The sequence below is a fragment of the Megalops cyprinoides genome, chromosome 11, assembly GCF_013368585.1.
Source record: "Megalops cyprinoides isolate fMegCyp1 chromosome 11, fMegCyp1.pri, whole genome shotgun sequence".
In the NCBI taxonomy this organism is placed as follows: Eukaryota; Metazoa; Chordata; class Actinopteri; order Elopiformes; family Megalopidae; genus Megalops; species Megalops cyprinoides.
This window is the reverse complement of record NC_050593.1, coordinates 35537262-35609350: the sequence shown is the minus strand read 5'-3', so window position 1 is coordinate 35609350 and position 72089 is coordinate 35537262. Positions and strand designations below refer to the sequence as shown.

At 46.1% G+C, this 72089-nt stretch overlaps 1 protein-coding gene across 1 annotated transcript; it reads left to right on the top strand.

Annotated features, from left to right (window-relative positions):
- Positions 1–20145: 20145 nt before the first annotated feature.
- Positions 20146–46938, top strand: LOC118785498 (ubiquitin-conjugating enzyme E2 E3-like). The gene is made up of 6 exons (XM_036540189.1): positions 20146–20257; positions 21558–21764; positions 22945–22995; positions 43361–43493; positions 45784–45931; positions 46189–46938. Exons 2-6 carry the CDS (start codon positions 21565–21567, stop codon positions 46284–46286), a joined length of 630 nt encoding a protein of 209 aa, XP_036396082.1. The 5' UTR covers positions 20146–20257; positions 21558–21564; the 3' UTR covers positions 46287–46938.
- The last annotated feature ends 25151 nt before the right edge of the window (positions 46939–72089 follow it).

The following is a 72089-nucleotide window of genomic DNA, read 5'->3' as shown; positions in this document are numbered from 1 at the left end:
CACAATATATTTACCTGGTACAATCTATACAGTGCACACTATACGGTTCTTCCCATCCACATAACTTTGCTGTTTATGATGGTGATGGCTTTAGGCACAAACTAAGGCCTGGAACCCTGATGAGGAAGGAGCTGAATGTCCAGGAAAAGGAACACGGTTTTTTCGCAGTATCTGTCGGGTGTGGGCTGAGGTATTTGAGCAGGATTCGTAACTGAAAGGTTGTCGGTTTGATCCCCGCTAGGACGCTGCTGTTGTACCCTTGGGCAAGGTACTTAACCCGCAATTGCCTCAGTAAATATCCAGCTGTATAAATGGATAACATTTTAAAGAGCTGTAACCTATGTAAGTCGCTTTGGATAAAAGCGTCTGCTAAATGAATAAATGTAAACGTAAATGTATTTCAACAGTATTTACATACACTCTCTACCTCTCCCTTTCCAAATATACAAGATATATACGTTTGTTTGTGGCATTATGACTTAAATAATAAATTATACGATACATGTGTTGAGAGCACATGGGAATTAGGCAGAAAACAGACACTCGGTACACAGTGTTTCCTTGAACTCATCCCAGGTGGACTCGAACCTGCAATCTCCAGCTCCAGAAGCTCCAGAGTTGCTCTACATATGAGCGCCTGCTACATGAATGTAATGTAAGGCAACGGTGACTCCACCCTAATCCCACTCAGTGCTCCCTGTCGGTGCCGGTCCATTCCTGCTGTCTGCACACAGCCTGTCCCCATGGTGCTTTCCACTGCACTCAAAACAACGATTCAGACATGAAGCACACAACACCATGAGCACTGAGACAGTGACCGCATGTATGCATGTATGACCCAAGCCATTAGGGGATAGTACACGCACGCTGTTGCCAAAAATACCCAGGCGGTCTCGTTCACCTTAAATTACCCCCCCGTGGCATTGCAGAGAAGTGAGAAAGAGGACAGAGGAGGAATGTGCATATTTAATGATGCATATTTGCATAATGTGGGTCAAGTCTGTGAATGCTAAAACACTGAGCTCTCTGCACCGAAGCCGCGCAAGGTTACGGCTTCTTTCGCAAACATTCCGCCAGCCTCTTTTTATAAACCCCTGGGTGGACCTAACTGCCGCTTTAAAATGTGCATTTGAATCGCATTTCATTAACAGCAGATATTTCAGAATGAATTCACTTCGGTCATAATTGGAGTCATTCTAATAGAGTCAGGGTCATGTTTGATTTGAGTGGATGTTGAGCGACCCGATCAATCAACCCCGGCAATGTGGAGCAATATTTCAATTCCCAGAGGCCCTGCAGGAGCTGAATAATAGGGCAAGGCTGGTTCACAGGCAGTTTTTATGAAGTGCTGATCTTGGGGGCGGAGGTTATGGTTATATGGTAAATAATATCTTTTATACATAATCACCGTGGGACACTAAACGCTCAATTTACACACACCGCTACAGTATACCGCACACAGTGAAATCTACCAAAATTCCTAATGTGTGAACCTTTGCCCAGAAGCTGAGATCTGAGGAAAGCGAGTGAGTAAATTCTGATGTATCCTGTCACTGTTGCCAAAAACAACTGAAATCTTCTTTCTCATAATGATCAGCAATGCACAACGTATGCATGTCATTCCACTCCAGAATGAACGCCTTGAGTATGGAGCTACCATGCACTGCTCTGATGTTCTCCCTCCAGAAATTCCACTGCAGGAAATGCAAACAGCACAAGGTCTGACAGCCTAGTCCTGCGCTGCAAGCCCGCCCAGCGCCCCCTGTGGGCCAGTGATGGAATGGACATGCAGTGGACAGTGTTTGGGACACAGCCTCCGTCCTGTATCTGCAGCTCTGTGTTGTGACAGCTGCCCTCAGGGAACATGGGCTACACCTCTCACACACTCACATCAACAGATCTTTCACTCAGTTTTCATCCAACACACACTTGCAGTGATTGCACACACACACACACACACACACACACACACACAAGGATTATCAGATCATTCACTCAGGCTTCATTACACACACCTAACACACACACATGCACACATACACACAAGCAGGGCTTATCACATCATTACTATTTGCATTTTCACCAATCCAATACACACCTTGTTATCCTCTGGTTTTGCATCCTTGAGAAGCTTATAAACAGGGTTTGGGTTAGAGTAACATATAGGACATTTCTTATACCTCCAGTATGCTATAGTCTGATCAGGTGTTCCACTGTGATATATTCTACTTCTGCTTCTACATAAACTGTTCAGAAATCCTCCTCTCCCAGTGGGACAGCTTCCCTGACAGTGATTACCTCCCCTTCCATCTGGGAGTTCAGTCTCATTCTGCACGGGAGTTGGTCTGTGTGTCACGCCGATATCTAACTCTGTTCTAAACGCTGGTACAAATTGGCTTTGCCTGCCATCTCTGAGCGGTTGCTCGGGAGTTCCCTGAAGGAAGATGTAGGGTAATTGGTGTCTATAAACGCCCAACAAAACATGTATATTTATCAGAGACCCAGGGATAGATTTCATGAGTACATTATGGAGGAGACCCTGCTTCTTTAACTCGTTCTGTGGCTTTGTGCCCCTGCAGAGTGGATGTGTTCAGACCCAGGGAACATACATGGAACATACTGCAGTCCTGAGCTTGTCCATTGCAAAGTAATAGCCCTTGCTTAATGACTCAAACATGCTAGTATGGACACTGCATTTTAAACACCACAGGCTCCACACTCCCAGAGTCAGAGTTTACTTTTATCTGCAGAAGTGTACTGAAATGCACACTGCATCAGACACGTTCTGTAATGCACTGTGCTGTACTCTTTAATACGTGACTCTATGATGTAGAAAAGGAGAAAATGCAGGGATATTAACTGCTGTGCAGTTAGAGAGGGAAGACAGACCACACAAGCAGTGCAGTGAGATATAAAACACATGCAGCTGTGCTAAAATAAGAAAGAATGAGATGAATGGATTTAACCCATGAATGGACAGAAATGATCAGTAAATGCCCTGAAGAACACGCAAGTCCTTTCTTCTGTGACACACAGACACACACACACACACACACACACACACACACACACACACACACACGCTCACACTCACACACACACACACACACACACACACACTCACACTCACACACACACACCCACACATGCTCACACTCACACATGCACACACACACAGACACACACACACACTCACACTCACACACATACACACACACACACACACACACACACACACACACACACACACACACACACGCTCACACACATGCACACAGACATGTATACAAGCATACACACAAACACATGCACGCACACACACACACACACATGCTCATGCACACACACACGTACACACACATGCACATGCACACTCACACACACGCACACACACACAGGAGTTCAGTTGTTAACAGATTTGGGTCAGCTCTGACTGCATCAGGTCCTCCTGCTCCTACCACCATGAAGGGGTGAAAGAGACAGAGGAGGGAGTGGGTGAAGACGCCTCACAGGTGACAGTCAGGAGCAACACCAAACCTGGGCCCCATGCCTCTGAACCGGAGTCAGTGCCGCGCCCTCTCCCTCGGCTTGCAGAGCTACACACACCTAACACAGTAAATAAAAATGCTTCTGACAGAGCAGACCTGCTGTATGTCTAGAGCCACTCCAATCACCGGCAAAGTCTGAACATGCCCTGCTGAACCTCTCACTTCTGTTCTCTCCCTCCATAACCTTTCAATACCACCTGTAAATTATACACGGGCATGCATCAGGAAAAAATCTAATCAAGAAAGCAAATACCGTGTGACAGAGAGAAGAGGTTAACTTAGTTCAGTGGTCAGGCTGTGCTGAGAAATAAGAGACATGGATGTGTGAGGGATTACAGTGTGGCACTGTCCATGGTCCCTCACATCCTGAGGGAACCCAGACAGAGAGATGAAGAGAGAAAAAGAGAGAGGGAGTGTAGGAGAAGGAGTGACACAGAGAGGGAGCAAGAGACAGAGAGAAAGAGAGAGAGAGAGAGAGATAGACAGCGGGAGAGGGAGAGGGAGAGAGAGAGAGACAGCGGGAGAAGGAGAGGGAGAAAGCAGGAGAGAGAGATATTAATGGACAGACAGGCCGCTGAGTCTGACAGAGATTAAAGGATGGCCAGGCTAATAGGTCTGACAGCTGAGGTCCTCTGCACAGGGCTGCTCTCTCTGGCCCTCGGCAGGACAGGATATTACTCTCCCATGACACATTACAGGCAGAACCTCTGACCTTGCACTCCTGCCTCACCGGGGGCTGACAGCCCGCCGAGCCGCGTGTCCACTTTCCCCCTCTCAGCTCAACCCCCCACCCCTGCCACGGGCACCCAGCATGCAGCTCACTGTAATGAGACACGAGTGCCGGGTTCGGGGAGGTGCCGTGCAGGACAACAGGCAGTAGCCGGGAGGTGACGGCGTACTGCACACAGACTGCAGGGTCACTTGATTTTTCCAATCCTTCACGAGCAGCGGCAGCAATCTTCCTGGTAAGTGAGTGTGTCTGTCACCCCCAAAACCCCCCACCCCCAACCTCCCCACAGCTTCTCCCGAAGGAAGCCGGAGAGGTAATCCACCTCTTCACAAACCCATTTCATGTTCATTACTCTCACTGCCCCCCCCCCAGGGCAGGACACCGTGTCAGAGAGAGGAGCCACGACACACTGAAGCCTTCACTGCTTATACTAAAGCATTACTGCCTTGCTGGGTGGTATTTGGACAGCATAGCGGTTAAGGAGCAGGACTCATAACCAAAAGGTTGCTGGTTTGATTCCTTGCTGGGGCACTGCTGCTGTACCTTTGGGCAAGGTACTTAACCCAGAACTGCCTAAGTAAATATCCAGCTGTATAAATGGGTAAAATGTAAAAAAAAATGTAACCTATGTAAGTTGCTCTGGATACGAGCATCTACTAAATGCCAATAATGTAATGTAAAAAAAATAATATTTTTTGTCACCTTGAAGCTGTATGAAAGCACTACGAGAGAAAGTGGAACCCGAGTCAAATTCCTCGTATGTGTATGCTTGGCCAATAAAGTCTTATTCTGATTCTTAGCCTCAGTGACGCCTTACTGCTCAGATCGCTTTGCAATTGCTGTAGTGCAAGACATGAGAAGTCTTCTTTTATGGACACCAAAATGACACCATTTAGCCTAATTTAATATGGCTGGGATCGGTTCTCTTACCCTCTAAACTTTTACACTTACACTATAAAACCAGGGCATTGAAAGTAACTAAAATGTTCTCTCGAGCTACACACGTAACTGCATATTTTCTGTAGAGCGCATTTAAGAAAATGGCCTCGGGGTCATTCCTTTGCGCTGTATCATACAGGAAATGAATGCAGCGAATGTACTCAGAAGTATTTTCGCTGAGGTGAACTGCGCTCATTTAGTGTGCTCAATTTTGCTCAATTACCTTGCTCATTTCAAAGCGAACACACTCCGTCACAGCACTTTCAGAAACGCGAGGAAAAGGAAGAGGGCTGTTTTTATAGCTCACACCGTGCCTGCTGTCCATGCCAAAGCTAACAGAAATCCAATTTGAGTTTCATTATTCAGATAGACAGAGTGTAAATATAGCGTTTCTGCAGAGGTTTGAGTGTGTGTGTAATAACTAACGGCATTCGCGCAGACTGGACGGTTTCGCCGTGCCGGTGTGTCAGCCGCGCATCCGTGCTGACGGATTTGTTCGACACGATGTAATAACGGCGAGCGTTACCGTCGTATCTGCGCCCGTCCGCACAGCGCTCTCGGAAGCGCTGATAGAGACACCGCCGCCGCAGCCGTTTGCACCGACTGGGTGGAGCGCTGGCTCCCTGGCTGTCTTACATCATTATTGCAGCGTCTGGGAGTCCTGACGGGAGAAGTCAGATCGCATATCTGGTAAATGAAGCCTTCTCCGACGAGGGTGGTGCTGCCCCCGGGCTGTTTTCAGATACGTTTGCGGGTAATTATAACACATCCAACGCAACGACACAATCGCAGCTTCTGAGATCTCCCCTTCGTGCCAGACCAAAAAAAAAAAAACCGATCCGGAGAACTGACCGACTCACAGTGTAAAAAAAAATAGGTAAAGCAAACAGCATGAGTTCACTGCCTTCTTCTGCAAACCACCACTCAGCCTTAACAAGATTAACCCACCGGGACAAAGTTTTAGACCCACAACATCTCACAACAAATAGAATTATGAGTGCTTTATGAACACTGCCACTGCACTGACTATATTTGCCAAGCGCTGATTCATTTAATTTCACAAACAGAAGAAAAAAAACAGATGAAAATAAAGCATATATCCCTAGTACACCTCCCAGCATATAGCAACACAACTGCCTAGAACACTGTATGTATTAACCTCTACCCTCCTCTACCCTCTACAGCTGACCTCCGAGAGACCTGCACCGCTCCAAGCGTTAGTGCAGTTCACAGACACGGTGACCTCTGGGTGCACTCAAACCCAGCACCGCTCCTGTCAGACTGGAGAGGGCACGTGTTGGGCAGTATTGGGAGTAGCTGGGACACAGCAAGCTCAGCCAGGTGGGGGACCAGTTGTCCCCGAGTGCAATCTGAGAGCACGTCATTCTCTGGTTCTGTACAGCAGGTATTTTTAGAGCGTGTTTAGGTGTCAGTGGCCCAGACGTGCTGTGGGTTTGGGAAGCAGAAGAAGCCACAGTCTCACTGCTCTTCCTCTACCTTTTCTGACTGCACCCTGCAGCCATCATTCTCCCCCAACAGCAACATTACAATCTGCAGTGCTTCACTATACTGTGTCTTTCAAACCTGAACCAAACCTGCCCTTTGGCTACCAGGCAGACCCTGTTGATTTCACAGCTGTAGGCATATGCTGTTTAGGTTTCTCTCACCTCGGTGCAAGAAAAGAGCTCCACTGCGGTGATTCTTCTGCGGTGGTTAGTTTTCACAAGCTCAGAAAGCTGCCGACCCTATAACTGAATTTATACAGCTGCGTGTTTACTAAAACAATTCCCGATAAGCACCTGGCTCAAAGTTAAATAGCACCTCCTTCTCTGGGCATTAAACATGCAGCCTGCAGGTTCTGAGCCCCGCTCCCTAACCACAGCCCACGGCAGCATATGTCTCTTGGCTTCATGCTCTCCAAATCTCTGCAGCCCATTAGACATACTCATTTAACCTGGTTTACTCAAGTCCATTAACACCCAATACCTTCCAGCTTTAACAGGCTCACTACATTACAGTAAACTGTGTTTAATGTGACAGGAACCCTGGACAAAGTAATGACTATGTCACCGTAATAAAAAAAAAAACAGCTTAATGTATATTACCCTAGGCCAGGGTGCTGGCCTTATGCATAGATAAATAGATACTACTCAAACATTAGCGCTACATTTCCCCAGTTATCTTATTAGTCTTCTATCCATTCTACATCTGCTGCTGTGAATTTACTTTCATCATAAACCCATAAACTCATGATTCTCATCTTGCTTTCATTGTGAGTCGTGTTAAATGTGATATGTATTCAAAATGGCACATTCAAAATGTTTTAAACAAAAATTCAAGTGATGAAATTATATTCTGACTCCAATCATGCATGTAAGTAGCCCTGGATATAAGTCCATTCATTAAATAAGGCATTACCGCTGCAGTTGCTCCTTTTACTTCCGCAACTACACCTACTAGAGCTTCCTAATCATCCATAACTGATAACACTATTGGTGCTTCTATCACTGCTACTATGACTACTACTTCTACTACTCCTAAAAGCAATAAAAGTAATACACAGCAGCATTAGAATCATAGTCAACCAAAGTAAAAATAATGCACATTTAAAGCACTGCAGCGATCTTAGGGGATACGGCTTTTTGTAAGAGGCTGTGTATGGTAAGAGGAGCAGTTTGCAGGGGTTCGTAGTGACTTGTCACAAAGGGTTTGAATATTTTACGATGCTCATTCTTAAATCAGCGATTCTCAGAAGCGGACTGCACTGCAGTCACATGGGCTTTCTCCCGGAGTCGGGCAACAGGGAACCATTTATCCTGCAACCATGCAGCACACACGTCGCCTGGGGAACTAAATCTAAGCTCCGTCTCTTAGCCGTACAGCACATGGCCAACACCATCAGGCCACCATCAATCAACTATTTATGAGGACCAACTTTCACCACCGTCCTTAGCGTAACAAATGGGGGGCCAGAATTAACTGGGATAATATTTAAAATATAAATATCTGCGAATGTGATACGCCCACAGACCCCAGGGTGAGAGAGAACAGCTACGTGTAAAACTGAGTATTAAAAGCATTACCCTCGTACTTCTCTAGCGCATACAGTGACGGCGCACATTCAAATGTACCCTTTTTATCTTTTAGAGATTTATGTTTGAAACAAATGCCACCGTTATGAAATAAATGGAATGGCTATATTGAATTTAGTACACCAATCCTCCGCTTCAATAATTCACTGCCCGTATTTCAGTGCAGAGTGAGGAGGTGGCACTTTACATTTGCAAGAGAGAGAGAGAGAGAGGAAAACTCGATACAGACTTAAAACTACAAAGAGACATGGAGTCGAGCTTTGGGATGGCAGGGAGAAATAGCATGCCGATAATGAGGCCGTGCCGCTGCACTGGAACTTATTAGGCCAAACTCGGAGCGCTAGGAAGGCAAGCACGTGCGGCATCACAGATATCGGCTGGATCCGGCAGCCGGTCCGCTGCGATGCCGTCTCCAAGGTGCACGCTAGTATCAATCCCACTTCCACCGGTGCCAAAGTCACACTGGGCTTGTTAAAGCTCCGAGGGTCTGAATCTAAATACAGAACAAGGCGAGCTGCTAGCTTGTATAAAATGTGTTTTTAGAAGTACGATGGCCGGTCTTTAGGCCAGTTCGAGCCCCATCTCGTGTTCAGCGATGTTTTTGCCAAAACGTCACTCAGCTGCACTCCGCTGCCCGCTGCCACCCGCTGAGGGCAGGCAGGGGAATCCCGCAGCGGTCACGAGCCCCTGAGTCAGTGCGTCACGGCCCTCTGTTCCTCTCCGCCGCTAAGCGTCTTCATTGTAACAGCGTCAGGCAAAAACAGCTGCTTCTTTATCATCTATGCCAGTCCCCGAGGACGACTGAGACCGAGGCTCACGCATCACGCTATGGGAATGACTTGGGCCATTAAAAAAAAAAAAAAAAGAAACTGGGCTGAACAGAAATGTTTTGATGTATCGGTCACAGAAATGCCCCCCTCTGGCAGGACCGCAGGTCCAGCCACAAATCATGTTTTGACGGTTTTGTAAATAAAACCTTCAAAGATGTTTGCCCAGCTTGCTACATTGTCTGTATAGAGAGTGGAGTGCTCCAGTGGTTAAATTAAATAAATAATATAATATAAAACAAGGTCATCAAAAACCCTCTCGTATCAAAAGAGGAAAGTAACGCACAGACAGCAGTCAGAGCTCAGGAACTCCAGTTCAAGGAAAGACCAGCCACGGTACAAACAGACTGACATTTGCACTTAGATATAATTAGAAAACACACAGACTCATACATAAGAGGTTAACTGCCATTTTCAGATATATAAGGAGTTCTGTGGCGAATGGAGCCCATGACACTGAGACAATTATGAAGGCCAGACAAGTGGACGAACAGAAAAAAAGGTGATTCATGACTAATAGTAATGCTTTGGCGACACAATTGTTATGTTCAGCAGCAGACGAGTTGTGGCGTAGCTCGGAGCGGGGAGCTCAGAGAGATCAGCATACATTGCATCTTCAACACAGCAGAATGTAAAAAGGTTTAGAAAAGGAAGCAGTGACAATATATAAATCAGCTCCTTTTGTGTGTCCTGTAATCCTTTTCAGCGCCCGAGGCTGCAGCAGCGGAAACTGGAAGTAATGTCCCCAGACGGTCCACAGACAACAAAGAAAAGCCCCCAACTCCCTATCACGTCGTGTCTCTCTTTCTCTCTCTCTCGTTCTTTCTCTCCCTCTCCCTCTCTGTCTCACACACACCCACACATGCACACACAGGCATAAAACAATGTAATATATCCATACTGATTACAATGATAATCAAATCCAGAGGAATTGTTTTAATCAAATCTGAAATTATTCATTTTCCATAACAAAAGGCAGCATTTTGTCAACAATCCTTTGCATCAGATCAGACAGTAGATTCTTGATGAATACCTTTTTCCTTTCTTTCTTTTTTTTTTTTACAGAGGGGTTTTCCAAACAAATCTAAGATGAAGGCATCTCACATGGTGGCAAACAGGCCTATTCTATGCTAATCTGTCATAATCTCCCACTTACAGACGCCTTTGTTCACAACACTGTGAAATTAAAATAAAGGCCTCCACGGCAAAGGAAAATAAAGCGGCTCATTTGAATACAATGCAAGGACAGCAGTCTCTACAGCTCTGCGGAAACGGAGCCCTCAGCCACAGTTAACCTTGGGATCTTCAGAGACACCAGCCTTGCGAAAACCGCGCTGTTCTTTTAATCTTTGACATTAAAGATTAATACGCGCTGTCCTCCTGTTGCAAAAATAACTCTGACTGTTATGATCCTTGCTCAGCATCTTATTTTGCCCAGGGCAGGGAGAGGGCAGAGGTCTGTACTGCCTGTGTGGGAGTGAGAGGTGTGGCTAAAAGTACAGGAATACTCCTCTGAGTGACAGGATAAGACACTCAAAATAAAAACAGACTCATCAGACGTGGCTTTACCGAAACCAAACTCTTCTGAATTCTACAGGATGACAGACTGATGCACACTTACAACTGTGGTGGACTGCAGTGATTTATACAACGGCAAAGCTCTCATAAGAGATGGCACATTTCATTGGATGGGTTTTTAGAAGTAAACTGAACGCCCCAGGCTCCCCCTGTGAGTTTGTTTGATTTGGGGGGGGGTCTTATGGACATGTGCTCCTTTGGTTAGTGAGTTCACCCCCCCCAGCCACCCCCCCCCGAGCAGAGCAAACCTTCATTTCCCAACATGACTCACACAGGACATGAGGAGTGGGCGGCAGTGTGGCATAGCAGTAAGGAGCAGGGCTCATAACTGAAAGGTTGCTGGTTCGATTCCCCGCTAGGACACTGCTGCTGTACCCTTGGGCAAGGTACTTAACCCACAACTGCCTCAGTAAATATCCAGCTGTATAAATGGATAATATGTAAAAACTGTAACCTATGCAAGTCGCTCTGGATAAGAGCGTCTGCTAAATGCCGATGTAATGTAATGGAATAAGAACCCAGAGCACATGTGCATCAGCTTCCCAGCGACAGCGGACCAGCACGGCCGTGATCTCCGCGCTGCTCAGAGCCGCTCAGAGCGTTCGCCTGGCAGTCACAGCTGAGGGCGGCAGGGAATTCGCCTCTTTTGAACAGCGGTCATTAATGAGTGAGACTGATGATGAATATTCCATTTCAGATCTGTGCCAACTCAATCAGAGGAACCGGGCAGGGACAGCGCCATAACCCGTTCTGAGACACAGCAGAACCAGGCAGGAACAGCACCATAACCCACTCTGAGACACAGCAGAACCAGGCAGGAACAGCACCATAACCCGCTCTGAGACACAGCAGAACCGGGCAGGAACAGCACCATAACCCGCTCTGAGACACAGCAGAACCGGGCAGGAACAGCACCATAACCCGCTCTGAGACACAGCAGAACCGGGCAGGAACAGCGCCATAATCCGCTACAGCAGAACCGGGAAGGAACAGCGCCATAACCCACTACAGCAGAACCGGGCAGGAACAGCACCATAACCCACTACAGCAGAACCGGGCAGGAACAGTGCCATAACCCACTACAGCAGAACCGGGCAGGAACAGCACCATAACCCACTACAGCAGAACCGGGCAGGAACAGCGCCATAACCCGCTCTGATACACAGTAAGAGAGACCCACAGATAACTCTATCTGAGGTCTGCCCTCTGTATTGATCCATATCAATGTACTACACTGGCGTATCACTACATCATAAAAACAGAAAAAAAAACAAACAATCATAATAAATAGAATCTTGGTCTCGACACACTGTGTGCCCGATATCTCCATATTGTATGCCATCCGGTATCAGCTGCGAGCTGAGTTTTCCTGTGCTGTAGAGTCAGCTCAGGCTGTCCAGCATTGCTGGGGAGTTTCCTCTGCTCGGCTGCCAGATGTCTTGTCTCCATCTGTCACTTGAGGAGGAAGTGAGAGGTGCTTTTGACGTCCCTGTTTGCTCCCCTGAATTCTGAGTTATGCCACAATCTGCTCCCAGCCTCTGACAGAGGAGCACAGACACAGCTGGTACATCCCCGCCCGCATTTCCCTTAATCATTTCAAACACCTCCTCCTCACCTCCCTGCGCCTCCCCTTCACCTCCCTGTGCCTCTCCTCCTGTCTAACAGACAGACAGACTGACACACAGCGTTAGGACTGACATCCAGGGAGGTCAGTGCCATCTAATCAGCTTTCATCTCCCAGTCCCGAGGGAGCCAATAAAACATCATATCAATGATAGCAAACAGGGGAAATGTGAACATCACATAAAGCCACATAAAGTCAAAGAGCCATACAGTAACGTTGCTACATGCCAAATGAAAGCAGTGCGAATGTCATTTTAAAAGGCCTTCTAAAAGAAAATGGCTTGTCCTTATTCCTAGTCTTAGAGCAATTACAATTAATCAGAGAGTAGAAGCGGGGACAAACAGGCCACTCATTCTAAGTATATTAGTAATCAATCTTTGTGAAATGAGTTCACTGAAACAAGAATAAGAATACTAACAAGAATAAAAAAAACATATAGTACATATTCATAATCATTTCAAAATTCTATTGAAGAGGAGAACATTACACTACATTATTGTCATTTAACAGATGCTTTTATCCCGATGGACTTACATAGGTTATAATTTTACATATTATTCATTTATCCATTATCCATCCAATTACGTTATCCAGCTGGATATTTACTGAGGCAATTTTTGGGTAAGTACCTTGCCCAAGGGTATGTCCACAAGGCCCCAGCAGGGGATCAAATTACCAACCTTTCAGTTACAAGCCCTGCTCCTTACCACTATGCCACACTGCCGCTCAACAACGTATTGTAAATACGCAAGAGAAAAGGTTAGGTGTGTTAGGAAGAATTTCATGTTTTTAATTTATGTACAGAACTATGAGTGATGTCAGCAGTGTGGCATGGAGTAGTGCTTCAGAGACAGGGCTTGTGCAGCTCCATCAGACCTTAGACTCTATGGCTGTAGCTGTGATTCACAGCTAGGGCATTGCCACTGTACTGAATCTCTTCAGTAAATATCCAAATATAAGAATGCAAATGTAAGCCAAAGTCCCTGAACAAGAGGTCCCTGAACAAAAGTCAACATCCCTGAACATGAACATCTGATAAGCATCAAAATAATAACAACTAATGTAACCTGGAAAACAAGAGTGTTGCCTGTAGCCCTGATTTCTTTTTGTGTTTCAGCATACATTAAATCTGCACCATGCCTCCACACACCAACAATTAAGATTTATTTCTAAACAGAGGTAATGAACAGCAGATCAAACTGAATCTGAATCAGATGGCACAACTCCAGACAAGATGGCAGGACAACTCATTACAGGCACGACGAGTCTCACTGGAGTGGAATGTGGCACAGCCAGGCCCTTCGAGATCGAATCTGACAGCGCCGTGCGTCAGCCCGACAGTCGGCGGGACCCGGGGAATCGGACGAACTCGGACTGCGGTGCAGCCGACCGACGCCGCGTGACGTTCCAGGAGCGCACTGGGTGTTTGCTTTGGCCGGCGTCTCCAAATGACTCAAGTGTCAATGAGCGCAGCGCTGTGTCATGTCTGAACCTCTCCATCTGCTTCCCAAGCCCTCCAGAGAGAGGGTAAACAGGCTGACCACAGCCATGACTTCAACACCTCATTCTGCACTTTGATCCCACCACTCAGAGAGCAAATCTTAAATGTGTTTTATATTAATGACCATCCCAAACAGGAAGTGCTGTTATGAGGGCCATCTGCACAGTGATTGGTCCAGCTCAGCACTGAAGCTGGCCATTCACGGTGCCAGGTGGAGCACCCATCATTCTCAAGGTTGCCAGGAAACACGCCATTATGCCATCTAATTTAATGCCACCTTTCTAAAGATGGGAAACCACCTCACAGGTTTATGTTTCCCAAGCTTATTTTAGTTTAAAACTGGTTTATGATCAGGGCATAGCTTTGATTTAAAGGAAAGGACACATGAAGAAAAACTGACAAAAAAGGCGCACCACCCTAGACGTGTGATGTTATATTATGGAATTTAACACTTTCTGTAAAAAAAAAAAAAAAAACTGTAACAGAATGAAAGAAAATATAGCCCCCTATCTTTAAACAAATGTGTTTCCAAAATACACAAAGGACAGGAAGGAAATAGCTTTCTTAAACAATGTTTTAAACACAGTGTCTACAGTACTGGAGCGCTGGAGTGGATCTACACTGCCTCCGTCTCCCTGGGCAGAGGAGCAACCAGCTGTGGTATGAAACATTAATGTCTGTTTCTGCTGCGCCACGATTACACACTAATTTGGGGCTCATTAATATTCAATTGTGCAAACATTTTTGATGCAGGCAATTTATAAATTTGCTCTCATTTAACCTTTAAGGCACAAAATGTGTATTTTCACCGTAACACTTTTGTAACTATGAGCAAATAGTTGCAGGGCTGTAGGGATGCATATGGGCAAAGCTTTAATGGATCCCATTGACAAACAGTGTTTTTTTTTTCTGTCACAACTCACTTTCATGCAGAATATTAAAGAGACTAACCCACACTCTGTTTTCAAGCTCTCACAAATATGCATTAATTTGGCAGAAACAGCTACTTGTCATTAACGTCCGATTCTGCCAAATGAAAGCTTTTTTGGGGAGTGCGGTGGTGGGGGGGTGGGGGTGGGGGTGGGATGGAGTGCGGGGGGGGGGGGGGGGGGGGGGGGGTCCTTGAAATCAGTGTGCAGCTGCTTCTCTTTTATACGCTACATTTTTCAACAGGAACCTGAGAAATTTACGGATGTGCATGTTTTCTGTGTTGTTGACCTTTGGAAACACTTCAATGGAGAAAACATAAAACAATATTGATGAACTGAAAGATTGCTTGCAATCAGAAATAGCTACTGGGTAATAAAACATTTTGGATCCCATGATATTCTGGAGTGCTCTTCAATGTTTCACAATCATGCAGCATCATGGCTTGCAGCAGTGTTGGTCATACTCATGAACTCTTTTCAGGCCAGGAGACATAAAAAGCTTTATTATTATTTTTGAAATATGTACAACATTTAGTTGGACTGAATTCTTCAGCAATGCCATCATGACCTGTTTAGATGGAGCTCTTCACTTGTCCTAGACAAAACCATTATAGTTTAAAAAATCTCACAGACATGCATGTGCCTCACTTCAGAATCAATGGACTTCATTTCACTGAAGGTCAGTCATGAATTCTTGCTACAAAAATACAGATTTCAATTTGTTTATAAGTTTGAACCATCCACTGCTCAATAAGGAAACTAATTAAAGCTAGCAAGACGAGACAAGTATTAAAACCTACTACAGTGCACATCAGTAATCACAAAAACAAAACATTTCCACAACAGGACACTTGAAATGTCAGAGAAATTCCTTTTCTCGCCAAATGGCTTTCATTATTGAAGTCCAGTAGCTGCTTTTAGTTAGACACATTATGATGCCGTAAAGACTAAATGCCAGAGAGTAGTAATATTAAAAATAATTGCATGCCACTTTGTACAAATGTGACAGCCTTTAAAGTGCCCGGTATAATATCAGCTCTATGGCATTTGGATGCTTATATTAATTTCCTTTATTACCGGCTGTAGAGAGACAGATATGAAATCCACAGCTGAACCCTTTTAACAAACAGCGCATGGACTGAGCCTGCATGAGGAGGAAAGTAAGTTCTGGGTTTGCCAGTCTTTGTGAGGCTGGCAGTGAGATGTTTTTCGCTGCTGATATCCGTCCCTCAATCAGGTGTGCCTGCGAAAGCCCTTCATCTCCCGCTCGGCACCGCATTCACATCATGGGTCAGCGGCGCTCTTGTATCTCGGTCCTGTGACATGCAGTGGAAATACAAATCCATGCAGCTGGCTTTTCACTGCCTCCTCTCACCGCTGACGTCTTGTCAGCGCTGATAAGCCTCACCAGCCAGACATCCGCTCCCCGCTCCCCGCTCTCCGCAGCCACGTGAGGATCTCAGACGCGAGCGGGCCCGGAGCCTCCTACCACCATCTCGCCTCTGAATTTCTGAGAGCGAATACATGCACTGTGATAAAGCTACCCACGCCCTCTAAGAATTACTACTGCGTTTCTGCGCCTCATACAAATTACATCTGACCATAGCTTACCTTTAGGGGAGAATATCAAACACCTAACACAAAGCAGGGAAATGTTTCATTAGACTAGGGTCGAGACAGGATAATTCAAACTCTGAATCTGTGAAGAGCACATTCAGCTGTTTAAACTAATGACAGCTATAAAGCAGAGGAAAGCAAAATCTGTGTCTGATGTCATCAGGCGTGTCATCAGGTGTGCAGTGCAAAGGGATTTAACGTATTGGACCGTGGCAGGGAAACTCTGACCCTGGAGTGCTGGACAGGTTTCTGGAGGACAGAATGGTCATATTTATCTGAAGGAACTTAAGCAGCAATAATCAGCATCAATACAAGCTCTTTACACAACATAATTACTACGGTGCAACGAAAGCATGTCCCCATGCACTTGCAGGGCGACGCACAGTGTGGGGTGACCATATTATGACATGAGAATGAATGAAATATTGATATCTTCCACCATGAGCACATGGTCAGTTGCATTAATTTCATTTTAAAATGGCCAGCAAGTACAAAGGTGACGAAAAATGGAAGTCATGTTTAATTGTAAGCAACAGGGTCAGCTTCTGTTACTGAAATGAAAAATCTGAAACAAGGAAAAAAGTTGCTTTGTGTTTGTCTCCCAATCATATCATCTGTTATCAGCGTTGATTTGGCCTACTCACCGATAAGACATATATTTCATGTTCTTTATGATTAGTGGTAGCTTGCAGAAGGAAATATGGGATTACCTGAAAGTGCTTTGAAGAGAGGACAGATTATGATGAGTTTATTTTGGCTTTAAAAGAACCAGCAGCTTGTGAAGTCTCTGATCTAAGTTAATATTTAGTCAGCTGGGCAGGAATGGGATGTGTGTGTGTGTGTGTGTGTGTGTGTGTGTGTGTGTGTGTGTGTGAGACATACAGTATCTGCTTTCAGTTTAATACTGAGCCATGCTGCTGCCAGAAGGACTGAATCTATAACCAGATATCCAGTAACCAAGACTAGCTGTGCACGTTTCTTTTCTTTTTTTACAACAGGTCATGGACAATACGCCTCATAGCAGTGGCATCATCACCTAATGGTGCATTGCTTTACCCGGTCATTTGCCCTGCCTCCCAGCAGCACCACTGAATTCTCCTGTCCACTGAGAAGTGGGCTCCTCATTTTCATCTTTTCTCTCTGCTTTCTTTTTGTGCCACAGGGACGGAGATAACCATCCTTCTGTGGGGCCTCAGGTCCCATGCACCCCCGTCACAACATTTCACTTCCTGTTGTGTGTAATCCGTCTGCATGCTCCCTGTTCTCACACACAATGCTGCTGTAAGTTTATTCAGGCGGCTCCATCACCGCTGTCAAGGAATACCTAAGAGCTACCTCAGGAGCTTTCACATGTCACTCCCATTGTCCAAGGACGTCCCCCCCCCACCCCCACCCCCACCCCCACCCCCCCCGGTCGGGTTTAACGGCACAGTATCTCTCATCTGATCTCCTCAGCACAGCCTTTTCACCGAAACACCGCACGAGCTGCACAATGACACACAAAAATGCAGGCGGGAGCAACGCTTGCTCCTGGTCTTGCTGTTGAAGGTCAGCTCTGCTTGCCAAAAATAATAACACTCTCCCTTACAGTGATGTCAGAGCATGTCTTTGAACCCTCAAACCACAATAACCACTGTCCACCGCTGAAACAATAGAATTTAAAATGTTGTTTCTGTGGAATACAAATGTGCAATTTGCTTCACATTTTTTTTTATCATACTTTATTTCTCTTTTTTAATATGCAAATATGTCACAATAGAGCCCACATATTTTCACATCCCACCCCAATGACAGAGCAAAGTGTTCCGGTGATTGTTGAATGGCCATTCACACGGGATTATTTTTAGGCATTTATTGAGAAGATCCCCACTTGCCATCTAAAGTGTGAACCAAACCTCAATTCAGATTTAGTGAATACAACCAGACAGGATGCTTTTGGTCTCTGTGCTCCGTTTCAGTTGCCAAAAATGGGTAGGACTCGACTGGAGTTTCTTGAACTGTTTGACATCATTATCTCAGAATGCTTTTTATAAATGGTTCATTGTTGGCGAATGCTACATTAATGGACAATGCCTTTTAGATGAACCCCTATATTATTAAACGACAAAATGCTAATTTTAGGTCTAATTGCACCACAGTCCATTGAAGAGCACAGCTTTGATGCTGCTGGCGAAGGAAGCCAAACTACACAAACACATTAACATCAGTGTCCTTATGCTCTGACAGAAAAGAGGCTGATCTGAAATAATTCAAGCAGCTGAAACTACAGCTCAGGGAATGTACTGGTGCTCTTGTTTGTTGTACTCACGCTCACACAAAATCTAAATGCCATTATTTAATACATTAGAAAATCACTTAATGCAGAAAAAACACGCTTTACATTAGCTACATGTGACAGCGTGCCCCTGCCTTAACCGTTATGGCACAATTCCCAGTGGAAATCAATTTAGGATTTGACGACTTGTAACAAAAACACTACGTTCCTGACAACCAGTTTCAAAACACGTATAGCTGACATGAGTATGGGTGGAATTTTAAGTCAGACAACTTCAGAATGCGCCTGATTGCACGTCACTTTATTGAGTATGACAGGTTAAGTATTGCGCACATGGAATCGCTTCCTATTCAACATAACAATAAAGGCTGCCACGTTAATTTTCCACGTCGCATGTAACGGATAGCTCACACAGTTAGGATAAGCAGTGAAATGCAAACCGGCACGACAGGAAAAACTGAAAAAAGAAAACATGTTTGGAGTGTTAATTTAACAGCGATGGGCAAACAGGCCACAAACACCTGTAACTACAGCTGTGTACAGTACTTACAAGGCGCGGTGTAAAAACGTGTCCACAGAGTTGTGAATTTCTAAACGCTTGTCCGAGGTGGTCCTCCCCGTGCATTGGCCAATGCTTTGCAATCTTTCTGCGAACAAACAATTTTAAGGAATTTTACATATTATATGTACATTATCCCAAGTAGTTTCTTCGTTAATAAATACATTATTCAATGCTGAATATTATGCTTGTTTCCAATTGTTACGTTGTAGTTCATATTGCATTCTGAAACAGCTAAAGGCCCATTTCACGGCGATTCGGAACTCCGCTGTCCACGCCTTAGATCAAAGCTGCTAAAGAAAGTTAAAGTGAAAATAAATTTAAAAACTAACTAAACTTAACTTCACGTACCCGTTTGCCTTAAAATCATGCCGTCAAATGTTCCCCCAGTCCCCATCCTTATTAAATGTATAAATATGTCATGCATACTTTCCAGTTCTTCTTGTCGTTTTTTGTTTAATTCCGTGATGAATTGGTAAAGCGCCCTCGGGTCATTTGGTGGAGTGGAGTAGCCAGGAAGCAACCTGCCGCGACTCCTGGCACTTCGCCTCCTACTAATGCAGTGCTAATAATGCAGTAGTAGGCTACACTATGCGAATTACAGACGCCGTTCACGGAGCACACACCCCCTCTCCGGTTTCCTTGTTCTGAGGACCATCTAGCCGGCTTACTGGAGCTTGTTCATGGCTACCATACGGCTGTTTAACACATCTTGAGAACCAGGAAGGGGGTCTCACAAGGAGTGCCAACCAGCAACATTACCGCTGAGTCTGCTTATTCCGATGCCATTGCATTCCCACGGAGGGAGGGAGTGGAGCTGGAAGAGCCGCCCCCCCCCGGCCTCGCAGCTACGAGCCCCAGACACTCATTCCGCTCTCCAGCGCCACCTGTCGGATCCAGGCCGGAACGGCAGCGCCTTTCTCCTTCCGATCCACCAATGTTCACAGCTCGGCCGGAGCCCGTCGTCTTCCCGGCTCCAGATCCACGGGATTTTTAGCTCTCCTAACCGCCCCACATCGGGACAGGACCGCGCTTAAGGTAAAGAAGAAGCTTTCGGGATCAGGAAGAGTCTGGGGTAGGGGGAGAAACGCGGTCCTTTTGGGGTGTTTTAGCGACCGTCGCTAAAGAGGGGAGCTAAAAACTGACTTCACGCATCAGTTGGTACACCATGCTGATACTGGAGTGCCTCCTACCATAACAAACCTCTTCTACAAAGGCTTTAAACCTCGGCTCTGCGATCTTTACTTTGCTCCCAGATCGCCGCGAATCAGTTGCATCTTCTTATCCGTCGGTAAAATAGCCTTCCGTCCGCAAAGGGAGCGAAGCATGGCTAAAAATGATTTATTTTTGTTCAGCCAGCCCCCCTCGCTGCGAATAGGTGCAATTATGCTTTCCTTTGCAGCTCTTGCTCTCCACCAGTATCCGGAGCTGCTGCTGCTGGCGATCTGGCTAAAATAAAATACCGCTGGGCTTTAATGTCATTTTCTCACAACAGCTCAGCTTCTGTAAACGAGCGCTTTTGGTGGGAGGTAACAACTCGCCTCCCGAGTCTCCGTCTTGAACGGTAACTAGTGGGCTAACTAGCTAACTACTAACAATAGTGAGATATGGGGAGAATTAGCTGTTAGCCAGTGAGCGGTGTCTGGAGCTGATAAGCGTGCAAAAAATAATTAATTATTAACTAATTACTATCATCGATGCAAAATGACGACGGTTGTGCAAATATTTGTGCACGATGTTTGTTTATTTTGACCCACATAATATAGGTTACATATAACGCTTGCTAATTAAGACGTTTAGTCTATCTATAGATAACAGCCATTAGCTACATTTTTGATCATTGGCAAACGTGTGCCTTCACTTGTCCTTCAGAAAACCAACAAATTTGCTGGAAATCTCTGAGACCTAGCCTAATTTAGGACTTTGTTTTAACGTTAGTAATTACGTTTCGGTCTAGTTCCTCTTAGTTACGTTCAGGATTCAAATCATCCAGACACATACTGTAACTAATGAATAATCCAAGTTTTTGAAACGATTGTTGGACTCATTTACTTGGCCTGTCATTTGCAACACTAACGGTTAGCTAATTCCTCATGGTCAGATTTTGACAGTTTGCATGGAAATTTGCACAGCGAGCTAAGTAAGTAGTTAATTCGCCAAATAATGGCTAAGGAAACCAACCATGCAAACTGGTCGTTGTTGCTGAATATCTCCCCGGCCGGACGGGATTTATCCACAGATTAAGAAGTAATCTGTCATAATTAGATACCACCGGGGTGCACGGTTGCGATGTACAGGACTTAACGGGACTTTTAATTGATGTTATTGTTTTTATCAGGGGGAAAATGTCTAGTGACAGGCAGCGATCAGATGACGAGAGTCCGAGCACCAGCAGCGGCAGCTCGGATGCAGACCAGAGAGACCCGCCGGTAGCCGAACCAGAGGAACAAGAAGAGAGAAAACAGCCCACAGCAACCCAACAGCAGAAAAAGAATAATAAATTATCCAGCAAAACGACAGCCAAACTGTCTACCAGCGCTAAAAGGTATCACTTTATTTACCCCGTCTGTCTGATCTTGCTGTCTTCTCCTAAAGGGTATCACTTTATTTACCCCGTCTATCTGATCTTTTTGTCTTCTGCCTGTGTCATTCTTGTGTTGCCAAATTAGCATCAACCGGTCTGTCTATAGACACAATCCATAAACGGTTTCGTGTTATAGTTTAATCGTTGTCATTTTGACTCCTTTTGCAGTTGGCCCTTGTTCATGTGTTTAGTATGCTAATGTATATTTAGCCGTTGACTATAAAGATTTAACTCCTGTCATATACTACACCGGTGCTGCTTTTAAATTGTTGGTTGAGTGGTTTTTAAAACATGCTTTAGCTAAGATTTTCTGCTTGGTGGGTAGCATGCAGAGAAGTTTTTTTTTCGTTTTGTTTTGCATACTTACCACATGCTTTTCTTTGGTAAAATTAACAGGTGTGTGTATGGGTACGGGAATTTTCAGCTGAGAAGTGTATTTAAATTTGTAAATTTATTCCTATTGAAATATCTCTGATAGGTTGTTGAAAATACTTACTTACTGTAAGTTTTTGCAAGCCACTGGTATGTAGGTTACCGCGAGTATAATTTAGAGAAAATGCATTTCTCTTCAATTCCCTCTACCAGAGCTTCCCACAGAGACACCTCTACATAAAGCTGATCGAATGTGTCTCCAGCCAAGCAGACATGAGTGGGCAGCAGATATGATCTAATAGATCTGTTTAAACACAGGCAGAAATCCCCTCCTCCCTGTTTTACTGTGTGCTGTATATGCTGTAGTAACAGCATTGGATCCCTCCTTTAAAGCCCTTGTCAAATATGCCTCACCAGCCCCCCCCCCCCTCCCTCTCTGCCTCATTTGCATATAAGCTTTAAAAGAAAATCTTTTGTGGTAAAAGTGAGTGGAACCGGTAGGTTAGCGCCGGGACGGGACCCTGGGAGGGGGGGCTTTGTGCTGGAGCGGACAGCGGGCTGGTAAGGTGGAGGCGTGGGGAGAAAGGAGCACTGCAAAGTTTTCCTGCTCTGGGATTCGGGGTATGCCTGGGAGAACAAAGAGGAAGCAGCCATGTTAGCTGTAGTGAAGGGGAAAGCCAGGCTGGTGTTTAAACACTGCGCTGGTAGAGGGCAGTGTAATTCCCCCGCCAGCCTCCGGTCCTCACAGACTGTCCTCATTTTCCTGCAGAATTCAGAAGGAGCTAGCTGAAATCACCCTGGATCCTCCTCCCAACTGCAGGTACGTGAAGCATCTGTTATCCTCCCCCACCCCCCGTATTTGCTGCTTGACTGATTTGACTGCCAAATTTGTGCTGAGATCAAACGGGCTGTTGCAACACTTGTGTTTTTCATACATGCAAGCATGGTGTTCTTAGTCCTCCCGATGTTGGTGGAGTGTTTTCCCCGGGCGACTTCAGATGTTTGCAGAAGAGTCAGAATTTTTGTTAATGTGAAAAATACGGCCCTTTCTTTCCTGCTTTTGATCATTTGATCAAAACCTTTGATCTGCCTTCAGGAAGCTGAGATGTTGTAGGAAAGGCGCTCTCAGAATCTGAATGGTGTATAGCTGGAGAAATTTCACACAGATTGTTTTGCACCTAAGTGATGGATCAAAACCGATTGGCTGAAATTTGAATAGCTAATGTGAATGGGCATTGTGTTTAATTGTTTGTTGGTGGCTGGTGTTCACTGTGGATCGTGGTGTTTGCCTGTGTAGTCTGCATATTGACAATTTGATTTTTAATTTGCCACAGTTTTCTCTGTAATTTAATTTACATCCTGGAAATGAGTATTGCAATTTGTTTATGTTGATGAATGTAACAGGTTCATATGTTGTGGAATTGAAGTTGAACGTGGCCTTTTTCTCCTGTATGTTCACTAGTCCTTCATCTCATTAAGCTATCAGACCTTCCAGTACCATCTAGCATCCCTCCGTATAACATACACCGTGTTCTGTAGAGGTTCCCGTGTCATATGGAGGCTTCGAGAAGTGTGAGCTGTTAAACATGCTTGCCTTCTGTTTTGACGTTAACAGGATGTGGGGGGGGGGGGTGAGTGTGTCATACGGTCTCCTGTCAGAGCTCACAGCGCTGGAATGCAGGACAGTAGCGTGCATCGTGCTTTCACTGAAACGCCTGGGCGAGCGCAGTTCTGTGAGATCGTTTTCCCCCCAGCAGGCCGGTATTGCCACGTATTTTAGTACAGTCGTTTATGGTTTATGAAACTGCAGCATATGGTCTTTGTTTGGTTTCCATGACCTGGGGCTTCTGGATGGGGGGGGCGGGGGGGGGGGGGGGGTGAGAGGGGGAGTCCTGCATTCTTAGTCCTCCGTTCTGAGGGTCCCATTAATTATATGCCGTTAAACAAACCCTCAGAGGGCAGTGGGCTCAAGGCGAGCCCCCGTTCTAACAGAGCAGTCCTGTTAGCGTGGCCGAGAGCGAGAAGCTGTTTCGGGCGAGCGCCTGCCCTTCCAAAGGTGCTCTGAGCTCTGTGTAAGACCAGCAACAAAACAGCCAGCGACAGCTGCCGACGTGTGTGCTGTGCATTGGTCATGGAAATGTTTTATGGAAATCATCCTGGGGAATGTCGAGAATGTGGCAGAGCTGTCATTTTGACTCTTCTTTTGAATCGAAATGCTTGTAAAAAAAAAAAAAAAAGCCCCACGTCATGTCGCGGCGTTCAGCTTTCTAAATGTTGCTCAGTGCTGTTGTACACATTAAGCTTCTCTGTGTAAAGGTCCCGGCTGAAACACAGAGCATGATCTGTGTGAAGCAGAATGAGCTGGTGTGCCCTCGGCTGCTTTGGAGCGGAGTCCCGGCGTGCGCTCTCTGAATTGCAGCATAAGTGCGCTGTTTTTAGCTTAGTGGTAAGGAAGAGGGCTTACAACAGAAAGGTTGCTGGTTCAATTCCCCGCTTGGGCACTGCTGCTGTACCCTTGGGCAGGGTGCTTAACCTAAAATTGCTTCAGCAAATATCCCGCTGTATAAATGGATGATATGGAAAAATTGTAACCTGTGGAAGTTGCTCTGGATAACAGCGTCTGCTAAAATGTCAATAATGTAATGTAGTGCAATGCAATGTAATGGCAATGCAGGAATCTCATTGCGTGTAGTAGTCTGATCCGCGTTGCTGTGGCGTACGGCAGCCTGTATAGTATAGCAGGGTAATGCAGAGTTTCTCTGAGCACACGTTTGCTCCAGGCTGCGGGGTGAGTGTTCCCCCAGGGTGCTGTGTACCTGGAGGAGGCTGGCTAATTGGGCGAGATGAGACTGATTTGATGGCGATGAGCAGTACAGCAGGGTGAGGGCCAGATTACAGGATTAGTGAAACCATGACTCTAATTGGTGTTGATTAATGCCTCTCTTATGATTTAAGAGCAGAGCTTGGGCTTTTGAGAGTGAGCGGCGTTCAGATGGAGTGCCGTCTCCTTTGCACTCGGGGGGTCGTTCTCCCTCGGACTAACACTCTTTACAGGGGTGGTGCAGCGTTGCATCGGCCGTGTGTCCTGTCACTGGAGAGGATGAGTTCAGCTCCTGTCCCGGGTTTTTCCCCGCGCACACGTCTCTGTGTAACTCTAACAGAAGGCCATCGATGACTTGTGATTCACTACACACTGTGATGTTTTACTTCTCAGGTTACATTGCAGCACACGGAGACTGTATTAGATCTTTGCCCCTCAGAGTCGGTGTAAAAAGCAGTGTGGTTTATTTGACATTTTCTTGGAAAATGCATTACTCCTGTGGCCAGCCACAATTTAAAATTGTGTCTGTGTGTGTCCGTGTGTGTGTGCACGCCTGCATGTGTATTTGAGATGCAATCTAAATAGCAATAACTACGAGCCACTCAAATTGTTTTATGGCGAAATCTCTCCTTATGATCTATGAGCAGCTGCCATATAAATATGCTGGTTTGCTGCGATTTTATCAAGCACCCAATGTCCCGCCTTTGACACGATGCTTAATGACCCAGCGCAGCCAATACCACGGATGGCGGAGTAAAATCCACTTAAGCGAATGTTTGCTATTCCTTGCAGGAATGACACAATTACCTTCTTAATGAATTTCATCCTGTGCTGTGTTCACCAGGGTGGGCTTTATGTCCGTGTGTGTGTGTTTAGCAGATGCAAATGGCCCATTAATGCCGATCTGCTTCACGGGGAAAAATATTTTAATGATCAGATCAGTTTAGTTGCGCAATAACTGCTGTCACTCCACAAATTGAAATATATTACTCGTAATCAAGGGTCACCGTATAAATTGTCATTTACGTACCAATTTCCGTGGCGGATCTGTCAAAATGGAAAAGAAAAAAAAAACATGCCAGAAAAGAGGCATAAATGTTCTTGGCATGGTACAAAGGTTTGGTGTCGGCTATGCACAACAGCAAACTCCTTTAAACGTGACAGTTTTAGTTACTTTCAATAAATTGGATTACTACATCTCCCCGCTTCCTGTTGTGGAATGCGGAGCTGGAGTTTGCGTACTGATAATGGAAGGTTTGCCGCTGCAAAAACAAGCTGAGTCATCTGATTATACAGTATTATCAGGGTTTCTTCACTATGAGCTGCTGTCTGGCAAGTGTGAATTCAGCAGTTTTACAACTTGGTTATTATGGGTTGTCAAGATTGCAGTTGTTGTTGATGATGAAAGTGCACAGATTGTAAATTGGGTTAAGTGGTGTTTCAGAGTAAAGACTTAGATTACTCAGAGATTACTCATTCAGAGACCAGCATTACAAAAAATGCTGAAAAATGAAGACATTTGCTCTGTAATCTGTGAATATGTAAATGCATTCATGTGCTTGTGCCACATGCAAGCTCTACCTGTAATATTTGTAGCTGCGTCCTGCACTGTGCTGTAGTACAGATGAGTCCCTGCGTTTCTGTAATTGCTGTGCCCTGCGCTTTGTATTGATTTGCTGGGTTGATTCCACCTCGTGCTCTTTAATTGCTTGTTATTTATTCTGGAGCAGCAGCTGGAGTGAACCCGTTTCATTAGCAGGCTTTTAGGAAGATGTCTTCTTTCATTCTGAGAGGGCTTTTCCGCTTGTGTGTTTCTGCAGATGTTGTATTATATTTTTAGTAAATTATGCTAGTTGTTTTTGGGGTACGCTGACAATACAGATCTTAGATGTAGGCCTCTAGCTTCCTGTTTGGAGAACATTGGTATTCAAATTCTGATAAGTGCAGTCCAATATTTACCTTTTCAATAAAGGCCTAAGTAGTGTGTGAGGTAATTATGCTATTACCAATCTGGGTGTTCATGCAGAGAGCGAGTGCTGTACCTCCCAGCTATAATGCAATAATGTATCATTAAGTTATGATTTAGGCCCATGTGCATGTGTGAATCAGAGCCAGTGTCAGACAGCCTGTTTGGCCCTGAGTCAGCTGCTGTCACGCCAGGCTTTCTGGAGGATTTTGGGTAAAGCAGCGCATACCCATGCGAGCTGCCCTGTGACGGCACCCCCGTTGGCCGCCGGTGTCCCCTTTAAGAGCGGCGCGGCCCTGCCTTCATTCAGCGGCTCTGTGTTTAGCTTTTTCGGTTTTGGCTGCCGGGCGCCATTTATCACGGAGACGACAGCCGCGGTCTTCATCTGGGGCTGGCTGCAGTCCAGCTGTCAGATTCATGGCAAGGTGTGTAGCTTCATAAAACAAGCGGCAGCCTCTCGCACCCGCAACTTTCTGCGTCCCGCTCTCGGTTTTTCTCAGCGGGAAAAGACCCGGGCGCCAGGAACGTATTGATCTGCAATCAGACGAGATCTCTGAATACTCTCGGAGGAATAGGCTTGTTTGTTGTTGTTATTGTTGTTAGTGAAATATCATTCTTTGTTTCATGTTTCTTCCACCACAAGCGATTAATTAAGCATTTTTGGCGACCTGTATGAGGGAGGCCTGGTTATTTGTCTAATTAATTAATTTGCTCATTAATTAAGCTTGGGATGTCCCAGTTGCGGGGGATCGTGTCCCAGATAAAGGTTTGACCTTTGAGGAAGTCTCCTGCAATCTGTCTGCCTGTGTGCATGATTCCAGCAGGCTGTAAGGGAGCGAGGCCACCGTCACGTTATTTCCCAAGGGCCCGGGAGCCAATAAGAGCACTTCAGTCCTTATTAATGACCTCACAAGGGATATGTCAATGCCCAGGACATGATAGCTAATTTACTGTGATTATTTTCCCATATTTCAGTAACTGAATTTATTTCTGACGCTTTTATAGCTGTTGAAAGGCTGTAGAGCTACAGTATGCCTCTTCACTCTGGGCTGTGTTCAGAAGCATTGGCTCTGATGCACTGTTGTGTCTTGTGATCTGAAAAAACTGCGACCGTACTCTTATAAGAAGTCCTTTTAGGAATGCTGTAATCATCCCTTTATAAATACTGTATTCATCCTTCTAGAAATACTCAGTTCCTTTGGAAATAGTGATCCCTCTAGAAATACTCAGTGTCTTTTGAAAAGCTTAGTACGCACACCCCTCAAGAAGTACTCTTGAAAAACTCTGCTTTTTAGAAACGCTTAGTCCATGTAGAAGGACTCAGTTTTAGGGCTGCCAAGTGGCTCAGACAGTTAAAGTGCTCGCTTCAAGTGCAGACTGCAAACTGTGGCCTGGCATTTGCCACCACTGACCAAGAGTCCAATTTGGCAGAACACACTGGCTTCTTTCTACACAGGAAGGGGGTGGGTAGGTCAGCCAAGATCATTGCTACGCTCTGGGCACCCTGGTACACGCATGGTTGATTATGATAGAAGATGCACCTATCCTCTGATGCCTTTTGCCTCCTGGTGAACTGTGGGATTTGTAGTGTGGAAAATAGCCACGGGGTAGATGTGCGTGTTTATCTGAGGATGGCACATGTCTTGTTCTGCACTTCCACATGAGTTCAGCGGCTGTCATTATGGTAGTGACAAGCTTGAATGCGTGGTTTGTGACCACAAATGTTAGGTGGAAAAGAGGGAAATGCAAAAGCGAAAAAAAAAGAAATGCTCAATCTTTCAAGAAATTCCACATTCCTATAGAAATACTCTAGAAGGACTCTTTTCTTTCTGCAGTATTCTCTTCCTTCTTTTCCACTCACTCCTTTTCAGGTGAGAGCGAGATAAGACTGTGCATCATGATCAGAGGTTGAGTCTTTTCTCCGCCTGTTGGAGGAGAGGCTGATCCAGCAGCGTTTGATCCAGCGCTTTGATTGGAAGATTTCCTCACCTGCACACGCAGCGTTTCTGACATCACACACGAGCCCGGCAGTGAGCCGCAGGGCTCTGGTACAGCTGCTTACAGCTCAAACGGATCTGATTCCCAGTGTGAGCTCAGATAACGCCTCTTACTACACCAGCCACTCATTACTGGTGACTGCTTTTTATACAGGCAAGCCTTGGTGTCAGCAAAAAGAACATACAAAGGCTGAAATCAAAAATTAATGTATTTATGTTGAATTAAAGTTCTAGGATGCATTATGCAACAGAGAACTGTGTTTGGATTAAAGTGGTTCATCTGAGTCATTTTTAAAGCTGAACACCATGTCAAGCAGTGTATAGGATTTTTGTAAGTTCTGTGGCAGTAATTCTGAGGGGGTATTCAGTGCTCACTGGGGTGCTTTGTTCCTGCATTAACACATTTAAGGGAGCATTACATTTTTTTCTTTTCTTAAACATGTTAATTCATTATTTCAGCGGCTGAAATATCGAATCCAAATGCCTGTGTTTGTTGCTCCCGTGACTGTGTCAGTTCCTCCATCGCGTCAAGCTCAAAGCAGATGTGACCCCTAACGACGGCGTGGCGGTTTGGTCCAGCCGGCGGATGAACCCGCTGAGATGACACACGCTGTGGCAGTGATAACCCATCATTAGCACAGTGCCATCACAGAGGAAAAGGGGGTGGGGTGTGTGTGTGTGTGTGTGTGTGTGTGTGTGTGTGTGTGGGGAGGGTGTCTCTCCAGCGTGCCCTTGTCTTTGTCTCACCGAACAGTCAGCCCTTGAGTGACATTCGGCTGGTCTGCGCTCGCATAATGAAAGCGTTACACGTCGTCTGCGTAATGCGGAGTCTCGTTAAATACGCGCCTGGCCTTGTTTGACACCCGTTTTCACAACTGTTTACAGAACGCACAGCGTCGGTTGGCTCATTTGCTGTGATCACAGCTCCGTCTGCTGAACCAGTGTGGGTGTTCGTTTTTTTTTCCCTGTTTTTCATTTTCAAAAGCCTCTGGGGGCGATGTGGGTCTCAGAGAATTGTGTTTCCTCTCAGCTGAATTTCCCTTATCCCTCTCTGCTGCTTTCAATGAGACCTAAACTTGTTAGCCTATTAGTTCTGGGTTATAGCCCTCGTGGCGTTTCACACTGCACTGCTGCTGCTTCCCTGGCTTGGATATTGCTCTCAATTCATCTTTCCCTCACTGATGCACTTCATTCTACACGTTTAAATTTATTTCCTCAATTTAAATGCCTCTCCCTTAGTAACCAGGGGCTTATCCTCAATTTTCATACACACTTAATGTAAAAATTATTTGTGTTGTATTGACATGTCCCACCACTGTTCTTTCACTCTCAGTTCAGCGTAGTACTAAGTCACCATATAAAAAAAAGGGAAAAAAAGGCCCGTCTCATTTATTTTTGGGTCGTGCAGCTCACCCACAGACCTCCATGATCTCGTCGCAGGTTATTTATTGGCAGTCAGTCCGTGGTGCTGTGTTCAGAGGCAGGCTTGGTACGGTTATGTCAGATTTAATTGTCAGGAGTCCACCTGGGACCCTGACTCATTGTTCTCATAGAGTCTCACGTTACTCACACCAGCTACATCAGAAGATAGCGCAGGGTCAGGTGGGACCGTGTGGCAGGCAGGAAACAGCCCAGCTGCCAGCCTTACTCAGAGGAGGTCTGAACTTCAGGCAGCTCAGACTGGTGCAGCAATCACAGCTCATCTTTCTGAGCTAAACCAAAGATGTTCTCCCTGCAATCAGAGCTAGTTAATCCACAGTCTGTCCTCCCACTGTCGTGTCCCCTGCTGCTACACGTAAGAACATTAGAGATTAATCTTGTGATCTGGCCAAATAATCAGCTAAACTTTGAGTTTACAGCTAATTTTTTTTAATGAAGTTGATTGTGTTTAATATAAAATTAAATGCTGTCGTGCTGTGATAGTGGATTTGCTCCGTTGAACATCAGTTATGGTGTACGCCCATCGTAACTGCCACTCTCAGGAGTATGTAATTGGAACAGCCTCTGCTTTGGATGCTGAACAAGCTCAGTACTAGCCTGCCCTTCTGACCGTACATGTCCTGAAGGGCCATGCTGTTAACATTTGGTTTACCATACTCATATTGCTCATATTTTATGCATGGTGTGTGATTGGTTATTGTCCTGGCAGTCACACATACCTGAGGGTTAGGGTGGGCTGTCGTAAGCGAGCAACACCCCAGTGCGGAACCATGAATATTTATGACGTCGTAGGCCAAATCGAAATAGAGGATCCTTCCCAGACTGAGAAGCTGGCTAAGTTTCATGTAGTATGTGTCTGTCTTCTGGGCAGGCTAGCTGTGTCAGCTGCAATTATCACTTGATTCAATGGGGCTATGCGAGTCCAGTTTGAAATCCAAGCTGGCTACACACACAGTGCTCTATCCATGTTTTATCTATCTATGTTTTTAATACGAAGATTTATCTTTTCAAGATAACTAGCTAGTTTATAAACAGGCTAACTACTGTAGCGTCATGCTTCTGTTCTGCTGTCTGGCTAAAAGCTAATGTGCTCACATTATTAACAATCTGCTAAGGAGGCATGACTGCTGAAAAATGTCAGCATAAGGATAAGTAATTGACTTGAAATTGGCAGTAATTGTCCTAAACGTGTGGCTGCCAGCATTCTGTCCGTAGTGTAACCCGAATGGAAAACTAAAAGTAAAAAGCGAAAAGAATATCGTGTGAATGAAATTAGGCAATACAACTATACCCCACAATGGGGAAAAAAAATAATCTTTTTCTCCCAGCTGCAGCATCTTCATGGGATCTGATATTGCACACAGGAATTCACAGTAATGTAACAATCTTTGAAAGAAATGAAAAAGTGGATCTGATTACTAGTAGAAAAGTAGATTGATGTACCAATGCACCTTATATATAAAACAAAGATCCACTTATACTTGACTTAGAGTGTGCTAAATTGAGGTTGTTTTGGTACCCTGTGGGTAGAGAAAGTCCACATTAACAGCATGTTTCTGCCTTCTGCACTTGCTTTTCTAACAGCCCTGGTTTTCTGCTCATCTTTCCACAGAGTCTATCTGCAGCTTGTGCTTATCTCTGTGGACAGAAGTGCTTTCATCCTGTCGAGCTGGTCCGTTGAAAGATACGGCCGTTATTCTATAGTGTCTGTTTAACAGACAGTAACGAGCAGGTTTATGTTGTGAAAGAGTGATCATGTTACATAAATATAGATTCTGGTGAAGCACCAAAATAGATTCCTGTGAAGCAACAACAGAAAGTAAAGCGGGTGTTCTCAGATAAGGGTTTGCCCCTTTCGCCCCCGTTCAGCCTAGGCTAAGGTTTTTAATTTTTTTTTTTTTTTTTTTTTACTAAACCGAAGCAAAAACCCTTTTATATCCCCCTCACCACCTTTTTTTGTGTTGTATTTTAAGCTGGTGTTCACTGCTGTGTAAATACTTTGGGGAGGGGAGGGGGGAGTGGGGCGTATGAATGCATTCATGTGTGAAGGAAGTGTCAATTTAGAAAAGCTCTTTAACAGTACAGCACTGTGTGCGGGTTGAGCTAGTCAATGCTCACTTGGTTTTGCATTGCTCAATAACAGGGATTTTTCACTCTTTCTCCCAAGCTGGTTTCAAAACAGACAGAATCTCTGTTAAATGGTCTGGGAGTGGGAGTGTTGTGCTGGTCTGGGAGTGTTGTTTACCTGGTTGGTCACTGTTGCTCATATAACTTGGGTGGATATGCTTGTTCTCTTGTGCTGGAAGTTGCTCGGGTTAAGAGCATCTGCTAAATGTAATGTCATTTAAATTCCTTCTAGGTCTGAACTGTATTCCTTCACAGAGGTAACGTGGTGCTATAGTACAGTGTCATGACAGACAGCCGCACAAATTGTGTTGAGAGCTGAGAGCCCTCGTCAGGTTAGTTAAACGCTGACACAAGATGGGGGGAAAATGTGCTGTTTGTAGATGAGCGCTTTAAAAATTAATGGGAGCTGAATGTCACTCTGGCTGCTGGGTGTGAGGTCGTGTCTGTGGTCAGCCTGCTGTCGGTGGAGGCTGTACGGTAGCAGCTCACACACACAGGTGTGTACGGCTCATGTTTGCACCGTTCAGCGCAAACACGGCCATAAACAGCGCGGACGGGCCCCGAGAAAGCGCTTTCTGAAATACACCGCCCCGAAATAGAACTGGCATGGGCAGAAATAGCACCGGCGTGGCCCGAAATAGTACCAGCCCGGCCACTTGCTGCTTCTGTGGGCTGCCTCGCACCCGAGGCCAGCAGGTACCGAGCGGTGAGCCCTCGTCAGGAATAACACAGCCTTTCTTTCTGCTCAGGAGCACAGGGACACAGCAGCGGAGGTAACGGTAATGAAATAACAGCCACAGAAGAATTCAGCCCTCATAATGGCAGGTCCAAACTGCAGAGCCGTGACCCCCACTGCTCTCTGCATTTATGCACCCATTTGGGTAATTCGGCTTTGTAAGCGTGCAGGCCAGCAGGTAAAAGACGTTTAAAACAGGCCCAAACACGCGTTCGCTGCAGGTCAAAAATACTGAATAATTACTGCGCAAATAAGTTAAAAGGAAAATGGTTAGTAAAGCTCTCTTTGTAACCTTGAGGCATTTAGTCAAATCATGTTTTAGTCTAATGATGTAGACACTCGTACACAAGTAGCAGCAGTTTTCATTAAATGTGTTCTGTTGATGGCTGGTTGCGTCTTTATTGTACGGTAAACATTCTTGTTACAGGTCGCAGTCCTCTAAAGCTCTCCTAAATATCAGCACTGCTGTCTGTAAGCGCTGTGTTCCCACAGCGGGTTTAGCGAGCTCTGCTGTGCTTCGGCCAGTAGCAGAGTGTGTTTCTCTCCGGGTGCGTTCTGTGCTTAGTCTCTGCAGCGTGTGCAGTTGTAAAGGTTAACGCTGTGGTGTGCGTCTCTTACAATGGGTCTGCAGTTTGGCTTGTCCAGGTCAGTAGAGCAGGAAAGCCTGTCAGTGCTTCCGTGCTCAGCCAGGCAGAGCCCCCTTACAGAACCACAGGGCTGAACGGAGGGAATCATCTGGATCTGTACCCTGTAAATTATGCAGTACAGCTGCCTGTGAGCGCGGGGCCGCCTCTCTCACAGGGACAGAGCTGTCACAGGAAACAGCACGCGGTCTTTAAATACATGTGTGTGATACTGTGAGACCGCAGTATTGCACACCTGCGAAAACATGCAAAACCGTCCTGAACTTGGCTCTGCTTTACTACATTTTGTTGAAGAGAATGAATTGCATCATCCCCAACAGAACAAATAAGAATGAAATGAACATTTCGCCTCGCAGGTTTGATAAAATTGTCACGCTCTCTGGCTCACGTTGCAGGAGCTCCAGACATGAGCTGCCAGCTTGTGTTGTGGTTAAGCTGCGTGATATTGATGGCCTGGTGACATAATTAGTGAAATGTTGCGCAGCATAAGTCAAGGAGTCTTTAACATTAAATGAAGTTACATTTTTTCTGCTAATCTGTTGCCTCCCCCCCCCCTCATGATTACACTTGTCTGGCCACAGACTGAAGAGAAGTGTCTGTGTGTGTGTAGTGTTATGAATGGTAAAAATGACTGCGTTCAGGCACACTTCATTAACGCTGCTCTGCAAGGCCTGTTCTGGTGGTGATGGAGTAGCCCTTTCCAGCTGCCGCGTGCGACTCTCCCGGAGCAGACAGCGAGACAGCGCCCGGTCGCAGTGCCAGGTGACTGGGCACGGAGAGCGTGATCTGTGATTAAGAGGCATGAGTGTGACACACTTTTAAAGGAACACGCCAGTGACCGCAGCCACTGCCAGCTTCACAGGACTGACAGGGCAGACGGGTGACCTCATACCCTCAGATACGCGGTGAGGTGCTCTTCCATATTCACACGCCCGTGCACACACAGACACATACACACGCATGCGCACACACACACACACACACACACACACACACACACACACACACACACACACACTCACACACATAGAAGAGTGCATATGCACACACACACTCACACATACATACACACACACAGTATGTTGTATATATGGTGTGTGTGTGTGTGGTTGTGCTGCCACAACAAAGCTTGTGTTTTTGATGTGTATTTTGATGTGGCCCTTGTTAAAGGTCACAGAGGGGCGATGCTGAACGCGCTTTATTTCTCTCTCTCTCTCTCTCTCTCTCTCTCTCTCTCTCGGCAGCCAAACGGACACCTTTTCTTTACGCCTCAAGAAGTGTCATTTTCCCCCCCTGCAGCAGATTGATCTTGTGGCTTATAGCACCAAGGGCAGGTGGATATATTATGCTACTGGTTACAGAAAGATGAAGAGCTTCTATTTCTGACGAGTAACCAGATGGGATCTTTTGAAGGTGTGGGCCCATTAAAACTCCGTGCTGGAGCATGAGTCCCACCATTGTACCGGCCCTGAATTTATGAGGTGCAGCCCAGGGGACAGGGGAAGCGAGGCTGTTTAGATACTGCGCCGCGCGGCATAAATCAGCCTTCAGGAGGCGGTATACTGTGTTCTACTCCGTAGCCTGTTATTTTAGGCTCGTTGCAGAGGGCCCACCATGGCGCTCACTGTTAAAATCCATGAGATCTGATTCACGAGCTGGTGCCGTGCCAGCCTCCCGATGCACTGCGGCCAAGTCTAAAAACATCCATTCAGGAGCAGTTTCTCCTGACATCCACCCCGCCTTTTTCTCACAGGCTGTCCTGCGGCTCAGGCGTTTTTTCCATTACTTTTGTGTTCCCCCCTCTCAGGGGAGCCGTCGGGCGGAGTGTCCCCGGAGCTCCCGGTGTCTGGACCCAGGCCCGTTTTGCTGGCTGTGGAAGCTCTCTGTGGTAAACCAGGCTGCCACATCACTGTGGGGCCCATCTGAGGTGCCACTTCATATTACAGCCTGTGCTCTTTACATTACATTACATTACTGGCATTTAGCAGACGCTCCAGAGCAACTTACATTGGTTAAAGTTTTTTTCCTTCGCCCCCCAATGTTGTCCATTTGTACAGCTGGATATTTTACTGAGGCACTTGTGGGTTAAGGGCCTTGCCCAAGGCTACAGCAGCAGTGCCCCAGTGGGGAATTGAACTGGCAACCTTTACAAGTCCTGCTTCTTAACCACTTTGTTACACTGCCACCCACTGCGTCCCAGGCAGCCCCCTGAGAGCATAGGCTCTGTCTCTGAGGCTGTGCATGTGCCATAAATCGCGTCATTTTGAGTGGGGCTTCTTTTGTGCTCCAAGGTGTTTTCAATGCTGACCTTGTTCTGCATGTTCACTGTCTAGCTCGTCTCGCCGTTAACCACTGCATTGCTGGGTAAATCACTGTAGAGGTGTGCTGTAGAGGTCCGTCACAGCATGTGTGAAAGCATTCTGTATTGGCAGAAGTGGTAACAAAGTGTTTGACAAACTCCTAACGCTTCACAACTGTTAGTGGCCAAAGAGGCTGGTATCATTGAGTTGTGCTGGCAGATATGCATCATACCAGATGTGGTCCTTTTCCATTGTTTTTTTTTTTTTTGCAGAGTATGCTGTTAATTTGTGCTCTACAAAATTATGTAATTTTTAGCCAGAAATGCAAAAAATGTCCTCATTTTGTGTGGAATGCAAGCAGAAAACAAGCTGCTTTATTCAGAGCCCTGTCTCATGTTTGTGATATAGGCCAATTTGATTAATGCTGTGTTTGGTTTTCTCCGAGCCATTCAGTCTCTTGTGCTGTGTGATATAATTGCTAATGATAAAGCTGGAAAGTTCTGTGGGATATATTGATTGGTAAAATGCAGCCTTCCTCATGAAATATTCATCTGTGTGAGATGGAAACGAATGCCTCCGTAAGAAAATGGGTGCTGATGAAGTCTTTATCAGAAGGAGATGAAAACTACCGGGAGCCACTAAAGCTGAGAGCCCAGCACGCTGAATTTAGCTGTCATGTCAGCCAGTAGCAGTTCGCTGCGAGTTTGCTGTGATCATTGTCGAAACTCGCTGTACTCGGGTACGCTGGAATTGTACTTGGGCCGTACTTGTTGTGGTGTCAGCTACTTATGAGCTACAGTACTATTCTTTAGGGAAACTACAAGCTGCCGTTCGATTTCTGTCAGGTCAGAACAGTTTCACTGGAATCTGATCGAGTGTCGCGTTTCACTGGAATCTGATTGGGTGTCGCGTTTCTCTGGCCAGGCTTATGAAAAGGGCTGCCAACAGAGGTGAGATATGGTCATTCAGCAGTAGAATAATAGCAGCTGTTATTATGTTTAGTGCAACCTGTTTCCTATAGGATCACAGTCAGAGCCAGTCTTAAGCAGGCCGAAGTGGGAGGACTTACTGAGCGCTGGCATGATTGCATGCATTTGCATGTAATACCCAGAGCAGTTCAGGGCATAAGTTACAGTTTTTACATGTTATCCATTTATAAAGCTGGATACTTACTGGGTTAAGTACCTTTTCCCGAGGGTACAACACTGCCCCCAGCGGTGGCAGTGTTGTACTTTCCCACTATGCCACGCTGCTGCCCTTGATCCAGCACCAGGGAGTAGCCCTGATAAACGACGCAGGCGGGATAGGTGGTAAGCACAGCCATGCAATGTAGGGACAGGTCAGGAGTGTCAGCCTTTAATCATACACAACAAACACGCTGCAAAGGGTGGACACTGACAGCACAGAATTTATGACCAGTCCTCTCAGTGTACGCCATCAGAGGCACATATACAGTATAACATGCATGCGTGTGTGTGTGTGTGTGTGTGTGTGTGTGTGTGTGTGTGTGTGTGTGTATGTGTGTGTGTATACACACCTTTCCACAGTCTCCTTTAGCAAACTTCCTCTCCCTCCAGCAGTTTTCCTGTGGTGTAAATGTCAAATCTGAAGAGTGCAGGACATTGTCAGTTTGCATATGTGTAGGTATTTTGGTTTTTTTTTTTCATATCTGCGTTTTATTACAGAAGCCCTGGTGTTTGTGTGATATTCACACATTCTCAGGTGGCAGATCGGCCTTGTTTCCCTGCAGTGTGTGTGGATTATAACAGCTCTGGGACTTGTGACGAGAGAGGAAATAAATGTTAATGTTAAATTAATCACACCCTCATTTATTATTGTGAAATATAATCACTTTTCTAAGGCGATATATGTCAGCGTAGAGCTCTGTAGTAGAGCTCACCAGCCAGCAGCCAGTTGTTCTCCTAATGAGAGAATTGCAGAAAGGGTTTGTGAGTGGCTGTAAATGTAAGAACCCTGTTGAGCCCTGCTATTCTGTCTAAGTGAGAGGAACAAAGGCTTGTAGATGGAGGAGATCATTACTGCAGACACTATGCTCTTTAAGAAGCATCATGCTCCGGCTTTTATACACCTCTGATTGTGTATTCATCTGACAGATTGCGAAAGCTGAATGCTCAGTCTTGCGGGATTGAATTACTGTCTTTCTGAGATAAAAAAAAAGATCTGTTTCTATACTAATATTCTCAATCGAATATGACAGTGGAGTAGCATTTCCCAAGTGTGACGCATACATTTACACCCAACACGCATTTTAAACATTAATATTTTCTGGCTGTGTAAAAACATGCAGATGTTTGTCAGAATGCAGTACCAACAGAATTTCCATCAGTTTGGTAAATTCAGAGTATGTTTATAATGGTAATAAGCAAACATTTCTTTTCCCTTCTGAACAGAGGCTTCAGTTGTGTGCAGTGACTTTAGGCAGAAGCAGATGCAGTTAAAGAAGGCTTTTGTAAATGCCTTCTTTAACTGCATCTTCTCTCTGTTTGTGATGCTTTCCTAATTCTCAGCATTCCGCTGGGGATGGCGCTAGCGTTTTTTTTTTTGGGTTAGCAGAGAGGTTTTACTTAACAAATTTGCATAGAACATCATGCTGCCTTGCATCATGCATCATTTGCATAGATGCTCTTGGAAATTTGTAGCAGTTTTCTTAAAGCAATCAAAGCCATTTGTATATTAGTGTAACTGTCTGATTTGGTGTCGCTGAGTTTGCCATCCCTGTGTCCCTGTGTTTCATTACATTAGTGTCATTTGGCAGATGCTATTATCCAGGGCGACTTGCATAGGTTACAATTTTTACATGTTATCCATTTATACCACTGGATATTTACAGGGGAAACTCTGGGTTAAGTACCTTCCCCAAGGGTACAGCAGCAGTGTACAGGAATTGAACCAGCAACCTTTTGGTTACAAGCCCTGCTCCTTACCACTATGCTACACTGCCGCCACTGCACCCTTGTTGTGTGTGTTTGACTCTGAAGTGCGAAGCAGAGTGTGTGGCTTCTGCTTCTCACCAGCAGAGCTGTTTTTCCGCTCACTCCCATGAGTTCATTCTTGTGGTGAGCCGCCAATATAACGCATCAGCGTGGATGTCACGCTGCGAAGCAAATTACTGTCACTGTAGTCACAAATACAATATGGTGTGGATTATGTTTCAGGTGAATTGTGTATGTGAACTCAGCTTTTGCTGCTAAAGATTAAGCAGCTAATCTTTATTATTTGGCATTTACCGAATACATTTTGCAGGCTTATTTCATCCCTGGTAGATTGTTAAAAGACTGCTACAGATTTCCTCTGCAAAAGGAAGCTGCCTCCTCACATGCCTGCTTTCCTGCCCCTGGTCCTGCAGCATTGGCTAGGTGTGCAGTACTAGTCAATGATAGCAGTTTATGGATGACCCGCCCCTGGACGGCTGAAACTGTTCATGGGAAATGAAGTTGATGGGGTTTATTTCCAGACTGTAGTTCATATGCTTTAAAAAAAAAGCAACGATACTTTAAACTAAAGCACCCTCGATCCTGATTGCTGCCACAGTCCCTACAGTAATTAAGCCCTTGTGTTACGTCTGTATGAAGTGTTTCCAAGGGAGGCAGTGCTTTATGGAAGTATGTTTGATGCAGAAGTAACGTTGTTCTTCTGGAAGCTCTTTTCATTGCTCTAGTTATGGCAATAAATCGAGCAGGATTTGACAATGTAAGAGTTGAGATTATAGTTGTTCTTATTATGTAAATGTAATTACAGAGGTGATCGTGGCTATGCTCCACTTGTCAGGAGAGCTGTCAGGGCCGTATTCTGTCTTTTTATAATAGCTTTCTCAGACAGAGGGAGTGCAGTCTCCAAATCAGCACCTCTTCTGCCAGTCCCTGGAGCTCTGGGGCGGATAGCCATTCAGCGGTCGGTTTCAGCTTGTATTACATCACTGATAGCAGCATAATGTTGGATAACACATTGAGTGTGGGTCCTGTGCTGTTACACTGATAAGTGTCACATGCTTAGTGGGATGTGCATCTGTATGAAGTCCCTGCTGTTTCCCTTCCCACAACACAGCAGATCCAGCCAGGAGCGGCAGATATCACCTTATGCTTAAAATCACCAGGGTTGGTGTTGCTGTTTTTTCTGAAGTAAACCATGATGACAATTATCATTCACAAATTTAGTAAAATAATAATTCCAGAAATTTCCACTTTAAAGGGAAGATGACCTGTTTGTGATTTAAGTAAAAAAAAAAAAAACGTACAAAAAGAGACTTTACCCTAAAGGTGTTAAAGTCAAATTGCAAAGCAGGAGGGTTGGATGTTCTCCTAAGTGTTGTCTGGGGTCTGGAGTCTGGGCTTTGGAGGGGATTGCGTAATTTAGCAGCTTTTACTTACTGCGGAGAAGGTGACAATATCAGGTCTTTCCCATTCATATGCTACTTGTCACTTTCAGTCATGCGGTTTTGCTGTTTGAGAGAGTGCTCCAGGAAAGGCATGTGGCCAAGCTGGGTTGCTCTAATTGTGCTTTATTTGTCTGAGAGTGGATGTCCAGAGGCCTCTCTAGGAGAGCAGAAAAAAAATGCAATGCAAAATGATGTCATTACTGCAAGGAACCGTGTGTTTGAACAGAAATGAAGAGATGATTATGCAGTGTCTGTATCAGTTAGGCGAGTACACACTCTGCTCTCATATGAACGTTTTCTGTGTGTTTTATTTGGTCTTAGACTGTGGAAGTCAGTGTTAGAATTAATGCTGTATTAACTTTTTAAAGTGCTTTCCTCTGTAAATTCCGAGCCTGTGTAGGAATTTAAACAGGGGGGTTTAATGTTAAGAGTTTTCCCTCTGCCGTTAAATGGCAGTAAAGGCTCGAGTGCTTGTTAAACAGCATTCTGCTCAGAGCTGGTGTGTGAAACAGGAAGCATTCACACTGCAAACGTGTTTAAGATGATTATAGCATACTAACCGAGGAAGCCAGAGGTTATGCAATATTGGCCCAGGGACAGAGCAACAGAAAGCAAACCCATAGGTTTTGTGGTTTTTACTCGGTCATCCTTTTTAAACAGCATAACCTCCAGAGTCTAGACAGTCACCTCTAACAAGCAATGTGTCCTATTCACATAAGGCAATGACACTTCTGGAATTATTACACATAAAAACATGCAAGGATGGCAGGACGGTGTAGTGGTAAGGAGCCGGGGTCATAACCAAAAGGTTGTCAGTTTGAATCCCCACTGGAGCACTGCTGTTGTACCAGGGTAATCCAGTAAATATCCTCAGTAAATATCCAGCTGTATAAATGGCTAACATGTATGCATTATAACCTCTGTAATTCCCTCTGGATAAGAGCGTCTGCTAAGCAAATAAATGTACCAAAATAAAATCAATAACTAAGCAGTGGTGAACACCAGGGAATGAATTAGATTGGATAACAGTGGTGACAGCTTCATAAGACCGAACAGTGGCAGTCTGTGTGTCTGATCTGTCATCACACCACAGCTCAATGCGTGATGCATTAGACCACAATGAATTGGTGCTGCACACCAACTTATCAAGTTTAAAGAGCTCTTGTCTCTGATTATTAATGAAAAGTGAAGCAAGTCTATATTTCTCTTCTGATGAGTTTCAAGGACTCTCTGTAAGACGCGGGCTCATATTCATCAGAAGAATGGATTTTCTGTTGGGGAAATAAACACGCCGTTATGAGGTTTGATTTCTGCTTCAGCCCATTCCGCGAAAGCCGCGCTGCTGGTCGCTTGCTGTGCTGTGTGTACCGTGCGGAGCTGTTCAGGGAAGCGGCTCTGGGGGCTAGTTTTAGCATCAGCTCTGCAGGATGCCTGTGAATGCCTGGAATTGTCCCTGTCGTTTCTAATGTCACATTAAAAAAATAATGTCTGCGCCTCACGCTCTCAGTGCATATTGGTTTTAAGACAGGTCAGGTTTGTGTCAACAAGCACCACAGTGCCACAGTTTTATCTCGTAACTCAGAAACGTGAGACGGCTGTAGGTGGCAGCTCTCGGGTGTCAGTATGTAGCTTGGCGCCTTGTCCAGGCACCAGCAGGGCTCTGGGTAGCTCTCCCTAGCAAGCACTGTCACAGTTGACAGAAAAATGTCAGTAAAACACTTTTTTTTTCCCCCACAGATGTGCAGTGTCATGTTTCATACTAAAAAACCATGAATGAAATAAGCAGCATACGCCTTCTTGCTTCATAGCTGCGTAAAAAGGTTGTGTTTGAAAGGACTGCGATGCATAAAATCTCTGTGTTCACGGCAGCTGTTGTATCAACGCTGCATTAGATTCTTTTAAATAGTGAAGCTTCTGAAAGGTGAACAGGTGTGACAGCTTTAACACCTCAGTGGTGTCCTCAGTGCCAGGAGCTGTGATCTCCAGCTTTCTCCCAGGATTCCCTGTTCATGCTGGGGAATATAGTGTCACAACGTGCCTTTCATCTGCGCCCCCCCCCTCATAAATAGATGCTGCACTTTCCTTTGTTCATATATATTTACTGAAGATGCTGAGGTCCTTTCGGGCTTGTGCGTCTCATGCTGGGAAGTGCGCTGAGCTGAAAGAGCTTCGCTCCAACCCACTGATTCTATCACTGAAGCTCGGCTTTAATCTCGAGATTACCGAGTCCTGGACATGCCTGAGGAGTGTCTGCTCACTGCAACAATGGCAGCATTCTCCCTTGTGTTTGTAAGTCCCACAGCTCTCTCATACAGACACGCGGCAGGCTGTTCGCTGGGAACCCAGACCACTCACCTCCAGCTGGTGAATGGGATCTGAGCCTCGCTGAATTTTTTAGTTTTTTTTTCTGTTTCGGCAAAGTGGCTGGAGTTGACTCCTCTGTGTTTCTGCGGTAACAATGCCCACGCACCTGCCGAGGTGAGATTGTGATTCTGTGGGTGTAGACGTTTCGGAAACCTTTCAAAGGAGCTGACTGAACTGAGCGTCGCATTCAGCCGCGCTCTGTGCTCTGTGAAGAGAGAGAAGGAAAACGCTGCGCTGAAGGCTGGTGGATTTCAAGGTTAGCTGCCGATGCTGGAGCGCGTCTGCAGGACAACGCTCTCTCCCTCAAAAAATGCTGTTCTCAACAGAGAAATGCGTGCATAAGCGCTGGAGACCAAACTGCCTCTCTTCCTTTGTCTCTCTTGTCTGTTTGCAGTGCGGGACCCAAAGGAGACAATATATATGAATGGAGGTCCACCATCCTGGGTCCTCCTGGCTCAGTCTATGAGGGTGGAGTCTTCTTCTTGGACATCACCTTCTCCTCAGACTACCCCTTCAAACCACCAAAGGTAGGTGTCGTCTCTCCCCCGGGTTAATTCTGAACGTTTCCCCCCAGATAGAGCGAGGCCTGCCCTTTCACAGAGAAAGGACAAACCGCATGATTAAGGCTGGGAGGGGGTGAGAAGGGCATAGAGGACCCAAGATGTAATAGAATTAAGCCCTCAAAACTAACACCGGGAGACGAAGGAGGTGCGGCCTGCTACGGACCTTTCACTGCTGTCCCAGGTGGGAGCCGAGCACATATATCTGCCTCCGCTTCTTCTGTTTATCTGTCTCATCTAATGAGACTCTGTCTGATGAGAGTTTTACCTACTGGGGAATACTCCTTCCTGCAAAAACCAATTAACTGAATGCACGTCCAATGATCTTAATGATGCCAGTGTGTATTTATCGCTTTGACATTAAGCAGGAGTCACGGGCACACTGTTCCTGTTTAATTAGAGGCTGAGTGTCCCCCTCTGTCTGGGGGAATATTTCAAGCCTCCGAGCTGGTCTTTTTTTCCCTGTCGTTATATAAACTGCAGTATCATCTTTAAATCACCTACCAGTGTTATACAAACCAGTCAAGGTAAAGACTGCTTTTATAATAAATGGTACTCCAAGGTTAATCCTGTAATTAATGATTGGGGATTTACTGTTTATGAATGTGAAGAATGTTGGAAATGTTTACGGAAGGCATTACATAAATACAGCCCCCTGCACTCAACGCATTAATAAATACAATTCCCACTTGATATATTTGCATTCATCCTTTATGGAGCTTTATTGGGTTCCGTTGGATAATCAGCAGGTAGTAAACCTAGCAGGGCTGCTTCACGTAGGAGCGCGGAGTCTCGGCCTGAGTGGCGATGTAATCAGATTGTAATATTCGTTTACCAACATGATAAAATATGCTGTACAACAACCTGTGTGTGGGACAGTTTAATCAGCAGCAAACGCATGAATGGCGTCTGTGTTCTCAGAAGCGGCGGCTGGCTTTGTTGAAGAGCTGAGGAGGCCGGCGGTGGCGGTGGGGGAGAGGGAAGCAGAGCGTGGCAGTGTGCTTTGAAGAACACAGCAGCGGCGTAGCATAGTGGAAAGGCACAGGGCTCATAACCGAGAGGTCGCTGGTTCGATTCCCAGCAGGGACACTGCTGTTGTACCCTTGGGCAAGGTACTTAACCCACACTTGCCCCTGTGAACATGCAGCTGTATAAATGGATAAAGTTGTAAGCCATCTGTGACATGACAGTAATGTAATGTAATGAAGGTCTCTGTCTCTGAGTGAGACAGCCGTGTTTCTCTCCCTGTGTAGTGCCATGACGCGCCCTCTAGGCGGCGCTGTCCCGCTGCAGCGTCCCCTCTCGGTGGCACGGGCCCGCCGTTGTGCCAGCACCGGTGCAGAAAGGGCAGCCTTGCCTCTCGGTCCTGCTGGCAGGCTGTGCTCGGCCGTATCTCCCACTGATCCTGTTTTCCCAATAATAAAGGCATTGTTCGGCACAGCGCGGGGCTATTTTGGTCGCCGGTTTTTGCAGTCATGTGACGGTCGAGGTTGTGACTTCTGTGCAGCCTCTGCGAGACAGAGGCGCTGCAGTTAGCATGTGAGTTACCCTCTTTCATTGAGCCCAGCAGCCAGCACAGGGTCTCACTGAACTTTGGCTCCTGTTTGCTGCCTTCAGAAACCCAGCAGATCAGTGGCCAGTATCTCGCTCGCTTTAGGAGCTGTTATCAGGGGACACAATGTACCCTTACAGCTCAGGATAAGAGATGTTTAGAAGTTGAGACTGGCTGGCTCACGACTACAATTACAAACAACTTGTTCATCGTGGCCTCATACTGGCTCTGCTGTTCAGTGATTAACAAAAGAAGGAAAAAAACGCATAAAGGCGTGTTTTTAAATCTGCGTACAAGTGCTGGGGGGGGCGAGCGACTTACACAGGTCACAGTTTTTAGATGTTGTCCATTTATACAGCTGGATATTCACTGAGCAAATTCTGGGTTAAGTACCTTACCCAAGGGTACAGCAGCAGTGCTCCAGTGGGGTATCGAACCAGCGACCTCTCCTTACAGCTACACCACACGCTTATACAGTGTTTATATGAGTAATTAAACAGCTGTGGCGTGGTGAAGCCAGGCTGTGTTAGTGCTGGACACTGCAGTGAGGTTGCCCCCCCCGTACCCCGTAAGCCTAGGGTCTCGGCTGCGAGTTGGGGGTGGGGGGGGGGGATGCTGACCGGTCGCCGTAGCGATTTCTCTCACGGCGAGCGCGTTTAGCCGATGGCGCTAACCTCTCTGCGTGCGCGCGCACCCCTTTCGCAGGTGACGTTCCGCACCAGGATCTACCACTGCAACATCAACAGCCAGGGCGTTATCTGCCTGGACATCCTGAAGGACAACTGGAGCCCCGCCCTCACCATCTCCAAGGTGCTGCTGTCCATCTGCTCCCTGCTCACAGACTGCAACCCAGGTGAGCGGAGTCAGCCAGCCACGCCCGGCCCTGACCTATGACCCCTGTCTGTTAAAAAGACATTAGACAACACACGGATAACACTGTGGTTTATAACTCCTAGCATGCTTTAAGATGACCTTAAAGGCATGCAGAATCTTATTTACAAGATCTTTGAGGTGTGCAGCATCTCATTCAGAAGAGTTTTAAGATGTGCAGCAGGTTATTTGAAGGTCTGTGTGGTCACTGCGTGCTCTAAGTGTTCTCTCTGTCTGCAGCGGATCCCTTGGTTGGAAGCATAGCGACTCAGTACCTGACCAACAGAGCGGAACATGACAGGATAGCCCGACAGTGGACCAAGAGATATGCTACATAAGCCGCGGGTCCGTCCCTTATCCCCCCACCACCCCCGCCCCCCCACCTGCTGCCGTGTAAAGATCCCCGAGGCAACTTTACAACGTGAAACAAATCTTTATAGCCTTTACAACTCGGACTTCTGTGTACATGTTATACTGATTCTGCTCTGTGCTTTTACCCTGGAAGACTGCGAGACACCCCTGAAGGTGAAGGCAGCCGGAGTAGAGTTTTGTAGCTGTAGATTTAGTTATGTATAAATGCCTACTTGCAAGTCTTGCTTCTTTGGGATATAAAAATGTATTTTGTGATGTAATAAGGAAATTGTTCCTAAAGTCAACCAAATATTATGGTGCATTTTAGCCTAATCCATTATCTGTATGAAGTTTAAAAAAAAAAAAGAACCTAGCTGTAGATTATTAGGAATCCTGTCATTTATATGAAACCCAGATCCATTTCCAGTTATGTGGTACATGCTGTTGTGAACTCTGTTTTACCTTTGTCGGTTTGTAATGAAGAGATTTCATTGAAGCTTTTGTAGCCCAGCGAAGGTGTGTCACCACTGTAACATCCCCAAACACAATAAACTCCTCCCCCAGGGCCAGGTGTGCTGTGTAAACTCATGGATGACTGACACTGACCGCTGCCGTGCAAATACCTCAGACAGTAGGCCAGATTGTACCCAGGCACTTCCTGTACTGTACTGGTCTGAGCGTTTTCTTCACAGATGGGTATTCTTGTAGATGTCTACCTCTGCAGTTTTTATTTATTTTTAATTTTTTTTTTTTTTTTTTTTAAGAAAAAGATTTTGAATTTTCTTCTGGTCACTTTAAATTTTCCAGGTGCTTTGGGTGTGTTTGTGCTTAATTTAAAAAAAAAAAAAAAAAATTCTGAGCTGTAAAATCAGGTCTGAGAACGGAGGCTGTCATCCTACGGCATCCTTTTCCTTTTACAGTGTCCTACAGTACTGCCCTCGGTGCTGTGAGTCCTGCTTCGGTCCCGTGATGAATGGGGAGCGTTTGTGAGCAGTACACTACCCTAAATCAGCAGGCTTCCTTGCCTGTGCTACATATTCCTGTCTGACTGCTGTAGAAGGAAAAGGAGCAGCCTTGTGTAGCTTTTACTGCGTTTGCAAACACTGTTTTTAAGTTAACCTGTGCCTTCCCTACCGCTTCAAACATTGCATACATTTAAATTCCATTTGTATATATAATATACATATACATATAAGATGCTGAGCTTTTGTGTGATTTATATGGGATTTGGACACTTATATGACCTTTTATGTTGAGTGTTGCATGTTGAGTGTTTCATACAGTGTGCATCAAAAGAAACGCCGCTGTTCATGCGTACAGCCAGCTGTTCTCAGAAACCCACAGCGTGTGATTATTCAGCAAGCCTCTCAGCTGTCAGGCTGATTAATTCATCAACTGACCATGACATGATTGAGACTGACTGTTGCATAAGCACCACTTCAGCTCCAAAAAAAAAAAAAACGTTTTGATAAACATCCAAAATCTGTTAACTTTATTACTCCCAAACAGACATGCAGAAACAGTGACGTGTTTCTTTCGGTGCTCGGGATGTATCATGGCTCTTTTTGTATTGTCTAAAAATATATATATATCACTATAATCCTCTGGAGGACAACAGAATAAAGCTCCTCCTCTGGTTAACCAGTGCACTGAGAGAGGTTTTAGTGGCGTGTTTGTGATTGGCAGGGAGACACCCCCCTGCGAGTGCTGTGCTCTTCCCCTCAGCTGTACCTCGAAATGCAAGAGAGGAGTGTGGAGCCGGCAGGGGTCCATCAGAAGACATCCCATCCCAGTCACATGACAGAGGGGTCACCTGGGTTCACCTGTTGCTGGAGAATTCTGGGAAAGCCTGTGGGATATGACCTGTGGGAGGAATCTATATTTATGTGCATCTGGCTGTTTTGTCCACGCTATGTACCCCCACACTTTTGAAGTGTTTCTAGCACTTGTCTCGCACCTGCGTTCACATCCTTGGTCTAACGTAGTGCTGTCTTCGTTGGTAAAGGTTGGGTCGGATTACAGAGGTATTGTATGACAATGATGTTGCAGCTCTATCTCTCGGTTCAGAGGAGGAAAGCGTTCTTCTGTCTCTAAAGTGGAAATGCTTGACATCCAAGTCAAACTGACACATTATGGTTTTAACAGGCAATAATTTGTACATGCCCTATTCTAACTGTGAAGTGAACTCTCCTTGCCAAGTATTTGTAATTGAAGTATCGGCTGAAATTTCAGGTAGCAATTAAGAGAATGAAAATCTGGTAAAATTACCATATTACAAATGACCATGTGGTTCAAATCTATGACAATGATTGTAGAAAGGAGCGGGAAATGAGAACTTGACGGTGAATAACTGTGTGAAAGGGACATTCGATGTTACCACATGAGGGAGACAAAGTGACTAAGATGATTTGATGGGAATGCAGATGAAATAAATGAAAGAACTAAATGACCACATGGTATGAAAATATTCTGTTTAAACCAGAGACGATGGACGCAAAAAAAAAAAAACACTTAAAGACAAATTATTTTCCATCGCACATATTGGGAATATGGCATAAGAAATACGACAGAAAGAATATCGTAAAATAACATTTTACAAAACATAAACCGTAACCTGCACAAATATGCGAGATGTGGAATCAACTTTATAATTAGCCTGCCAAAGAATACGCCAGTAAAACACTTTATCAACTTATGCATGGTCAGGAGTACTATGCTGCTGCAGAAATATATCTGTGTTGTATTGAAAACGAATTAAAGCACTGGCGTGTGAACTAATTGCCTTATTATACAGTGGGGAGCTCAACTGAAGGACTGGGCCGCGATCGGATTCCAAGCATCGTAAACCCTAGAGTTACAGGTGCTGTATTATTCCAGAATAAGAGTCTTTAATTAACCAGAGTTTACTCATATAAAACAAATGCCAACAGATATTTGGTCAGATTAAAGATGTATAGTAAATTACGTGCGTATTATGGTACATCGAGGCTGAACATATTGCGAGCATTTTACACGTGCCAGGGTCACTGGAGCAACATTTAAAATGAAACCGCGCTCTGCACGCTACCCAGGAAAGTCTTCTGCCTGGTTAAAAAACAGTATGGCTCTCTGTAAATGTTCTTCGGTCAGTAGTATGGACAGTTATTGGTGTCAAAATCAGAAAGAAAGTTTGCGATTTCAGAACAGCTGCTATTTTAGGTGCGATCGCTAGGTGTCACCCGCGTAACATAATATCACCATTGCAAAACTGAATCGGACGAGATCTCAATGTTACAGCCTAACACGAACGTATTATTATAACGCAACAATAAAACAACAATAATAATGTTTATTTTGAATTGGTGTGCATACAAATGAAGTGTATGGCTGGTCATTTTGGGTAATCAATGTGTTGACATATCACGCTATAGAGGTATCGGTACGTGGTTACAGGAGGCGATTAAAAGCCTTGGAGAATGTTTAACATGCAGACTTAAGTTTAATCAATAGTGAGACACACCCTTGCCTTTTGTGTAATTAGTTCCTATAACTTGTTTATTTTATTGTTATTTTTCAAATGATATAGCTGCCAAGACTTTTTAAAGAACCAGACTGCAAACGAACAGAAGTCTATGCCAGTACACTCTCAAAATGTGCATTCCTCAACAGGTGAAGGCTAACTGTTTTACTGAAACTGCCTCCAAAAACTCACTGGAATGTTGCATTAGCAGCACAATATTTGGAGCCCCCCGGGACAAAATGTTTATGGGTCCCCATTGACGCCAGCATTTATCAGTCTGGCCTACAATTACTTGAGTAGTTAATTGTTGTGATGCAAAAAAACTGCTCAAATGTCTGGCGTTTACGGGCCAGTATCCTCGGGTGAATAAAGTGCACAAAGGATGGTCTTCGAATTAAAGATAAAATAAAACAGAGAATTCTTCGTAGAGGCTGTTAAATCAGGACGTGTGCGGACAGCGCCGGAGCAGGAGGCGGCAGAGAGCCCTGTGCGGACCGGGGGAAGGAAACGCTGATGCCGGTCTTGCTCAGCATCCATTCCGGAGTCACGGGAGCAGGACGGGATCGAGGCGGCCCACGTGTTCGCAATCCCGCGAAGCGGCGTGAGTGATGACGGCGGCCCAATTCAGCCGAGGACCGCATCGCTCCCCTGGTCCCCCACCTCTGCCCTTTGTGCGGAGAATTTCCCTTCCGAGAGCTCACGGCGAGATCTTTGATTAATGTTGACGGAGGAAATACTGAAGGTCCTGTCAGGGTAAAAAATGAGTTTCGGGACCGTGTTCTCCTCTCGCTGGAAGTCCGGAGACTCAGGCGGCCCTGATGGAAGCCGCCCAGCCTATCAGACTGCTCATTTCTTCCGCGTCTGTGGTACTACTGGCAGGAAAATGATTGCCGACTTTGTTGTTGCCAAGTGTTACAAAACCATTTTAGAAAATTTTATTTGCTGAATCATAAACTATACTGTCATTTACACCAATATCTGTACACTTTCCAGATTCCCTGTGCCACTCTAAGAATATTAAATTTAATGCGATGTGTAAGTAGATGGAAGCGTCCAACTTTAACTTTAATTCAAGTGTTTTATTTTATAATTAGCGAGAGGCTGGATATATCTGGCAGAGAGATCAGGCAGAGGGTGCTTCGGCGGGTCTCGGAGGAGTGGCTCCCCACGGTGTTATTGCCTTTACAAGAGGCAAACACGGAGATAATTAAGATGATGTGGGGCGCAGATTAATCTCTGCGGGGTTTGGGAATGCTGTACTGGGTGGGTGGGGGGGAATAGTAGGGGGAGCCCTTCGGTGACGGCTGGTGGCTGGGATTGCACAGATTTCGCTTGTTTATCAAGAAAAAAATATCTGGTGACAGAGCAAGATTTTAAACAAAGGTGTTTCAGCATAACAGTTTAAAATCTTTGAAATTGTAACCGCGTTTGCCATTATCCAGTGCATAATGAGAATATAGAAGGTTTTGGGGGTTGAGTCTGTATGTATATTTAATCAACTGTCAGACCCTCTTACCCAGATTTACTTGCAGTGAAACACAAGCTAGCTACAAAAGTGCATATAATAATGTCCATGATCAACAGTGCTTCAGTGTAATTATTCAGGGCCAGGAATCTCAATATTGCAGAGCCAGGAGCCAGATAGTAAAGTATTATAATCGTCAGTATATATTGAAGAGTCACTCCCATTGACTCCTGGTTGGCCAGCACCAGTGTTGTGAAGCAGATGTGGCCTGTTGCTGGCAGTTGGTGGAGGGAGATTAGCACAGTCCAGGCCTGAGAGCAGCACGGTCTGGATCAGGAGCTGAGGAGAGAACAGATTCTTCTGATGTTGGAGAGGAGGAATTTGCAGGCCAGAATGTTTTCCAGTGACATATTGAGGTTGCTGGGGGATACAGAGCAGACGCCACAGTGCTGTCAAGTGTTAGGAGTTATGTTGCCATCTTTAAGTGCCTGCTTACTAAACGCAACTTCCATTCCCACACAACCTCTTTCTTGCCTGTGTTGTGGCTTACTATCCCCCCCCCCCCCCCACACACACACACACACACACACACACACAAGATCCATACAGTTTTGAATTGGTACACCCTTGGCTCTACACTGAGTGTAGAAATTTTTTAGAAACAAAGTTTGAATCAAACTGCAGATGGCGCTGCAGTCTTACATTCACCCCACAAACAAAATGGCTCAAACAGCCTGTGTTATTTTTATAACAGTATTGCTATTTTTATAACAATTTAGCAGTCAGACAACAACAGGATATTCTTCCACAACAGACACTTTGGATCATTGTCCTGGGCTCAGTTTTAAGTTAGAGCACAAACTGTCCTTGATTATTGAAGATGTGCCATCCGTTCTCCATGGCCTGCTTCTGTCACCTGAGTTTCAAGCAACAAATCCACTTGTTTTAAACATTATACCTTTTGTGTATAGTAAGCTGTATGGATGTAATCTCTGAGTAAAAATGTGTGTGTATGTGTGTGACTGCATGTTCCTGTGTGTGTGTGCATGTACATGTGACTGTGTGTGTGTGTGTATTGAATGAAAGGGGTTTGAGATGATCTGCAAGTATTTTGAGAGTATTTTCTTAAACAGAATGCTTGAGAACAGTGTGGTTCTCCTGAAGCTGTCTCACTGTGCAGTTTACAGGGAGCAACTCCTTCCACACTGACGTGATGTGTGACTTCCCGTCGGGGAGGGTGAACCCACGCCCCTCAGTCTGATGGGGAGAGAGGATGAACCCGCGCCCCTCGCTCTGACGGGGAGAGAGGGTGAACCCCCCTCGCTCTGACGGGGAGAGAGGATGAACCCCCCTCGCTCTGACGGGGAGAGAGGATGACCCCGCGCCCCTCAGTCTGATGGGGAGAGAGGATGAACCCACGCCCCTCAGTCTGATGGGGAGAGAGGATGAACCCGCGCCCCTCAGTCTGATGGGGAGAGAGGATGAACCCACGCCCCTCAGTCTGATGGGGAGAGAGGATGAACCCCCCTCGCTCTGACGGGGAGAGAGGATGAACCCGCGCCCCTCGCTCTGACGGGGAGAGAGGGTGAACCCCCCTCGCTCTGACGGGGAGAGAGGATGAACCCCCCTCGCTCTGACGGGGAGAGAGGATGACCCCGCGCCCCTCAGTCTGATGGGGAGAGAGGATGAACCCACGCCCCTCAGTCTGATGGGGAGAGAGGATGAACCCGCGCCCCTCAGTCTGATGGGGAGAGAGGATGAACCCCCCTCGCTCTGACGGGGAGAGAGGATGACCCGGCGCCCCTCAGTCTGATGGGGAGAGAGGATGAACCCGCGCCCCTCGCTCTGACGGGGAGAGAGGGTGAACCCCCCTCGCTCTGACGGGGAGAGAGGATGAACCCCCCTCGCTCTGACGGGGAGAGAGGATGACCCCGCGCCCCTCAGTCTGATGGGGAGAGAGGATGAACCCACGCCCCTCAGTCTGATGGGGAGAGAGGATGAACCCACGCCCCTCGCTCTGACGGGGAGAGAGGATGAACCCACGCCCCTCGCTCTGACGGGGAGAGAGGATGAACCCGCGCCCCTCAGTCTGATGGGGAGAGAGGATGAACCCCCCTCGCTCTGACGGGGAGAGAGGATGAACCCGCGCCCCTCAGTCTGATGGGGAGAGAGGATGAACCCCCCTCGCTCTGACGGGGAGAGAGGATGAACCCCCCTCGCTCTGACGGGGAGAGAGGGTGCAGCAGCGGGACTGTGGGCCTCGCCTGCAGCTGATTCCCACTGCCATCTGGAGAGGGAGAGGACTGAGTGCGCTCAGTGCTCTGGCTGGGGCTGTCAGCAGAAGGGCCACGCGGGGGGGGGGGTTTGGGGGGAGTCAGACTCGGGGAGCCAGGCCTAGGCTCCTCCCACCCACACAGGCTGAGACCAGGGGTGACTCTGTTCAATCGCTGCGTCACCTCTAATTAAGACCCTCTTTACGTTACATGTGCTTCCTGATGGCAAGAACCCCCAGCACTTTACCCTGGAACAGAGGGAATGATTTTTCTGCCACGTTCCTAATATTCAGAGGGGCTCTGATGTCGTAGTGAACAGAATTATAAGTCATGTAGTGTAGTGTAGTATAGTGGTAAGGAGCAGGGCTCATAACCAAAAGGTTTCTGGTTCGATTCCCCACTGGGACACTGCTTCTGTACCCTTGGGCAAGGTACTAAACCCAGAATGGCCTCAGTAAATATCCAGCTGTATAAATGGATAACATTTAAAAACTGTGACCTGTGTAAGTTGCTCTGGATAAGAGCGTCTGCTAAATGCCAATAATGTAATGCAATGAAAGTATTGTTGACCTTTGACTAAGGTTCGTCTGGGTTGTGGGGGCTGTTGGTGGTACAGGATGTTGGTGCTAAATGGCCTCTATGCATCTCACCACTCATGTTCTGCAGAGATGATATGCACTCTTTATTATTGGCTAATCCAGGGAGCACCATGAGTAAGATAATACTGCAGTTATTTTTCAATGGCCACTGTGAAGATCAGGCCCCTGCTTCCCTAACTGTTTTAAATTTGTTACCGTTGGATTTGGGACAAGTCCAATAAAGAGCCTCAATGTCAGAGACCTTTAGATTTCTCAGCTGGGTTTCAGTATCGGTCACCGGACAGTCACAAAGCAGCTGGCTGATCCGCTTCCCTAATTATTTTAACCTGAAGGGTGTCTAAAACCACACAGGAGCTTTGTCTAAATGCTTCATGCATGTGGTGTCTGCAGTGTCAGCAAGCTGCAGGGCCTGGGCCTTGTGTTTGTTCTCCATGGTGATTCTCTTCCTGTTCAAACACAAGGCCTCACATCCTCAGGGTGGAGTTCCGCTCCGACCCTTCTTCCACTCCTCACAGCCTGAACAACCAGTCCGTTCAGGCCCGCCAGGATGTCAGGCTGGCTGTCACTAGCTTCGTCTGGCAATTAATTAAGAGATTTCAACAGCAGAGTAATTTGGTTTTTGGAATGTAATGAAATTTAAAGAAATTGATAGGTTGATATACAAACCAGCTCAAACAATTGTCAAAACCCCACACTCCACAACTCTACGGTAAAACTACAGTCTCATAAGAAAATATATAGACAGGCCAAAGGCTTCATAAAGAGGTTTTTCGGGATAAATCAAAAAAAGATTACACTAAACTGAAACCCCATCTCTCTTGGAAATGTTCAGATATGAGCATATTGTTATTTAAAATGGTATAATCTACCCTCAGAGTATGAGAATTTACTAGCACACAGAAGCAAAGGAGACTTCACTGTCTTTTTTGACATCAGCTCGTAAACATTCACAAGCAAAGCAGATGCGTGATATCGGGGGAGGTTACAGTTTCGCTTCAGGAAGGGATGACAGGAAGGCGCAGTGTCTCAGATGACTTGAAAAAAAAAAACAGCAGGGAGTTTTATCTCCACGAGGACAGGAAGCTGCACAGCCGGGCCCCATCTTCAGCTGAGCTTTCAGAGCTGTCAGATTCGCACACCGGATTTGCACTGGGGTGAGAGGCGTAGGATGCAGTGGGGTCTGAGTGCAAGAACGTGGCGCATTTCAGCGGAGTTTAACAGCACCTGTCTACATACAGGCAAAACTCCCGCTACACGTATTTCACCTCTCGCTCTCACGGTGAAAAGTGCAAACGAGAGAAGCCGACCCACGTAGTCTGAATGCAGCAGGGTGGCAGATCGCGGTGTAAGCAGGAATGGGTGCCCGCAGCTGTGAGGGCCGGTAACCGAGAGTCCAGGGTGGAAATGTAGGAAGGTTGTGAGGTGAAAGGGGGAGCAGAGAGTGATTCTCAGAACCGGCCAGCCAAGCGGGGACAGCTGATTGGCCCAGAAAAGGCAGAATGGGTTTGGGCGTTCCTTTCTTTCCTCATTGCACAGATTCCTCCTTCTCGTTCACAGTATTGCTTTTAATAAGCAAACCTGATGTTACCCTGGAAAACACATAGGCAGCCCACAGAGCACTACGCGTTCCGGGGAAAATACAGTCAGTCACAATAATAGCTGCAAGTCTTACTTCTCCAAAACCTGGTAACACCTCTCAGGGCGATGGCTTCAGTGACAGTCATGTGTACATACTCACTTGCTCATGAAGGTTTCGTTCCTCTCCGTTAGCAGCATTTACATTTGGGTGCAGTTAGGGGCTACAGCGGAATTACCGTGATTGCTAATGATTGTGTTTCATAAGCATCATCAGCGCTGTGACCAGCGTGTGCTGGCGTGTGTGTGAGTGCTTTGCCTCACTGGTAGCTCTCATTGTCACACTCTCCATATTTATCTCCCCACTGTAAACACTCTCCGCTGAGGTCTCAGAACAAAGCCATCTTTGGACTTGCAGCCGGGGTTCAGACACTCAGGCGTTCGGCTTAATGAGGATGATTCAGTTAAGACCTGGAGCCTGTTAGCCGCTCTTCCACGAGTTAGAGAAGCAAGCCATCCTGAGAACTCACAGGCAGATAAATCACCCGGGCTCCGGGGGGAATTAGCTTCTCAGCCCCGCTTTCGAGTTTGAGTGAAAGCAGCCGGGTCCCATCAGGCTGTGGGGAGCTGTAAGAGGAGCTGAAAGAGCATGTGTTTCCACAGAGGCGGACCTGGGCAGCGAGAGCTGACACAGGCGCGGGTGAAACCGCCATCTACTGGCGGAATCAGTCACCAGTACACAAGGGGTTTGGTGCTTCATTCTACATTTCTGGTGCCGTTGGGGAATGGCTTTGCCAATGCAAGAGCATTCCCTGGAGGAAACTGGGATTCATCGTGGTTTCCTGTGGTTGACTGTGCAGGGCTACTGTCGCCTAGTTGTAACATAACTTTGGGATTTGGTGTAAAGCTCATTAGGTATGGGCCAAAAACTGAATAAATCATTATGTACAATATGTCATGAAAGCATCAAGTTGAACAGTGTGAAGGAGAGCCTTCACCACCTCTCCCTTAGTATCCAAATGCTAATTGTTAATTGATTGTGTGTGCCTGTGTTACTTTGTATGAGGACCAGCTTATTGGATGACGAGCCACACCTTACCGATTGAGGCCTGACTAAATACAGGTGTGGCTGCAGAGTAGGGGAGAGACTCACCCTGTCCCTGCTGTGGGCTTGCATAGGCTGGTTTCTTTGTCTGGTTTTAAAATAAATTACTGGTTTTTAACCTTTTGTTTTTGGCTCATTTATGAGAGAAATGGCGGCCAGCTTCTCTACAAACAGAAAATGCATTAGCCAGAAGAGAGAGATTTTTTGCCAAAAGGTTGTAGTGACCTCATCCCAGAGCCAAATAATTCAGAAACCAATCAAGATGGGGTTCACTTTGCATCAAAAAACAAGTCTGCCTCATTTCTGGAGGAAAAAGCTGCTATGTTTAGCCTGTTCACTCCACTTCAGCTTTGGCACCCTCCAGATTCTGTTAGCGAAGGACATTTTTGGTGGAGGAAAGTCATAACAATGCCGCCACTTACTGTGGGGAGGAGGGTGAGATTAGATCTCCAGCAGAGGCTCTAGTGTTTCTACTAATGCTTATTTTACCGCCTTTTTTTTCTCCTCCTCCGAGTGGAGCTCCTGTGTGTGTGTGTGTGTGTGTGTGTGTGTGTGCTGCAGGGAATGGGCTGTGGGGGCTGCAGGGCAGATCAGGATGCAGATACTGTGCAGACATACACACAGATCCCGGTAAACAACATCGCCTTACAATGCACTGAAAAAAATGCAGCGTACAATGCGCCGTACAATGCGCTCACCGCGTCCAGCAAGCGCCCTAACAAGGACAGGAAAGGAGAACAATCAGGAGCTCGGTCAGGAATGTTCTCAGCGACACCTCATCCTGCCTTAAGCCAGACGCGGTGCGTTTTTCTGCAGAATGGGTGTGAATTCCATTCCGTCGGGCTGCTCATCCCAGTTACAAGCAAAACAGAGCCTGCAGAATATGAAGTAATGTACACCAAGACACAGAACCAAAGCCAAGGAGCCGGTAATTTCTTTGGAGCTGGATGGAGTTCACTGGAATGGACGCTTGAACTCTCCAGTTTTCCTCACTCCACTTTTCCACTCTAACAGTTATGCGACAATCACTGGCGAGCTATTCTAAAACTCGCCTCACTGCTTACAGTGTAGTAGGCCGGATACTGTAATTCTCCTGCATTCCCTTGAAACACCAGTGACACATTTACAGGTTTTCATCAAAATCTTTTGCGAGCCTCCTGAGAGAGTTTTAAAGAGATTTATTTTTTCACTGGGGGGAAGGGGGTGGGGGGTATTTTTAGTGCTGTTGCTCAGATTGGAGCTGGGACTGCTGTCCTGGTGACGCATCGCTGTGAAACGATGTCCTCAGAGACGTTCATCACCACCGCTCCTTTCTCACTGCGGCCATGGAGCTCTGGTCACTGTTTAAATCACAGGAGCATCCAGCCCTAACAGCACCGCTGTGTCAGAACCCTATGTGCTCCTCAGAAATCATCTTCCATTTCAACATCTACCAACAAAGTATCTGTAGTACCATTTGTCCTCTGTGCATTTAGAGTTTGAGGATATCAGTATTCAATTCAATTCAATTCATTTTTATTTGTATAGCGCTTTTTACAACACAAGTTGTCACAAAGCAGCTTTACATTGTTCCCAGGCCTGAGACCCCCTGAGAGCAAGCCTAAGGCAACAGTGGCAAGGAAAAACTCCCTATCAGGAAGAAACCTTGAGCAGAACCGGGCTCATGGGGGGGGGGCCCATCTGCTTCTGGCCGGAGTATGGAGTAAGGAGGTGGTTTTGTTTTCACACCGCTTCCTGACACGCTGCAGTCCGCAGGTTCACTCTGAGACAGGCTCAGGGACTAAGGCCCAGAACCAGCCCTGTGTTTGTAGGTTTGCCCCTCCATCCCCCCCTCCCTGCAGAAAGTGCTCACCTGATGTGAGGTCACAGAGGCGTGGCTTTGACAGCCAGCGTTAAGCGTTAAGAACCGAAAGAGGAAGCAACGCGAAGCCTTCGCTCTGAGATCCACACCGGCATCTCCAGCCAATGCCCCCGCACAGTGACCTGGCTTTGCTGATGTGATCCAGCTGACCACACAGGCAGTGTCTGTGGGGGAGGGCTCTGCTGTTCTGGGCCTCCCTGTGACAGTCCATCTCTGCAAACTCACTGTCCGTGCCTCCCAGACACCACAGAGCCTGTTCATTAACACAGGAGACGTGGACAACAACGCTTCCTACACAGCCAGTCGCTGTCACATGGAAAATGACCTGAAAAATATGGATGCTACAGACAACTTCAGAAATGACTGACGTGTAAGAGGGGTGTTTCACTGAACCAAGCCACAACATGGACGATGAGATTGTAAATATAGTTTTGCTGTTTTCCATTCTCTCCTCAGTCAGAGCATTTAAACCATTAATCATACATATAATTATATCATTTATGGATGTCATTAGCTGCTGTTTGCCCTTGTACAGACAGGAAGTGTGGGAGAATAATGAGATGTAGGTAGCTGTGTGCCACAGTTTTACTCATCCCTGTGTGTAATCACCGCAAGCCGTTAAAGGGAAGATGGCGTGCTGCTCCTCAGAGAACCGCATACAATAAATGACAGGTAGCACCTCGGCTCACATTTCTGTATAAATAACCGCTCTCTGACACATTAATTACCACCCCAGACGCCGGCTCTGCACTAATGGCAAACCGTGTCAAAACAGAGACAGGAGCCTCAACACTTTCCTGAGGGTGAGAGTGGAGTGACGAGGCCCACACCTCTGCCAGCGAGGCAGCGAGGTGCTCTCTCGGTGCGCCTCAACCAAAGAGACAAGCCGAGGTGCAAACCTTGGCACCTTTTGTCGGAGGGTTGGTGGTGTAGCAGCGCTGGCATGAGTCTGTCATCGTCTTTTACGTTTTTGACAGTTGAAATATTCCCTCCTACAAAGCCCCCTGACCCAGGCCATTATTTTTACCCTGCGCTGTCACCAGCTCAGCGGTAAAGACACAGCAGTAACAAGCTTCTCCTGAAGAAGGTGTAAATGGTGTCTTAAACACGGCCGATCAGACATGTAAATGAACACTGGTATCACACAGCCAGGCGAGACACTTTCATAGGGGAGGGGTGAGGAAGGATCTTCGTGCCCCGCCTCTGACACGGCATGCAGTGAGTGACACCCTGATTGGCTGTGGAGTTAGGGTGTGGCTCTGAGTAAGAACAGGATAGGAAAGCGGAATCTGAAGGAATCCTAGGCTAGGCCCCATTAAATAGCTGTGCATAGGTCATGCTGAATAGAACCAGCCTGGTTGCTCCACGGTGATTTTTCACAGACACAAACTATTTGACGAATGTTAGCTATGCCTCAGTCATAAAATTCTTAACCGTTTTTCTTGTAAACTATTATTATCTATCTTTGTTGTGGGTGTAAATGGAATTTAAATGTATTTATTTATTTATTTATTACCAAGAAAGAAACTGTCTTGGAATATTCATGGTTAAGTACTGACTAATGTATTGGCATCCGGTTAATTTGTTATGATGGAAAATTGATAATTGTCACATCATAAAAGAATGCCACGGCTATTGGTATTCAGTGAACTGATTGCTTTCTATTGTGACATCATCAGATGTCCAATCACATTTTAACCACTTAATACTTTTCATTCTAATGACATTTTTATCTAATTCTGACCACATGAACAAAATAATTGTGTGTCGAATCATTAGTGTTTTTCCCTCTAATGAAACAAAAATGTCACTATAAAGTGGTTATAAAAAGGGGGTTAGTTTTTATCCTTGTTTATACTAAAAAGCGCTCAGTAAAAATTCTCTTGTTTATAGTCCATTGTGTTTGTGCTGTGTGTGCATTGTCATGTGTGTTTTTAAAAATCACACTGTATTTTAAAATGGGGTTTGGGCAACGACCATCCACTTCGCCAGCTGAAAGGAGACGCTGCTGCTAAGTGGTTTGTCGCTTTTTGAATGTTGCAGGGGGCTGCGTTTCTGGCTACATCCTGCTCCCTCTGTCACCAAACGGCCGTATGACCCTGACGTTTCCACGGCCACATTCCTCAGCGATGGACCTGCGCCAGGCAGGAAATCCTGGGAGTCGGAGCTCAGAGGGGCTCCTTGACCCAGCGCTCGCACCCTGCACCCAAAACGCTACATGACATCAACCATCTTTCCCCTGCCAGCCTCTTAACCAATAGGAGCTCTGTACTGCAGAGTACTGTGGAATCACTGAGCCATATTCTCCATCTCACAGCCTGCTCCAACACAGAGCTGACCCCCCCCACCCCCACCCCCCCCAGCCACTTTATACAGTCAGATACACTGTAAATAGTATCGAACAGAGTGGGTGCTTTTAAGCCAGATATGCCATCTTCTCCGAGGGAGTTCTGAGTCACACCAGGACGCATGCTGATTCAAGTTTAAAAGAGAAGCTTAAGTGTTTCTTTGTTTGAAGACGCAAAGGCATAAACACAGTGAATTAAAACGGCTACATAGCTCTGCAGTTAAATAAACACGTACGAGGAAATTGTAACAGATTTACATTCGGTTGTTGAGTGCTGTTGTGATGGAGTTGTTCAAAAGTATATTCCTTGGTGTCCTCACTCATGGTTCGAGAAAGTCAAGCTTCCCTGCAGAATAAACAATTATTACATCAACATTCTTAATGGATTACCATACTGAAACACTGGGCTGCTTCACACAAAAGAATGAGTAGCATTTTTCCCTTTCGCCTCAACAGTTTCGGCTCATGGGTTGATTTTCACTGGTCCTCTCAGTGAGAACACAGCAGTGAGTTCACCTTCCTCTCAGCAAGTACACAACAGCTGTTTCTCTAGTTGTCAGCGCGCTACAGGTACATAATGTCCCGGCAGTTGCTCTGAGTTATCAAGCGTGTTAGCGCGAGCATAAATAACTCCCCCCCAATGCCCTGATTCCTCCTGTCTTTCCTGTACAACCACATCAATGACAGGAAGATGCATGCAAATGCATAGAACCCTGGGGTCACTCAGAACTCCGAAGACATCACTACAGTAACGGGTGACAGCTGCTGAAAGCATTCTATGTGACTCAGAAGTGAGAACCACAAGCATGGGGACAATCAGTCACTCTGAAAGCATCTTCCACATATGCATACTGTCATCTGTGAGTGAAGAAACTCAGGGCCTGAATTGGTGGTTTCTCACTGATGTTCAGTTAAAGGGGAGCGTATAGACCCTATATCTGACTTTTTTCACACGAGGTCCAGCTCTCACTTACTAACCTTTGCATTTACTTTACCCCAAGGCAGTGCAGTCAAGTGCTGACCTTTAAATTAAATTAAGTGGTCTGAGGTCTCGCTGTGAAAACTAACCGGGAAGGCAGTGAGGCCAGTGAGAACGTTTACATTGCTGCAGACGTGGAGGAATTTGGCAGGAAGTGGAGCAGGGAGTCTAAATAAATGCGCCTCCAGAGCAGAAATGTGTGCGTACAGCACTCTGTACGTACGGCACACTCATATTTCACAGCTGCCTTAATATCTCAACACTTATGGCAAGCGAGATTTCGGAAAGTACTTTTGTGTGCTTTAAACTTTGTGCGGACTTGCAAGGACAGGTCAAGTTATAGCTGTAATTTACTGATATGTGCTGTGTTTAGATAAAAGAGGAAGACAGTGAGAGGACAGACCACTGTTTTTTGGGGGTTTTTTTCTTGTTGTTAGCACACATGTCAGTGAGAAGTTTAGGTCTGCAGAAATTTACAACAGTTCACGAAAGTGACAGTTATGTGTGTGTGTGTGTGTGTGTGTGTGTGTCTCTGTGTATATGTGTGTATGTCTGTGTATGTGTGTATGTTTGCACGTGTATGTGTGTTTGTGAGTGTGTGTGTGCATGCATGCATGTCTTTGTGGGATTGTACCATAGCTTTGCCTAGAGTTATTAGGAGAGGGTGGGCTCCTGGTCCGGTGGGTGGCTGAGGTCACCCTCTAGCTATCCCTCCAACCCCCCAGAGGGGTCAGATTTAGAGGGAGGACTTCCTGTCTCTTTGGTCTTCTCACGATGGCTCACACCCCTTGGAGAGTTTTATCCTTACAAAGACTTGAAGGAGGCCTGAGAAGACCTTTACGGCCGAGACGTTGTTATGAACGTCAGTGAATCTCACTTGGGAAAGTTAAAGCACTCTGTGGGTGTTTCTTCTTTTCTGTATGAAACTTTAGCATCCGTTCAACACCAGTGAAGATTAGTGGTTGTGTTGATTGATGGTTGTGTTGTAAGTTTTCTTTTTATGTGAAGTGGAACACCACCATTCAGTGCAACCCTGCTTTCATTCTGAATTGTAGCCAAAATGTGCTTTTTTCAAAACTTTTAACAGTATGTTGTCATAAGTGCCATGTAATTGATAGGAAGGTTTAACAATCCTCAAGTTTCAGTTCAGTTTTTTTTTTTCAACGGGTGTGTATTTTCCACACTGATAGGGAGATGACGGTACGACTGAGTAAGCAGAGGAAAGGTCATCCCCACTGAAACGATCACTTCCCTCAGCGCGCAATACTGATGTCTGTACAGTCATCCTTATTGTCTGCATATGATTCCCAGAAGAATTTAGCTGTTATTAAATGGTGTTACTGCCTTCTGTTCTGGAGGAATGTTTTAACTAACACCTCACAGTCGTGAATATCATAGTTAATCAAAAAAGTGAGAAAACCCTTTGTTTTCGCTTGGTGTGCATTGAAATCAAATTGGTGTAAAAAGTTTAATGAGTTATACCCAGAATCTATCATCTTTAATGTGCTTCAATACATTTCTGTCATGGACTAGGTTCCACTCAGCTTAAACACACCGAAGAAACTCCAGGAGACCGATGGTTCATTTCCATGAAGTTTTACTTGGCATATTGTGAAACTGCAACACAGTATACAAAATACAATTAAATTCCCATGCTAACAACAGCGTAGCAAGCTAGAGCTAACTAAGCCTAGCATATATTAACACAATGGGGCTAATGAAGCTAACTAGGCTTGCTCATGCTAATTATCATCTTAGCTGCCTTAATGATGAACAACAATAAATACTGTAACTTATAACTCAATGTTACACAATAAAATACTCACAGACGTTGCCTGAGCCGAAGGGAGAAAAGAAAGGCGAGGAAAGAAAGCTGGAGACTGCTGCGAGATCGCATGTAGCTGATCACTGCATGACTGCTTCCTACTTCCTGTGTTTCCCAGAATGCACTAGTGGGTGCTATGGTTACAGAGTACACAAATAAACTGTACAGCTGAGATAAACTAACACCTTAAAACATAATATTAACTATATTTTCAGGCGGCATGACACTCCCCGCTTGGGGTCTTTAGAGAACCCACATTACTTAACAGAATCAGTCTTTGGAGAAAAAAGAAGAACCACTTCTGTAACGGGTCGGGAGAAAGTCTTCCTGGTTCCATCCTTGACGACTTCTACTTCAACTTTCCGAACCAATCCATCTTCCCCTGGAAAGGTTTTTGTGATGATGCTCATAGGCCATTGATTTCTCTTTGCCTGATTGTCTTTCAGGAGGACGATGTCTCCTTCCTGGAGGCTTGGCCGTTTTCCTTGCCACTTGTGCCGAAGCTGTAATGTCTTGAGGTATTCGTGTTTCCATTTGTTCCAAAACATGTCTGCTAGGCCCTGAACCCGCTTCCACTCCTCTCTGACGAGGTCCGCTTCCTCAAAGCTGCCTGGCGGAGGAGGTGGTGCAGCCCCTGTCTTAAGGGTCAGGAGCATTGCTGGGGTGAGGATGAGAGGCGATTCCGGATCCGATGACACAGGGATGAGCGGTCTAGCATTCATGATTGCAGCTACTTCGGCCATGAGAGTAGTCAGAACCTCATGTGTCAGGTGAGACTTCCTTTGCTCAAGCAGCATGCAGTCCAAAATGCGGCGGGCGATGCCAATCATTCGTTCCCACGCGCCGCCCATATGGGACGCGTGGGGCGGGTTAAATACCCAGGTGCAGCTCTGTGTATCCAGGTACTTCTCCACACTGTTGAAGCCTGGATTGGCCTTGTCCATCTCCAGCTCATGGGAGGCGCCAATGAAGTTAGTTCCGCAGTCAGAGCGGATCTGCTTTGCGGGGCCCCTGACTGCAAAGAACCTCCTTAAGGCGTTGATGAAACTGCCGGAACTCATTGTCTCAATTACCTCGATGTGAACTGCCCTTGAACACATGCATGAGAACATCACAGCCCATCGTTTAGAGTTGGAGACTCCTCCTCTTGTGCGGCGTGAGACGATGTCCCATGGTCCAAAGACGTCGACACCTACATAGGTGAAAGGAGGTGCTACTTGTAGCCGTTCTGCTGGCAGGGCTGCCATCTGCTGATGTTCGGTCTTTCCCTTCAGCTTTCTACAAGTGATACATCTGTGAAGCAGACTGCTGATGCAGCGTTTAGCTCCCACGAGCCAGAACCCTGCAGCTCGAATGGCACCTTCGGTTAGATGTCTCCCTTGGTGTTTCACTGCTTCGTGATAGTGTGACACAAGCAGGGTTGCGAGATAATGTCGGCCAGGAACGATGATGGGGTGAGTCTCGTTCACGCTCAGACCTGACTGTCCAATCCGGCCTCCTACTCTCAGGAGTTGATCTTGGTCCGTGGTGGGGTGCAATTTCCACAGGCTGCTTGAGGATGGAAGGTTGGCTCCCAAGTTGATGCACTTAAGCTCCTCTGTGTAGCACTCATTCTGGACGCTCTTCACAATGCACACTTTGGCCCTTAGCAACCCTTCCTCTGTAGGACGACAGATGTGCCACCCCTGACACCCCTTTTGGGTAGAGTGGGCAAAGGAACGAGCTATGTGGATGAGGTGCGCTACGGCTGTGAGGAGAGTGCTGAACTTAGAGAAACGCTCAAAGCGTTGTGGGTGTAAAACGTCTCTGGTAACCTGAGTGAGACTTGTCACCACCTGAGGACGCACTTCCGTGTCGGTGTCAGGGTCAATTAGATTGTAAGCCTCTTGAAGCTCAGATGAATGCAAAGATGCATCATGGAGAAAGGCTGGTCCTTTGAGCCAAGTTGTGCTGCTAAGCAAAGCTGGTGTCACGGTTCTTGACCCGATGTCAGCTGGGTTGAGGTGCGTTGGAACGTACTTCCACTGACCAGAACAAGGTGATTGATGGATTCGCTGGATCCTGTTGTGTACGTAGACATAGAATCTTCTTGACTGGTTATGGATGTACCCCAATACTACCTTACTATCTGTGTAGTAGGTGATGTTGTCAAATACTGTGTCCATCTCTGTGACTACCATCTCGGCGATCTCAACGGCGAGTACTGCCGCACAGAGCTCGAGTCTCGGGATAGTCAAACCAGGCTGAGGGGCCAACTTTGTCTTCCCGAAGACAAAGCCAATCTCAGTCTGCTCTTGGTGGCTTGTCACCTTGATGTAGGCCACAGCTGCTATTGCTTTGACTGATGCGTCTGCAAAGACACAGAGTTCTCTTCTCAGAGCACCTGAGGTGGAGAAAGACGTATAAGGACGTGGTATGTGGAGACCCTCTAGATCTTGGAGTGACTGTTTCCATCGAGTCCACTCGATCTCCATGTCCTTGGGAAGAGGTGAGTCCCAGTCCTCTGCTTGCGTGGTAAGTTCCCTGAGTATCAGTCTCCCATGAACCGTGATGGGTGCGAGGAACCCTAACGGGTCGTAGAGGCTATTCACAGTTGAGAGTACCCCTCTGCGGGTGAACGGCTTGTGGTCGTCCTCAATCTGAAACATGAAGGTGTCTGTACGCATGTCCCAGGACAATCCAAGGCTGCGTTGGATGGGCAAATCATCGACGAAGAGATCTAGGCTGTTGACGTCCTTAGATCGATCTTCGGACGGGAATGCTTTGATGACTGCAGGTCGATTTGAAGCAATTTTGTGTAGCCTGAGGTTAGAAGCTGCAAGCATCTTCTGCGCTCGCCCAAGAACGCTGATGGCTTCTTCCTCTGTGCTGAAGGACTTTAAAGCGTCGTCAACGTAAAACTCACGATCAACAAATCTTCTTGCGTCACTGCCATAGTCAGCCTCGGCTTCCTTAGCTGCCCGTCGCAAACCGTACACTGCAACGGCAGGAGAGGGACTGTTCCCGAAAAGGTGGACCCGCATCCTGTAGTCCACGATGTCAGAGGTAGGGTCGTTGTTCCTATACCACAGGAAGCGGAGAAAATCACGATGTTCCTCCTTCACGACAAAGCAGTGGAACATGTGTTCGATGTCAGCGGTGATCGCCACCTGCTCCTTCCTGAACCTCATAAGGACACCTAGCAGGCTATTATTAAGGTCAGGGCCGGTGAGCAAAACGTCGTTGAGCGATACTCCCTCACATGAAGCGCTGCTGTCGAAGACTACACGGATCTTATCCGGCTTCCTCGGATGATACACACCGAACAGGGGCAGATACCAACACTCTTGTTCAGGCTGTAATGGCGGTGCAACTTCTGCGTGTGCCTTTTTGAGCATCTTCTCCATGAATTCTAGGAAGTCAGCTTTCATCTGTGGTCGTTTTTCCAATGAACGCTGGAGTGAGACGAGACGGTCGAACGCCTGTTTCCTGTTGTTAGGCAGCCGCTGTCTCAGCGACCGGAAGGGTAATGGTGCAACCCAGCTTTTGGAGCTGTCCTGATAGCACCCAGCTTCCATTATCCTCAGAAACTCCAAATCTTCCATGGATGGGGCGAGTCTGTGGTCGTCTGGAGTACGAGCGAAGACGGTCTGCCCCAAGCAGTCTCCAATGAGCGTCGTTGAGCTGCAGATGGAAGTTGGTGCTGGATAATGTTGATGTTTAGGTGCTTGACCAAATACCTCTTTCACTATGATGTGGTTGTTGCATGGCTCAAGATGACTCGCACGACCGCTCTCTAGGATGGCTGTTTTGTAACTTCTCACCTCGAGTGGTCTATGAGCACCTCCAAGACACACGTCACCGACGACGACCCATCCTAGGTCAAGCCTTTGAGCAAACGATGCATCTCCTGGGCCACTTATCTGCTCTCGGACCTTGTGGACCCGTAAGATGTCTCTGCCCAGTAGGAGGAGTATTTTGGCGTCCGGATCCAGAGGCGGAATCTTGTCGGCGATGTGCTTCAGATGGGCGTGATGGTAAGCTGCGTCTGGCGTAGGGATCTCAGTGCGAGCATTAGGGATTTGGTTGCACTCGAGGAGTATAGGCAGAGGAATGCTTACTTTCTTATCCACTGGCTCCACAGTGTAACCGCTGGCTCTCCTCCCCGCTGTCTCTGTACGTCCCGCACAGGTCTTGAGTGTATATGAGTAAGAGCCCCCGGAGATCTTGAAGACCTCAAAGAACTCTGACCGTGCCAGGGAGCGATTGCTCTGCTCATCCAGTATGGCGTACATTCTCTTGGACTCTTCCCTGCGTCCGTTAGGGAACACACTGACGAGGCAGATCTTAGCACATGCTCTGGCGCTCAATCCTTCACCACATACTTGAGTGCACGTCGACTTGACCTCCTGGTTATCCGCTTTGTCCTCCTCCCCGCCATCCTCTGAAGTGGAAGGGGACGACTTAGATTTCCAGGTAGGTGGATAGGGGTGAAGTGCCGTCACATGAGCGGTGCTCTCGCACTCTGTACATTTTATCTCTGCGGTGCAGTTCTTTGCAAGATGCTCTGTGGAGGAACAACAGCGAAAGCAGATGTAATGTTCTTTCAAAAGCTGTTTGCGATCATTTATGCTCTTCTCACGGAAGCCTCTGCACTTCCTCAGAGGATGGGGCTTTTTATGCAGAGGGCAATGTTTGTTTGGATCGATTCGTTCTGTGCTTTCTTTAGAATCAGCTTTAGCAGCTCCTGAGACCTGCGTCTTGTGAACATAGACGGATGTCTTTGCGGGCCTTTCCCACTTGTTCTTCCTCTCTGCAGGAACTTGCATGAAGAGGTTGAAGCTTGGGTCAGTGCGAGCTCTTGCTTCTGAGGAAATGAAGTTTACCAACACGGAGAAAGGTGGGAAACTAACAGAATGTTCTTGTTTGTATCTTGTACCGAAGTAAAGCCACTTTTCTTGTATGTTGTATGGGAGTTTCTCAATGATAGGCCTAATTCCTCTGGAGGTATCCAAGTACGACAAGCCTGCGAGGTAGCCGTCTTCCTTGGCGGCTTGTAGCTCTGACAAGAGATCGGCTAACTCCCTGAGTCTCTGTGGATCCTTTGTTGTAACCTTTGGAAAGTTTTCTAGTTTGTTGAACAGAGCTTGTTCGACAGCCTCTGGTGAGCCGTATATTTCGTCGAGGCGCCCCCATGCCATGTACAGTCCAGTGGCTGGATTTCTGATGTTGACTGTTTTTATGCGCCTAACTTGTTCTGCCGACTCTTTCCCCAGATACCTGGTGAGGAGGTCGAGTTCTTCTGCGGCGGACATGTCTAGATTGGCGATAGCATTTAGAAACGATGACTTCCAGGCCCAATAGTTCATTGGTTGGTCATCATATGTGGTGAGGCCTGACGTCACCAGGTGGTTGCGAGCAAGGTATTTGATGAGGTCTCCAGTGGATGCAGAATCATCATGGCTAGCTCCATAAGACATCCTGTAAACGGGCTGGTGCGCAGGAGGTGAGGGATCCTGTTTGAAGTTCTGTTGCGGACGTCTTCCACAAAGCTGACGATCTGGAGAGAAGTTAAGGGGCTGATTGAAGCTTTGTTGTGGCGGTGCCCCACTGGTCTGCGAAGCCTGAGGAAGCTGGTGTGGCTTAATGTCAGCATGAGCAGCAGCTTGCGTTTGACTCGCATTGAGTGGGTGGGGTGTTGAGGGGATAACGTTGGTTGGTTGAAGAGGTGGAGGATGTAGGGTTAGTGAAGCATTGTCATTCCCTCTTTCAACAGATAAAGCCCTGCTGCATAGGCTGGCTTGTGCCCACACGTAGGCCGCAATACGCTCGTCTTTGACAGATTGGAGAACCAGGCTTTTAGCCTCACTGCGTACTTCAAAGCCCATATCTTGTAAACCGGCCACGAGAGTATTAGCTTCTGCTATGGCAGCATCCTTTTCTTTTTCATCCTTTAACGCATCAAGATTGGCTTGAATACGTGCTTGCTCTACTTTAAGTTCAATTTCCTTTTGTGAATGTGCCGCTCTAGCTTGCGCTGCTTCGGCTTTTGCCTTTGCTTTGGCGATGGCCATGCTAATCTTTGTGCTGGACGATGAACCAGATGAGTGACTGCTCCTTGAGCGTACAGCCTCAGACTGATTATCTCCATTTTCTTTAGTATTGTTGCTACGTTGTGACATTGTGACTCACTGCGTTTTTAATATCAGGAGAAGGGAGCTAATATGAAGCTGACTCGAAGCTGTAGTGTTAGCCGCTTATCTCTTGTTACTGAGTTGCTCCGTAGAATGGCAATCTTTGCGTCCCTCGTTAGCTGTATTGCCGTCTTTTCACTGTCATGGACTAGGTTCCACTCAGCTTAAACACACCGAAGAAACTCCAGGAGACCGATGGTTCATTTCCATGAAGTTTTACTTGGCATATTGTGAAACTGCAACACAGTATACAAAATACAATTAAATTCCCATGCTAACAACAGCGTAGCAAGCTAGAGCTAACTAAGCCTAGCATATATTAACACAATGGGGCTAATGAAGCTAACTAGGCTTGCTCATGCTAATTATCATCTTAGCTGCCTTAATGATGAACAACAATAAATACTGTAACTTATAACTCAATGTTACACAATAAAATACTCACAGACGTTGCCTGAGCCGAAGGGAGAAAAGAAAGGCGAGGAAAGAAAGCTGGAGACTGCTGCGAGATCGCATGTAGCTGATCACTGCATGACTGCTTCCTACTTCCTGTGTTTCCCAGAATGCACTAGTGGGTGCTATGGTTACAGAGTACACAAATAAACTGTACAGCTGAGATAAACTAACACCTTAAAACATAATATTAACTATATTTTCAGGCGGCATGACAATTTCCCTTCCTTATTTTCACCAGAACTGCAAGTGATTTTACAAGACTACACAGGAAAAAGCTGTGATTATCCCATGAAAACTGGAGCAATGTAGCTTTCAATAAGAGGACTTCCTTTGTCTATATTTCACACTATTATTTTCGCCATACTGAAAATACTGAGATGAGATTCAAATTAAATCCAAAAACAAGGAATCACGGCAAAAACACAAACTGTATGTGCTTTCCCCCATGCAGTGATGAATTGGTGCAAAATTATGAAAATAACATTTCAAGAAGTGACTATTTTGCAAATTGGCATTTACATGGTTCACCACATAAATGACTGAATTACTATTCAGACTAGAATGACGTTACAAAGTTATTTAGTCTAAACATGGATTTACATGTCTCTGTGGCCAAACACAAAGCTCTAACAGGAAGCTGGGTGGGTGGATTTGCAGTTTTCTGCTGTGTACAGGATGTAAAAGATGAAGATGAATACAGTGACTATTGACATGTCTCAGTATGTTCTACTTAACAAGTCTATACCTTACAAGCACATTGCTATCAAGGGTCTTAAAGGACTTTCGAGTACAAGTGCTAAAATCCCCCACAAATCCTTACCACCCACCCCCTACACACACACAAACACACACACACACACACACACAATCTCCACACACAATTGTGAAGAATTGAGTATTTATATTTAAGCAGTGTAGAGAAATTTTACCTTTTCTTTTTAGCTTACTCATCAATCTCACACACCCATACACATAAATAATGGGTGTTTGTGCCATTGCAGCACTTTATCCTCTTTCTCCAAATGAAATAAACACATTAGGTTGTCATTAACAGAACAGGTGGCAAAGAGCATTTGACACTGACAGTATGAAGGATTTTGCTTTTTCACTGATTAATGGTGTCTTTATTTAAGCCACTCATGGGCATTGCAATTGGATTATTATAGCATCATGTGACGGTATGCGTGCACCATGACTGTGTACCTGCATTGTTCTGTTATTTCCCTGAGGTATAAGAACCACAAACAATAGACAGGATAATTTAAGGTTGTTGTCACGGTAGCAGGATTTAGCATTTTTCTACTTCAAAGCGCAAGCAAAGGGTCAGCTATTCAGGCCCTGTTTCTGGAGATCGGAACATAATCTTCGGAAGTTAAAGAAATTTGCTGTTAAACTTCTTTAATGCAAGAATATGCCGCCTGGAGTCCACTCTCATTTACCATCATTATTTATTCATTTATTTGGCCGACAAATTTAGAAAATAAAGACCAAATAAGCAAATGAAATTCAGACTGGGATGTACGTCTACATAAAAGGCAGTGCAAGGACATTGTGCATGTTGTCTAGTAATCTAGAATGAGGGAGAAAAGTAATGGGCCGAGGACTGACACCTGTGGTACACCTGTTCTGAAAG

What these genes read in the sequence shown, in the direction of transcription:
- LOC118785498 (XM_036540189.1), top strand. Translation starts at nt 21,565, where the DNA reads ATGTCTAGTGACAGGCAGCGATCAGATGACGAGAGTCCGAGCACCAGC. An exon ending in GATCCTCCTCCCAACTGCAG is followed by an intron (nt 22,996 to 43,360) that starts GTACGTGAAGCA and finishes GTCTGTTTGCAG; the next exon opens with TGCGGGACCCAAAGGAGACA. An exon ending in ACCCCTTCAAACCACCAAAG is followed by an intron (nt 43,494 to 45,783) that starts GTAGGTGTCGTC and finishes CCCCTTTCGCAG; the next exon opens with GTGACGTTCCGCACCAGGAT.